We start from the raw sequence: 62,229 nt of genomic DNA, 5'->3' as shown, positions 1-62,229 counted from the left end.
TTTAAGGAAGTTACGCGGGGTTTCTTTGGTAGCGGTACCACTTTTGCTGTTTTCCAGGCAGTAGGAAAGCAGCCGTTAACTAGTGAATAATTAATTATTTTCGTTAGAGGTGATAGTATGAATGGCAACGCTAATTTGATCCTTTTAGTGCTTATTGCATCAAGGCCAGCTGAGTTAGATTTTATGCTGTGTACCGCCTTTCTCCCATCGGATTCGTTTACTGGGTTGAATAGAAATGTTGTCTGCAACTGTGGATGTTTTCTTAAATAGAAATTGCTTAGTTTGGTTGTCAACTCTCTCAGAATTAATAGGAGGCAAATCAAGAAGACTGACGAAATGATCATTAATAATATCTGGATCACTGATTTCACTGGAAAGTGCTACATCATTGTTCCTGTTACAAAGACCCAGCTCTTGTATTACTTTCCATTTGTCTTTAACTGCAGTGCAGTTTTTAATACGATAAGAGAAGTAAGCATTTTTTTCTTGTCGAACCACTGACGTAAAGTTCCTAAGTCTTTTAAACTCTTCCCAATCTTGTTGGGTTCTGGTACGCTTGAACTTGAGATGTGCTCGATCACGCATTTTCATTAATAGCTTGGTATTACTTGAGAGATATGGGAGTTTAGTTTTAGAAAGCTTGATCTTTTTAATAGAAGCATGCACATCGAATATATGTGTTAATGCGTCCTATACAAAGGAAACCTTGCCGTCTATTGTTTCAAATGGCCCAATGTTTTCCCAGTGTATGTACTGAGCATCACTAAAGAAAAGATTTTCATCAAAACTACCATAATCTCGACAGTTAAGAATTTCAGGTTTCGGGCTAGGTGGTTTATTAATATCGAGAACCATGTACATAACACAGTGATCAGCATTTCCAATAGGGAGACTAACACCATGCAACGCCAGTCCCTCTCTGTTATCAGTAACAATAACATCTAACAAAGATTCACTTGTTTCAGTTATCCTAGTTGGTTCATTAATTATTTGAATAAGATTTAATCTATTTAATATTGAGTTTAAATAAACCGTTTCAGATTTGTTTATGCAACTTTAGCCACAGAGATGAAACAAAAAGATGAAAAAGATTAAACAAAAAATGTAAAAGGAAAACGCCATAGGCAACTTGGAATGGTATTGTCACGGTGTCCCCAGGGCCCCCATCATGGGACCCCGGGACCAACTTGAAAATTTCAAATGGGAATATAGGTCGAGTGATACCTTGTTTGATAGATCGTGGAAAAGCAAATAGCTTAGTACAGAATTTGTTTTGATTTCGGGCAAGCCTGTTTCAAAATGGCCGCTGAAAATAGTTCTCCATTCAGATACAATCGCAGTGTTCAAACTGAGTGTTACAGACCAATATCCAGCGAACTATGCATCAAATAAGAAATATGTTAAGAGTCAATGAACAATACAGTCGGCCTAAAATATAGGTTAAACACGAGGTTCCCCCGCCCCCATTTTGGAGGGAGGGGTGTACGTGGAATTTTCAAATGGCAACATAGGGATACCTTCTTTGATATCTTCTTTGATACCTTCTTTGATAGATCGTGAAATACCAAACAGCTTAGTACAAAATTAGGACCTCGTGTTTGACCCATTTTTTAGGCCGACTGTATTGTTCATTGACTCAATACTTTTCTTATTTGATGCATAGTTCGCGGGATATTGGAGTGTAACACTCAATTTGAACACTGCGCTTTGTATCCGAATGTGGAACCATTTTCGGTGGCCATTTTGAAACAGACTTGACCGAAATCAAAACAAACTTTGTACTAAGCTGTTTGGCCTTCCACGATCTTTCAAACAAGGTATCACTCAAACTATATTCCCACTTGAAATTTTCAAGTTGGTCCCGGATCCCCATGATGGGGCCCTGGGGACACCGCGACAACACCATTCCACGTTGCCTATGGCGTTTTCCTTTTACATTTTTTGTTTCATCTTTTTCTACTCAGCCGTTTCTGATTTATAAGTTCTGGAAATTTTATCTGATACAGGACTATTTTGGGGAGCCATCTTGAAAACGGTGCCCCCTATCAAAAATTGTTTCCTATAAAAAATGTTCAATTTTCCAAGCTCTTTCGAAAGGGGTATCACTCGACCTATGTTCCAATTTGAAAATTTCACGTACACCCACATCCCCCCAAAATGGGGGGCGGGGGGAACCTCGTGTTTGACTCATTTTTAGGCCCCTCTGTATTGTACATTGACTCTTAATATTTTTCTTTGATGTATAGTTCGCGAGATATTGGCTTGAAACACTTATTTTGACTCACCCTATATATATTAGTGACAAATTAAAGTGATTCAACAGTTTTATTTTATTTAAAAATGATCAAATGTTTATTTCTTGACTCTCATTCTCCATAAGAGCTCCTGTTGCAGTAGCTCTCTCTCCTTTCTAGCTCCGAGCAAAATAGATCGATTCTCAGCTGCTCTTCTTGCCAAATAGGGTAGCACCTGCAATAGGCTGCCTACAGGCACAGATTTGTAGACTATATAACCTGCTCGAACTGAAAAGAAATAATAAACATATTTCAGTGTACACAATGCAAGTAACTTCTAAAATATCAGGTGACAAATATGAAAATGAAGTACTGCTGGAAAATGTATTTTTATCAACGACAAGTTTGAAAATTTTGTAATTACACGTTAGATGATATATATAAAAGGGGGGTGAGAGATATAAAAATAAATAAAACTCTCGAACACAGAGACCGATTTCAATCAAATTTTCAACATGGATGAGGTTCGAGCCTTGATGGTTTTTATCATCTCATGTTGACGGTACAACGTAGCGGAGGAGCAAGAGAGATTTAAAAGTGATCGGTATTAGTGTCGAATCCATATTCAGCCCCTCAACTTGGGGGAGGGAAGATATCTATATATATATGAAATTTATGACTGTTGTCAATTTGTATATATGTGGTTTTAGTAAATGTAAAACAAAATATGTCATATATATGCAGCGTAGACAAGATATTCACCTATATAATACGAGATCTGCTAAACAAGTTGATATATCGTATAGAGGACTATCAAAAATAAAAAATAGCTATACAATACAAGGTAGAAAATTCATGAACAGGTTACCAATACTCACGCAAAATTTACCTATTACTCAATTTAAAAACAAAGTATATGATTGGTTAGTTGCTGTACCCTATTATAATGTTAAGGAGTTTGAAGAAGATAAACGTATATTGGTATAAGTAAAAAAGGAATTTGCTTTTAGATTTTCATTTGACGTTGTCTATTGTCTGTATACAGACTTAATGATAATAAAAATATTCTATTCTATTCTATAAGAATGATCGAAAATGACCGATATTAATGCCGAATCCATAGTTTTTGGGGTCGCTGAGGCTAACAATGATACTTCCGATGCCGTTTATATCCAAATTCAGCTCTTTATGTCCAAAATGAAATGTATTCTCCTAGTGCGAATAATGGGTATTCTGCTAGTACAATACAATAGGCAATGTGCGGTTTCGTTAAAAAAAAATGTACACCCGCCTATCTTTTAAATGCTCTATTCTAAGAAAATTTGAATATTTTAGAAAAGAGACTTGAATTGGGCCAGACACGTAGCCAAGGGGGGGCGGGTCCGGAGGGTCCGGACCCCCTTTCCTCGAGACTAGAAATGAAAAAAAAAATAAGGAAGGATGAAACAAAATGAAATGAAAAAAAGAAGGATCAGTGTTAAAAATAAATTCTACAGCAAGCTTTTGGTTACTCTTTCTTTTGAGGAGATTTGTATTACTTGCAATACATGGTGACGAGGTGAGCGAGATAACCTGGCATCGCATCCTTGCAGTATCAAACATGTTATTTCAAAAAACAATTTTCTACTGCTCCTTTAACCTATCATTTGGAACAGACAGTAGTTGACGGAATAATACAAACAAAAGTTTATGTAGAAAAAAGTTGTTAACAGTTGATTCAACAGAGAAAGGAATGCAGATATTGTAAAATATTTTACAAGAAATTATTGAGTATGTACTTTTTATAATAGTTGAGGTCATAATGAAAGGAAAATTATTATATTTGAATAAAGAGAGGAAGGACGTAAATATTGTAAAATCTTTTTCAATACTTTTTTTATTATTTTACTCGAGATTTCTTCATAGTTTGTTATTAAAATATTTACCAACATATCCTCATTTTATTGTCCTAACTAACGAATATTTGTTAATAGTAAAGTAGTTTAGATTGATCGAGCTTTTGGGCCTTCAGGATTTTATGTCTCGCCCCCCCCCCCTCCCTCCTTCCCGTTACGAACTCCTGGCTAAACGAACCAATATATGTTACAGTAAAATAGTTTAGAGTGATCTAGCCCCTGGTATGATGACCACAGTATTTCATGTCACGGAACCACCACCCCCGTCACAAAATTCTGGCTACGTGCCTGATTGGCCCAAGGAAATTTATATTTATTTGATTTAATTCCAATTATGAAGAAGGATATAGGACTTTTCAAAGAGAGGTCCGTGGCCAAGAATTTAAAAAAAAAAAAAAACCGTACAAAACTGGGAGATTTTAGATGAGTTATGAACTTGAGATAGCATGGCGGTTAAAGCGAACATTGGAATTTGCAGACAGAAGGGATCCTTTACCCTTGTGATTAATATTACATGGAATTGCTCCTTTGTAACAGCTCACTAATCTGAACCTCATGCTATATTTTTTCAGTTCTACTTCATTACATATACATATACTAGCAAATGCCCGTTTTTCACCAATCAACTTAGAGACCCCAAAAACTATGAATTCGATACTAATATTGGTAATTTTCAATTATATTTACATGTCACCATCCCCCCTTAGGAATTTAGGATTTAGATTTCTGGGCTTTCGGCCATTTAGCCATTTAGCCTGTCACATATAAGGGATGATGTCCCTTGGTGAGCACACTATACGGGAAAGGAAAAGAAAAGAAAAGAAAAGAAAAGAAAAGAAAAGAAAATGAAAGGAAAGGAAAGGATAGGATAGGATAGGATAGGATAGGATAGGATAGGATAGGATAGGATAGGATAGGATAGGTTATGACTGAATTGGATTGGGGAAAGAAAAAAGCGGCCTGAACCTAGAAGTTAGGTACCAGCCCGGCATTTGCCTGGTGTGAATTAAGAAAACCTTATTCAGGATGGCTGGCCTGAAAAGCTTTTTACACTTTTTCGACCGAGTGCCTCTACCGGGAATCGAACCCGGGACCGTTGATCCCCCCTTCGTAGTATTAATGGGGACTGAATTTGGATTTGAATGGCATCGGAAGTATCACTGTTCATCTCAGCGACCCTGAAAACTATGGACACTAATATCGGACATTTTTGATCATTTTTATATATCTTTCCCCTCCCCTTTCCCTAAGTTGCACCGTCAAACAGATATGATAAAAACCATCCCAGGCCCGAGCCCCATCTATGTTGGAAATTTGATGGAGATCGGTCGGGTAGTTCAAGAGTTACTAAGTCACAAACATTCACTTTTATTTTTATATATTTAGATATATTGATTCAACGTTTCACCGCAGTACCGAGGTGGATCTACAGCATAGCGTGGGCTCCCAACAGGAATCGAATCCAGATTCGCCGAACCGAAAGCGTATATGCTAACCATTTACTCCCTAGGGAGCTCTTTAACACATAATTTAAGAATTCTTCATTACTTGATCACTTTGTAAAGTTTCTTTGTGTGTCATATTATTGTCTGTTCAAGATCTTTGTCTTTAAACCAAAATTTAGTTTATTTTTTCGAACTTGTGCGTAAAGAAACTAAAACCATGCAAATATGCGCTTATGCCAATGATATAGCCATAATAACATGCACAGAGAGAGACATGAGGAAAGCATACACACAGCTAGAGAAAGAGGCTAACAAAATGGAACTGCGAGCTGATACAAAGAAAACAAAGTACATGGTAATAACACCGTACACAACAGAAAGAAACTAAAAATCAATCATAATAGAAGGTAAAGAATTTGAAAACGTAGATAACTTTAAATATTTAGGCCTTACAACGCAATGAGAATTCCATAAAAGACACAGTTAAGGAAATAATTAAGGAAAGACACAGTTAAGGAAAGACACAGTTAAGACACAATTAGGCAACAAAGCATACCACGCAAACATAAAATTGCTAAAAAGTAAAAAACATAAGCAGAGGAAAAATGAGAATATACAAAACGTCAATAAGACCGGTAATAACATATGGTTCGGAAACATGACCACTGACAAAAGAAAATGAGAAAAATCTTAGAATTTTCGAAAGAAGAATAGTGGAAGAGACCAAAGTCCACCCAGGGCTGTAACACTAAGTGATAAGGTAAGACGTAAAGAAACTAAAGATAGCTTATTAATAGAAAAACATTAGACTCACCTAAAGGCATGGATATCTGCTCTCCCATTCCATATATTTGTGCAAAAGCAACGTTTCCAGCCTGAGGATCAATTTGTAACTCATGTATTTTCTGTATTGCATGTTTCACACCTCCTTCGTTATGAGTTGCTATTACCAAAAATGTCGGTTTGGAAGATCGACAAACATAATTGAGAGCGTAGTCCAAGACTCTGGAAACAAAACATTTAAACGATATTAGTTTTGCTTCGAGAAACAATTAAGTAGAAATAAATGACTTATATAAGCTAAGGGGGGCGCGGTGGCTCAGTGGTAGAGCGTTCACCCCCGGTGCTCGGGGTCCCTGGTTCGATCCCAGCTCGCGCCGTGTGGACTCTGTGGTGGACAAACACCGTGCTCGTGGGTTTTCTCGAGGTTCTCCCGTTTCCTCCCACTTTCTTCATTCCACCATCTCACTCATTTCTCATTATCACCGTCTCCTTTACCTAACCGGCATAACCGTGGGACGTAAAACTTAAATATTTCATTTCATTTTATATAAGCTAATGTCATGGTTAGTGCTTCAAATATGGTTAATATATTGTTTGATTAATTTCATTTATGCTTTCTATTGTGCTGTAAAGGTCAGGAACATGGACATTACCCAAAAATGATGACAAACTACAGGAAGCTTTTGAAATGTGGCTGTGGAGAAGAATGAAACGAATTAGCTGAGTCGAGCAGAAAACGAATGAGAAAATGTTAGAAATGATGGGGAAAAAGAACAATTTTAGATATTATTAAGAAGAGGAAGAGAAACTGGTTGGGTCATTGAATAAGAAGGAACTGTATCATGAGGGACGTTTTAGAGGGTATGGTGGCAGGAAAGAGAGGAAGGGGGCGAAGGAGACTATAATTAATGGACACCAAAACAAAGAAATCGTACGTTACGACGAAGAGGTTAGCGGAAGACCGTGGAGGATAGAACCTGCCCAGTTGTAGCAAGTGACCTGTTAATAATGGCAGAATACTTATGATGATGTTGATGATGATTTCTACATGATTTAACTGCATCAGTTGAATGTTTAGGTGACAAATTGATAGTTGAATCTATTAATATATTTGAATCATTGGTACGTCTTTTTTTGTTTTAAATGTTATGTGTGTGGACTTACGTATAGTCAGGACAAAACAACGCAACATAGAAAATTAGAACGACTGGTAAAAGTGGCACACGAACGGACGCTTTCTTTGTTTGTTGTCCTTTGGTCTCTTTCATTCTGTAAAAATCTTTTCCTCTTTCTATCCTTGTTGATGAGTAATCTCTTGTTCGAAAGTTGTGTTTCTGTTTAATGCTTTCAGTTTATTGTGTACTTTAAATACGCACGTAAGTCCATATTACTTTGTCTATTTCTTTCTTTATTATGTAGCTACCTTCGTATAAACTTCATTATATTCAACTCGTCTTCCATGCCCACTTACTTTGCTCTAATTACTGTATGTAGTTACAGGATGGATCGTTAACGTATGTTCAAACTTCAACCGACTGTTCCTCTTAGAACAGGAACAAAAAAGTGCATATGAACATACATGTGATACTGTACCATTCCAGAAATTTATATGGTATTCAAGAATATGGTCACTAGATATCAGGAAGCCCGTCGTGCAGGAAACATGATTATCATTGTTCAGATGATGGTCATTTTGAATATTTCTCTGATAACGTTTTGCCCAGTGTGGAAGTGTGCCTGCTCTTCCCGAGAGGTTGCTTCTAGTGGACCTTATCATCATTTACCTGCCCCCTTTAACAACTACGGTACGCTGATAATTATTTCCAGCATATCAATTTGTCTCTCAGACTCATCGATGATCTTGTACCGTTTGGTAAATATACAGGGTGAACCAGAAGACATATGCCGGTGAGTACGGAAGTAGTATATCCCAAGGGACAATAAAAAGAGTTATCAGAAAATAATGAAACATTATCATACGACACTAAAATCGTATACGATAGGTGTTTTCGCTAAGCTTCATCAGATGGGGAGGGAGAAAAGTAGGAAGTGAAGATCAAAGGAAAAGAACAGAAAAGTGTGGTGAAGAGTTCAGGTGAGCGACATATTGCCATAGTGTTGCTAGGCAGGGTGGGAAATCATAATAGTCGAAGCGGTCAGACAGGAGTGTAAAAATCTCTTCACATTGGAATATTTGCACATGGAAAGTTCACATTTCTTCAATATCCATAATTACGAAACTATATAAGGTTAAAAGTACTGATAACCATTAGTTCACCCATTAATTACATGTTAATTACATATGAATGACTCTAGTTAATTTGAAAATTTCTGGCAATAGTGTCACTTTATTCACCTTCCAGTAAGTTATTAGTGGGAGAATTTTCTTCCAAAAATATTAAATGGGAAGAATTTCCATGCAACCAGTTTCTCACCCTGTTGCCAAGTCGAAAGTAGAGAGAATTTAATGAAGAAGATAAATCTAATGGATCAAATCGACCAATAGGAATGCTTTAGAAAAAAGGAGTGGTAAATCAGGAGGAAAGTTGTTTATGTATGTCAATTATGTATGTCTTTCTTAAATCTTTTACACAATTATACATACACCGATCGATCATTGGATTATGACCACCTACCTAATAGTATGTATTTTCTCTTTTAGCACTGACTCGATGTGGTAGGGATATAATATGATGCCGGTAATTGTCCACTGGCATGGCTAACCGAGCTGCGTGTAATGCGATCTTGAATACCGAAAGGAGGAAGAAAGACTCGATTATCATTGCATGGTGTCTTACAAGTGCTCGGGGGGAAGTTTGAGGGTCATGGAAGATACTGGAATTCTGCACAGTGTTCCTCCAACTATTCGTGTGCAGGTGTTAGGTACGTTATCGGCTTGGAAGATACCACCGCCAACAGAGAAAAATGTGAAACAGGTGGGAAGTATACCCAGAGATAAGAGATCACAATACCAGACATAAGTCATGTGTTCAACTACAGCCACCAGGAAACGTAATTGTTGCCATGTAAACATACTTCACGCCTTACACTTGACGCTACCGGCCTCAACCTTTGACACATTCACAACAACTTCAGCGCTTCTTGGAGTTTCTACCAATCATCCTTATAATCATTCACGGAATGAAGTACAAATAAAATAGTATGAGTCGTCACACCTCAAATCTTCCAGCTTTCTAGCGTCCAAGTCGTATGTGCGTTGTCCAGTCAAGTTGTTGGTGTTGCTGAACGGCTGACAGCGGGAGAGTCTGCTGGAATGGTCTACACGTGCTATTGCATGGCACATGGTCACAGGAATGTTTTCTAGTTGACCACGGTTAATTTGATGGTCAAGTGCTCAAGTGTACTTATCAGTCCGTACCAGTCATTACATGCAGCTTTCACTCTAACAACCAGCCTTGCGTCGTCCTCTGTGGTTTTACCGACGGTTCATTACTTGGCCTTGTTGACCCTATTCCGATATGACACTTTCAGTACTCTTGGTGCCTAAACACACTAATAGTGCAACCGATTGTGAGATCGAGTAGAGACCCTCACGATCTGATAATTTTCACGTGGTGATAATTCTTGGAGTTTACCCATGACGCACAAAACCTCACTGCTGACTGACTATGTCTGTGGTTACGCACTACCGGGCTACGTGTTATGTCATCATGAACTAAGGTCGAATCCATTATTCGGAGGGGTGGTCGTAAATGAAGGTTCTATTGGTGTGTATGAATTTCAATCGTCATTTACTCATTTATTTTTCAGTTCTCTTACCATTCAACCTGTCAACTTTCAATCTGCAACACTTGTTACGTCACTGTATTCCAATATGGCACCTATCTGGACGCGTGATGTCTACTTTGTGTTTTTAGTTTCCTTTTCTTTTCGGGGGTCATGGTGGCTCAGTGGTAGAGCACTTACCTCTAGTACGTGGGGTCCCTGGTTGATTCCCAGAGAAGTAAGTTTACGGTGGGTAACATCATGTCTGTAGGTTGTCTTGGGGTACTCCCGTTTCCTCCCACATCCTTATTTCACCGATTCTTTCATCATTCACTTCCCTTAATTATCCGTTTCTCTTAGTCTAGAGGGCAAAATCGCAGTACGTTAAACTGACAAATTTCATTTTTTATTTTATTTTCTTTCCTTCTACTTCTTCTTATTCTTTTCTGATGAAGTATTTAGCGAAAGTTCTTATTTTTCATTTTTGTTTATTCTATTTTAATTTTTTGGTAGATTCAAATTTTAGTTTTCAACTTTAAAAAAAGGACAATGTTGATTTACATGGTACTGTTGCTTATTTATCGGAATTATCAACAAGTTATAGAAATAAGACATTCTAAAAATTTTCACAGTGATTTTCAACTTTATAGAACTCAGTATACAGAAATTTGAAGAGAGTTTCACTATTATCTGGTAAATAACTCACTATGTACAGGGTAATTCAAAAATTTCAAGGTACTATTTTCTCCGAAATGAATAAAGTTAAGTTAAATTCAACTTCACATGTGTAAATCGGGTTAAGGTCTATGTTTTAAGATACTTCCGGGTCATGCCACCTTATTGATCGATGTCATTTTATAGATGGCAAGGGAGATTATATGAAGTATCAGATAATATGAGAATTTTCCTGTAAATCCTCCTGTAAGTATTTTCTTTATTGCTGTATCGATCCAAACGTTACACACATAGGTTGACAGCTCATATTAAAGTATCTACAGGTAATGTTGCTCAATATGGCTCTCGTGTCTAATGCAGTTTTGAAGGCATAAGACCCACTCTGCAGAGTTAAGTTAGTGCACAGATTTTCTCAAGTAAACAAATATTTTTAAGTAGCCCATACAAAAAAGGCCAAACGAATGAGATTGGAAGTCGGGTGCTCATTCAACAAGATCACGTTGTCCAATGCTGTGATTGAGAAGTTGTACATCCAGATATTAATTGTTCATAGTATGCTGCTATCCCATCCTGTTGAAAATAACGAAGAAGGGTGCTGCATTCTGTGGAAAGGAACGGAAACATTTTACCTCGAAGAAGTTGGATGCAGCGCTGAAAACTGAAGCAGGGGCGGATACAGAAATTTCTAGAAGGGAGACGCAGTTCTGGAAATAGAGAGTTTACACACACACGTATATATATACTGTTTTGTTGTACTGTGATTTATTTATAGATATATAACACAGTTTTATTGATGGATTGTAATTTTCCATGTTCCAAAACTCAAGACAAGAATTTGAGTGAAAATAAATTGTATTTTTGTAAGATTTCAAAAGGAAGTATTTTCATTTCACACGGATCTTGTTTCTTGTTCTCTCATAACTATTGTTCTTAAATAAATAAATAAATAAATAAATAAATAAATAAAGAACTAGACAAGCATTAAATTGTTCAGCTGCAGTGTTTTTTCCAGGCACAGAACGTAAGGATTCCCCGGAGGTAACCAATTCTACCCCATCCTCCCCCCGCTGTCGCTGTCGTAAGCTAAGATAAGTCACTTGTGTCATTTAGCAACTAGTGCTCTACAGCAGTGCCCTCACACTTTGGGTTTTGCTCCTGGCCAAAATTTTCTGCAAGATTGCGTTCAGCTGCTTTCAGAGTGTTTCTGGCTACAAATTCCTACTAAAACAGGAGCGGCGCCAGAAATTTGGAAAGAGGTAACTGTTATTGAATGTTCTTTCACAATATACTGACTTATTACTTTCGTTCTACAGCTTATTACAAATCCTATGTACAATTCAATTAGAAGTTACTGGTCGTTATTTTTTAAATGTGTATCTCTAGCCATTTTAGTCTAGCCGGGAAAGGTTTATGTTCATTTTAGTCCCAGAGATGAAAGAACGTATCATCACAAAAACCATCTCGAATAATCTTATATATATCTATATATCTATATATATCTATATCTATATATATATTTATTTATTTATATATTTATTTATTTATATATTTTCAGTAAGTTAGATAATCGAGTTCAACTTAAAACTTGAATGATATGTTTTTACCTGTTATAATTGAGTCCAGTTTCTTTATGCGAGTCGCATGTGCAGCAGGAGACACCTTGTTGCTTTGCATATATTCGCTCTCTTTCAAGGTACGCTCCACGAACTAATTTGGCCCCGAAGCAAACCCCAAGTTTCTCCAAAATTTCAATTTCCCTGCTTATATTTTTCAGTGCGTCCTGGAAGAAAATTTGCGCTTTTTAATATCTCACAGTGTACACGATGATCGATTACTGGCAGAAATTAAATTACATAAATTTGACCTTTCGCAGTTATGTTTCACGCTTTCCTTATACGTTCAGATTTTTCTTTGATGTTACAATCATATGGGCGCATGAGAGGATGATTTAAATTAACAAAAAATTCGCCACTTACCAATGAATCCTCCTTGGAAAACCTAAATATTTTTCAAATGTTTCGGAACTCAAAGCTGATTCCGTTTTCAGTGACAAGGTGAAAAGGATTAAAACGGATAGGAGATAAAAGGTGTAAAACAAGGAATACATATCACTAAATAAATAAATTTCACGTAAAAAAGTAGATCCTAAGATGAACGAGCAGATAGAAGTGCAAACGAAGTGGACTGACTTAAAGAAAGTGCAGTGTCTATGTTACGTCACTTGCCAGATTCAAAGTAGGCATCAAAGGTAAGTACCCAAGTTCTATCAATGTTGCCAGTATCAAGATTCAATGCAGATTTGTATTTATGAAAAAAGAGTGATTCTTTAATCTTGTATTGTTTCTTTGTTTTTGCTGAACCTATTATCTTAACCTGTTTTATATTATGTGTATGTTGTTTTAAATGAAGCGCCAATCCCGACATGACCTCTTCTTGTGACTTTTTTCATTGTTTAATATGTTCTTTAATTCGAGTGTTAATATTGCATTTCGCTTGGCCTATATATGAAGAGTCACATTTGCATTGAACGCGGCAAATGCCTGACTTATTCAGTGGATCAACAAAATAACTTTTAAATCCAGTGAAATGTTTTTGTAGACGTTTTGGGGGATACTTGAAGATATGTTATGTTTGATTTTTTGTCGATAATTGTGGAAAATAAGGAATTCCTATCCAAGTTTTTGCTTCTTTGGAAATAACTGGTTTTGGGACTTGTGCTGATACGTGTTTGATTAAACCACTTTTGTAAAGTACACAACTTGTAACCTTTTTTTTTTTTTTTGGTCCTATTTTGTATAAAAACTGTATTTCGTCACTAAGATCATTGGGACGATCACAAATTAATAATACCCTGCGAAAGAAATTCTTCCAAATATAGGCCTTGTACAATGGCGGATGAGCTAACTATTGATTTATGTAAGTAGTATCTGCATTAGGTTTTCGATATACTTTTGGTATAAATTTGTTGTGTGATCAGGTAACCAGTAAGTCTAAAAATGGAAGACAGTTATCAGATCCACGTTCGAGGGTGAACTTCAGCCTAGGATGCTGATTTTTGAGTTGTTCAAATATTTGTACAAGTGTATTTTCGTCACGTACAAGTAGTAAAATGTCATCAGCATAACGGTAATATTTAATATACTTAAATGTATCCTGCTATAAAATAGAAGTTTGAATCTGATTTAAAACAATATTGGACAATATTGAGGAGGGCTAATGGGTAAGTAAACATTTTTTTTTACTTACAATTTTATTTGATGTATTATTTTTCCCAACTTAGGAAGTACGAGTTTATGGCTTTGTGAGAAGATACCAAATGCTTAAAGATATATTACAGATATAAAAACTCAAATCGTGGCACAACATAATAAAAATACTAAAACAGTAGATGCACATGTATTTTACATTGAATCATCTTTATAATATATTTGACTTCTAATATAATTTTTTTACACAACACATTAACTCCAATTGCGTTCTGCTCCCATTCCTGTAAGCATCCTTGATGCAATAATGAAGTGGGAACCAACAAGAGTATCCTGAGAAAATTATGTAAATGGTGTTCCTTTATTTTAAATATTTTTTATCAGAACGGTAAATTAAGCCATTCAACTTCCGTGAGTTTCATCGTGATAAAGTGAGTGTGAATTGGTTCCGCTGAAAGATACAAGGGAGGATCAGACTCTAGGGTTACAAAGCCAATATTTCTGAAGTTTCGTCTGTTATAAAGGAATCAAGAATGTGCGGTAATTTTAATACATGGAGTTGGCAACTATGCAAAGTTTCAGCCATCTGCCACCTATGGCGCTAGTCGTATGTAAACACAAATGGCGGCTCGTTTGGAAAACTGGTCTCATGAAGAAGTCTGCTCAGTTACTCGATTTCTGTGGGCGAAACATGTAAACGGGGCTGAAATTCACCGGCAGCTGGTAGAGGCTTATGGAGAGATTGTACTGTCTCGTGAGCATGTCGCAGAATGGTGTCGAAAGTTTGCGGCTGATAGACAAAACGTCACCGACGAGTGAGCAGTACGGCATCAACAGATTTTAACACAGCTGGGACATCATCGACGAGCCTCCATGTAGCCCGGACCTCGCTCCAAGCGACTTTCACCTGTTCCCGCACTTGAAGGATTACCACGGAGGCCGTCGCTTCGCTTCAGACGAGGAGGTGAAACACTTCGTGACAACGTTGACTGAACATGAAAGGGTAGATTTTTTTTTTTACCAAAAGGGAATCTTCAAACTCATCCTGCGATGCGACAAATGTCGCAACCGATATGGAAACTATGTCGAAAAATAACCTAATGTATATACTATCTGTTGCCTGTATTGATTGTATGAAATAATATATATACACGTTTCATTGCAGGCTGTCACCTTACTTTCTGATTACCCCTCGTAGATATATGAAAAAGTACTTGCCAGAAAATACCGAAAACGTAACACAGTGCTAAAGAAAGAAAAAAAAAGGTATACTTCTTTTGATAAATGCCTCCTCATCAGGTAAGAGGAAAGCGTAGGAAGAGAGAAAGAGAGAGAGAAGTAGCTGTGAAGCATCTTGGCACTAAGTCACGCGACAGTATTATCAATCTGAAAGTAAAGTGTATCTTTGTTGGAGGAAGATAGAACTAATGTAAAATTGATCGGTAAGAGTATTGGAATGAGGAAGACTGATGAATACGGAAAGAAATCTAAATAAATATAATTACCGTCTGTTCCTCTTTTCCTGGGTCGCCTTATATTAGAGACCTGCACGGGCCGAATGTTTCGGCCCGAGCCCAATCCAGCCCGAATTTACCTAGGCCCTGCCCGTGCCCGATAAATTTTAAAAGTTTTTTGCCCCACCCCAGCCCGATAATTTTTTTAAAAAAATTAGCTCGAGCCCCAATCTTTCTCAAAATTTAGTATTAAACTTGACCTAACCCTCAGAAACATTTTCTAAACTCTGGTTCACAACCTGACGCTTGCCTCCCGAATGGTTCCATTGCCTCCTAGAACTTTGCCTGTCATCGAGAGAACAAAAACCCAATTTCCAGTAACAAAAATCTAACTTAATTGATTTGTAGCATAAAGTGAAGATGGCAATATTGTTTAGCGACAGGCAAAACTTTCCCACCTGTTCTTGTCATATTTTGGGTTCATTGAAGGTCAAGGTCAGAGCTCAATTTACCGCGCAATGCCTGCAATCCCCTATAGTGAAAGTGATCCGCTAAGCAACACAAACTGTAAATAGCTATTGCATTCTTTCTAACATTTTTCACGGGCACACTTCTTCAACGTTTGGCTTTATTCCAATTATCGTTTAACGGAAGTCAATAATTATTAAAGAATTGCAATTAATCGGCCCCAGCCCGGCCCGACCTGAAGAGAAATCAGTGTCGGCCCGCCCAAAGAAATAACAGAGTCGGCCCGTGCAGGTCTCTAATATATATATATATATACTGTATAAGGCGACCCAGGAAAACAGGAAAATTTTAATTGACGTAAAATGCACTAATCAACACAAGAAAGAACACATTTAATGATTCAGATGCATGTAGAGAGTATGCCTTTAACAATGACGTTTAGCTATGGTACTTACATGCCACTTAATTTCTTGGAGATGACATCGGAAAGATGTGCCCCATCTCGGCATATACATTATGATACGAGTATGTTTTGGAAATTCACTAAAATGTTCAATTTATTACGTTTTGAAGAATGCCAGTGAGTCCTTCTTTAACCCTCAATTTTAGTTTAATGATGTTCGCAAGAGCGTGTTTACTATACACTTTGTTTTCGAAATGTTCTCATAGATTCGCCACAGAAAAATTACACACACTGATTTCAGGGGATCTCGAAGGCCATAGAATATCATCGTTCTTATCACATGCTTTCACAGCGAACATACGTTCCGCACAACTTCAATGCATCATTATTACTAAATGCTAAAGTATTCTTAATGTTGTCTTATCGGTTCCAAACAAATCCCGGCCGTACAGTATTGCTAATTCTAGATTCAAAATTTTCCGTAAATTAAAATGTGTTTCAATTGAGTGTGGCTCATTTTCCACAAAATTAAAAAGTTTGTTACTGAATTCTTTCTTTCTCTCTCTCTCTCTCTCTCTCTGTCGTGTGTGTGTGTGGGGGGGGGGGCGTGTGTGTTATTTGCGAATTTCTGAATTTTGAGCCCTCCATTCGATAGAGCACGAAATGGAATTTTCGCGTCACTCTTACCGTTCCCGAGATATTGGCCATAAAAAGTTCCGATTTCGGGAGATTTAAGGAGCCATATCTTGGGAACTGTAAGTCATAGAGAGATGATATTTTGTGAATTTTTCAATTTTGAGCATGTGTCTTCGAAAAACAACATATTGTAGAACGTTTTAACAGAACTCTCAAACAAAACATCTAGTAGTGGAAAAAATTTAGCACTCAAGGAGATTATAAATGGATAGAAATATTACAAGAATTGTTTAATGAGTATAATAATAAAGTACATAGAACAAAGCCTGTAGAAGTTAATAAGAAAAGTTAATTCTTTTTCAGATCGTTCTGGCAATGCTCTTAGAGTTAGTTTTTGAGATTTAACATGAACTCAATTCTATTTTTGAAATACAAATTTGAGTTGAGCTAAGCTTGTTTAAGAAGTTAGTTTACTTTTGAGGTTAGATTTTATAGTTGTAATATATTTATTTATCTAACAAATACAACGTGCTCTGACTATAACAAGAAAGATTATAACAAGAAGAAATTTAATACCTTAAGATAGCATTGGTAAGTGTAACATATAATAGGGTTCCTCTGATTGCAGGCTGTCATAAGACTTAAGGCAAATAAACTGCATCCAGGATTGACGTAGCTGTATTCTGCATCAATAAGCAGTCTTAATCCTTTCGAAGAGATATGGTCACCTGAAACAGAATATTTATTATTTAACTTTTATTTCGTGCTTAAATTTCATGTGTGGTATACTCACCTCTGGTGCACGGGTTCCTTGTTCGATCCGAGTTTCCGCCAAGTGGGCTTTGTGGTGGAAAAACTCCTATGCGTGAGTTTTCTAGGACTCTTAAGCTAACATTAAACAAACAAGATACCTAATCATTTAAACAAGAAAAAGATTGTTCTTCATTTTCAAGATCGGTGTAAGGCTCTGTTGTATAAAACCGGTTCCAGTTTTCAATGAAGTGTAATTATCTAATGTACCTGAATTTTTAATTATTGAATATACAAGGATTAATTATCTAGTATACAGGGATTAACTAGTAATATAACTATTAATATAAAAAGATTAATTATCTAATATACTGGGATTTATTATCTAATTTAAAGAATTAACTAGCTGAACCTGCGCTCTCTACAAGCGCATCATTTACATATGAACATGAATCTCCTTTTCATTCCTCAAAACATCTGTACATGCCCCTTTACAAGCACAAGTGAAAGACGTCTTCATAAAAGTCGGTGTCATAAAGAGAGTATTTTTTCGATTATTTTTTCAATATCTCGCACAGTTTGCAAGATTTGAACCTACTTTCGGTTGGAGTTTCTAATTCATGTATGGCTAATGTATTCTTATTTCTTGCATGCAGTATGTAATAAGTAAATACATTACGCACACAATTAATTATAATGTCAGTGGTATATGGTGTTCATTGGGTAAAACACTCCAAAAACTAAAGATTCATCTTAGACTGGAGAAATGGTTATAATTCATTTTTCATTATAATTTGGCCATGAAATAAAAAGCCTGGGAGCTATTCAACTATGTTCTGTTGAAATGCATAACTCGTAGGATACGATGCTTTTTTTTTATTATTAAAATTTCAACACATCCAGTGTATCTCTAAAAATGTAATAAAGAAATAACGGTCATGTTTCTTAAATATTCAATTAGAATTGGACAATCTACACAAATTTTGGAATCGACTAGTGAAGACAGCACGTTTCTAGCACTTGTAGTTTTCGAGATCTCATTGTCGAAAGGATTGGAGACAAACATATAAACTTTTCTTTGGAGACAAACATATAAACCTACTATTTTAATATATAGATTATCTAATATACATACAAAGGTTAACTAACTAATATACAAGGATTAATTATCTAATATACATGGATTAATTGTCTAACATGCAGCGATTCATCATCTAATATAAAGGATTAATTATCTAAATACATACAAGGATTAACTATCTAATTTACAATTACGTAATATACAAGGGTTAATTATCTAATATACAGGGATTAATTAGTTGATATACGAATATTAATTATCTAATATACAGGAATTTATTATCTAATTTAAAGGATTAATTATCTAATATACATACAGGAATTATCTAATACACGAGGATTAATTATCTAATATACAGGGATTAATTAGTTAATATACGAAAACTAATTATCTAATATACAGGGATTTATTATTTGATATAAAAGATTAATTATCTAAGTACATAGAAGGATTAGCTATCTAATTTACAATTATTTAATATGCAAGCGTTAATTATCTAATATACAGGGATTAATTAGTTAATATACAAAGATTAATTATCGAATATACAGGAATTTATTATCTAATATAAAGGATTAATTATCTAAGTATATACAAGAATTAACTATCTAATTTACAATTATTTAATATCCAAGGGTTATTTATCTAATATTCAGGGATTAGTTAGTTAATATACGAAGACTAATTATCTAATGTACTGGAATTTATTATTCAGTTTAAATGATTAACTATCTAATATACATACAAGGATTATCTCATATACAAAGATTAATTATCCAATATACAGGGATTACTTAGTTAATATATAAGGGTTAAGCATCTAATATAAAGAGATTAATTAGTTAATATACAGGAATTTATTATCTAATATAAAGGATTAATTATCTAAGTACATACAAGGATTAACTATCTAATTTACAATTATTTAATATATAATGGTTAATTATCTAATATTCAGGGATTAGTTAGTTAATATACGAAGACTAATTATCTAATGTACTGGAACTTATTATCTAGTTTAAATGATTAATTTTCTAATATACATACAAGGATTATGTAATATACAAGGATTAATTATCTAATATACAGGGTTTTATTATCTAATATAAAGGATTAATTATCTAATAAACATGGTTAATTAGTTAATATACGAAGATAAATTAGTTAATATACTGGAATTTATTATCTAATTTAAAGGATAATCTAATATACAAGGATTATCTAATATACAAGAATTTATTATCTAAGGTACTTATTATCTGATATAAAGGATTAATTATCTAAGTACATAGAAGGATTAACTATCTACTTCACAATTATGTAATATACAAGGGTTAATTATCATCTTATATACAGGTATTAATTAGTTAATATACGAAGATTAATTATCTAATATACTGGAATTTATTATTTAATTTAAAGGATTAATTATCTAATATACAGGAATTAACTATGTAATATACAGGGATTGGTTTTCAAAAGTTCAAGGAAAATTTGAGACGATTCTCACAATTTTTACAATAATGATATTTGGTGACAACTTAATCCATAGAATGTGCGCGGCGTGACATTACGATGGTAAGTCACACAGGCATTCGCACCTGAACGTGTTCTGACATTTTTACACAGGCGTTCGATTATCTTGCAAATCGTTGACTTAGTCTTCACAGAGTTGAAGAGGAAATAACATGTGTGTGCGTTACGCTCCTACTGCAAAATAAGTGACTGGAATCTGGAGCATCGTTAAGGGTTTCTTAGCCCAGAATGCCATTGACGTAAGACTATATGACTTTTGGCTATTTCCAAAACTAAAAGAATGCAGATTTGATGACATTTCGTACGTTAGCATGCAGCAATAAATATACTACACAACATTCCGCAAAGCAATTTTTAGGAATGTTTATGGTAGTAGCAGAGTCATTTAGTAAAGTACAACACATTATAAAGACACTTTGAAGATAACAACATTGCTATGATCGTAGTAACAGAATGATCACTGTTGTTAAGTGAAATCTTAAAATAATAATCAATAAATAAACAAATTAATAAAATGAGAATTTTAGGAATGATAAAAAAAAAATGAATCAAAAGATTGAGATCTTGTCCAATAATTAGTTTGTGGATAAGAGGTCACAAAATTTTTGAACGGTTTCAAAATTGAATTTTTTTTTTTTTTTTTTTTAAACGGAATAAGCACATCGTACTGAATTAAGTGATAGTTTGAGTTTGACTACACTTATTTAGTTCTCCAGATATAAGGCCTACAAGAATTTTTCCTGAAATATATTGGATCTTTTGATCCAATAATATCAAATTATGAAAATATAAACAAATATTCAATGAACCAGGATATTTGCTAACGAACGCTATAGAATACATATTCATAGATTAAAAATAACCACTGAACTTGTATTCAGAAAGATTATTTCTTGTTGTTATCTAACTGTTGTGCTATTTGCATCTGGCTTCAATTGTCCGTCCTGCTTGTCCAATATATACCTTGCCATATTCATAGTTATATCAGATTAAACCACGCTGACCGAGCACAGCATCAATCAGAAACATAAGATTTTATTCACACATACTAAAATAATAGCAAAATGCTCAAGAGTTTGGGATAGGAGGATAAAAGAAACTGTTGCAATCACGCAAGAGGAAACTAATCTTGACAGAGACACAGGATTTTAACTGAATCAAACATTGACACCAACCATATCCCGCCATTTCAAGCACCAATCAGAACCTACCATTTCAACTACCAATCAGAAGAGTCCAATTACACACATATGAAGTATATATATTCCACGCACTCTATTCGCTTGAAGATGAGAACAATGTTAGCTATCGAAACGTTGCAAGATACAATAGTATTTACCTGGCTGCTAACCTGAGAAGACGTGTTTGCGATGAATATTTTTTCTTATTCATATTCTTATTGTAATAATCCTAATTGAGATCTATTCATGCATACTAACTCTGTTTGATTGGTCCAGTTTATTAGTATTATCGTGTCATCTGTGTACAGAATGTAATGAGTAGAAATCGATTTGAATTTTTTTGAGAACACTTCTATAAATTAAAGTAGAATAGTTCCACGATGTTTAAAACGTAACATAGTTAAATTAGCGGTGACTTTCGCATCAAAGTTTTTCCGCGAATTTCAAGGCTTTTTACATCAAAGACGTGATTACCTTCTAACCAACTTACACTGTCTACATGAATAGAATAATTATTATTATTATTATTATTATTATTATTATTATTATTATTATTATTATTATTATTATTTTATCCTAGTTTATGATATATAGGCGTAGTTTTGAACTTACCAAGATATTTCAATCTTTGCACAGCACGTTCTAAAGCTATTGAATCCGATTTTGTAAGTCCTGGTATAGATGCAGATGAGCTTCTTATCATAGCTTCTGCCATATTTTCTACGAGTCTCACTTGCGAGTTGGAGCTTGAAAATATGTTTGCTACATTTTTCTGGGAAAACGAAAAACAAGAAAGAATGCTTAATAGATTGTTTTTTTTAATTAATAGACATCAGTTGATACTTTTCATGTTTATATGTTTTAAGCGAGTGTAACTATGAAATAAACTACCTGAACATGCGTTACATTAAGAAAAGAAGAAAGAGAGAAAAATACACTTTTCTACGCACTCTCCATTCTTCTGTTGTCATTTCTCAATAAATTCAAATTTTCTTGTCTGCACTAGAAACTATTCAACAAATACTATGACCTGTAGAATCGGGGACTAACAACTGGATCTTAATATATCAATAAACAATTCTCTAACAGCCTTTCATATAAGTGTTGTGGTTACTCTCAGTGTTGCTAATTCCTGTTATTAACAGACATCATGAAAATAACGAAAAGGGGCTGAAATATTAATTAAAAAGGAATGAATCAATTCATTTCGAATACGGGCGTCTCTGGAAAGATAACAAGTACGACATATCTCCTACCTTCTAAATTCCTTATGTCAAAGATGAAATACGTAGTAGATCAAGGCTAAAAATACATGAATAAGCAAATAAGCTGTCACGATTGTTGACGGACCACCAGATAAAGTACACTGTAAACCGCTATTTGTTAGGCATAACATAATACAGTAGTGAGTTTATATATTTATCAAAGTTCTAATTTACACCAAGCAAATCCTAGCAAATATGACGCTGGAAAGAGATTTGCATATAATACTAGATAGTGTACGAAAATGGAAGTATCCTTTACTATCTGAGATCAAAAATAGTTATTCAATTCTAGAACCAAAGTTGTTTAATAAGCTAGCAGCCTCCATTAAATGCTTATAAAAATAAACTGTATGACTGGTTAATAACACTTAAACGAAGTGTTAAAGTAAATGAAGTTAATGAAATCTAGTGAAGTTCGGGAATCAGGGATTCATTTTCTTCACAGAATTTACATAAGCAAATAAGGATAATATTTCAGAAGTGCCAGTTTGCGAAAAGTAAGAAATGGTATGGAGCATGACTCCAGCGCGAGTCCAAATATTATATAAATTAAAAGAAAAGGAACACGGGTGCAAAGGTAAACTTGTAATTTTATAATTGAGATGCACCCCATAGCGTTGAAGCATAATGAAAAAAAAAAAAAAAAAAAAAAAGTAATGAGAGATTGTGATTTCTATCAGAGATGGAAACATTGATGAACATTGCGGTTATAGTTATAGTGCTGCCACCTACGAAGTTTCGTTTGAGAAATTGACCTATCGAACCTTGTAGTAAGACAAGGTAATTTCCTTAGTTAACATGTAAAATTGTTTCGAAATTGTGTCGTGAAGATGAGAAGTTAAAAGAAGTGTATTAGTGGTTTGTATAAGGAACCGGGAGCATTGTGAGTGAGTGATTAATATTCACAAAGTCTAAATTTAAAACCTTTTTTTTTTTTTTTTTTTTTTATCTCTGGATAACATTAAGGTGAGTATTGGTCACCCACTTGGGTCACTCACTATCAGTATCAGTAAATATACTTAAAATACGGCTCATTCTTAGAATTAACAAGAATGCTTATATATTACAACTGTAATCTCATTTGGGAAAAACATTAAATAGTTTTGTTTCTAAATTAAGTTATCTCTACCATGCAGTAAGAACTAGTACAGAAAAAGAAAATCTAAGGTCCTATATTACGCAACGTGTCATGTATAGTATCATGTATGATATGATACTCGCATCGTATCAAAGTTTTGGGGTAATGGGAGAAATACTAACATTGTTTTTAATTTTTTTTTTTAAAAAAAAGTATTTTAAAACTTCTGCCGAATAAATAAAACAAGTTCCTGTAGATCTATTTAAAGACTTGCAAAGCTGTTTAAAGATCTTGGTAGTACTATTACTAAGTTTACATTTGTAGCATGTAATAACATACACAAAACTGAATAGTAAAGATTTCATATTAAATAAAGATACCATACTCATAATACACGTAGAAGAGATGAGTTTCACATTGATCAATATAGAAACAACATGCATCAGAAAGCTGTGTAACATACACGAGTTAGAAAAAAAAAAAGGAGAATCAGCATGTTATCCGCTCAATGAAGAAAGAGAAAAGTATTTTTAATTTCAAAAAAATATATATTGAAAAGACACCTTCTAAAGAACTGTTTTATACTCTTGATGAGTTTTGTAATTTTGACTCTAATAATATGTAGTTATTCTAAGAACTTGATAAATCCAACAACACGTAGATGATATAAGGATGCGATAAATTGAATTGAATTGTACTGCATCGGTTACAAATTTTCGAATACCTCGGATATGAGTAAGTATCTACTGTAAACCTATTATTTTGACACAAGAATTTTGCCTCCGTGTGTTACAAATACTTTTGTTGAAAAGCATAAAATACAGTACCACTGAAAAGTTTTCGAACACCCCCGATTTTTGTAAGCATCTATTGTAATCCTATTATTTTGGCACGAGAACTTTACCGCCCTGCAAGAGAGGTACTCCTGCCTATAGCATCAAGTTTGACGACAGTTGAATCGAGGTCTGAGAGATACTGCAGATGATATGCCAAATCGTAATTAATAAACTTGAAACCAAAAAAGACAATTTGATACAGATATTGCATAATATAAACAAAAGTGTGGAAGGTGAGGCAAAATATTAGTTTTGTTTGGAAAGTGTAGACATAGAGGGTCAATGCAGTGACAAAAATTTGAAAGAGAAAGTAGCTTTCCAAATTTTGCAGTTCTTTATAGCTTGTTGATATGTTGCGTTTAAAATATCAAACATACTATACTTTGAAAAAGTACTTACGATGGTTTCGTTTGCTCCAGTGGTGTTAGTTGAAATAGTAACAATGAGCATTACATATGCGCTTCCACTGAGCGACAGTTGAGCAGAGAAGGATGCATATTGACCGGTCGTCAACATTTTTCAAAGAATGGCGCTATTTGCTTTTTTAAAGTCAGCATATCTATAAGGTATAGATAACTGCAAAATTTGGTAAACTACTTTCTCTTTCAAATTTTTGTCACTAGATTGATCCTCTGTCTACACTTTCCAAACAAAACTAATATCTTGCCTCACCTTCCACATGTTTGTTCATACTATGCAATGTAGGTTTCAAATTCTTTTTTCGGTTTTAGTTTTAAGAATTATAAACTGACATATCACCTGCAGTACCTCTCAGACCTTAATTCAACTGTCGTCAAATTCTATGCTTTAGGCAGGAGTACATCTGATACAAGACCGTAAAGTTCTCGTGCCAAAATAATAGGATCACAGTAAATGCTTGCAAAAATCCGGGGGGTTCAAAAACTTTTGAGAGGTAGTGTATATATATATAAATATATACCACCTTAGAATACGTATTTCCTAAATTCCTTCCTTATCCCAAGTGTCTAAAAGTCTTGACCATATTCGTAGTCATTTGCGAATCAGAAATTCGAGAAATGAATGTAACTTACGAATATTTTAAAAGAAAATGATACAAAAAAATTTATGCACAAACATAACAGAATGAAGATGGAAAATATGTACAAGTGTTGAAATATAAAGCTTATTTAGAAAAGGAAGACATTGTTAGATTTATAAAAGCAGAAATACTAAAAGCATTAAGGACGGATTTAAAGAATGGATAACCAAAAAATTCCCAAGAAAAAATATTATGAAAAAAAAAAAAAAACCACAGACAGACGTGGTGAAAGGTTAAAGAATGATTAATTGATTGACTGTATATTTAATGGTGACGTCAACATTGAGGTTATTTGTTCCATTCATGAAATGACCAAGAATCGACACATACTCCTCATACAAAAACTCCCAACAAAGATTGATATAAAATAAGACTCCTAAAATAACATACATCTAACATAAGCTCGAAGTCATCATCATAGATATTCTGCCCTTATTGGCAGGTCACTTGCAGCAGCTGAGAAGCTTCCATACTCCACTGTCCTCCGCTAACCTCTTCGTCTTCGCGTATGATCTTTCTGTTTTTATATCGTTCATTAATTGTAGTCTCCTTCGCCCTCTGCCTCTCTTTCCCGCCACCATACCCTCTAGGACATCCTTCATGATACAATTTATTCTTAGGCAATGTCCCAACCAGTTTCTCTTCCTCTTCTTAATAATATCTAAAATTGTTCTTTTCTCCTCCACCATTTCTAATACTCTGTAGAAGTCCCTCATGATACAGTTCCTTCTTATCCAATGTCCCAACCAGTTTCTCTTCCTCTTCTTAATAATATCTAAAATTGTTCTTTTCTCCTCCACCATTTCTAATACTCTGTAGAAGTCCCTCATGATACAGTTCCTTCTTAGCCAATGTCTCAACCAGTTTCTCTTCCTCTTCTTAATAATATCTAAAATTGTTCTTTTCTCCTCCACCATTTCTAATACTCTGTAGAACGTCCCTCATGATACAGTTCCTTCTTATCCAATGTCTCAACCAATTTCTCTTTCTCTTCTTAATAATATCTAAAATTGTTCTTTTCTCCTCCACCATTTCTAATACTCTGTAGAAGTCCCTCATGATACAGTTCCTTCTTAGCCAATGTCCCAACCAGTTTCTCTTCCTCTTCTTAATAATATCTAAAATTGTTCTTTTCTCCTCCACCATTTCTAATACTCTGTAGAACGTCCCTCATGATACAGTTCCTTCTTAGCCAATGTCCCAACCAGTTTCTCTTCCTCTTCTTAATAATATCTAAAATTGTTCTTTTCTCCTTCACCATTTCTAATACTCTGTAGAACGTCCCTCATGATACAGTTCCTTCTTAGCCAATGTCCCAACCAGTTTCTCTTCCTCTTCTTAATAATATCTAAAATTGTTCTTTTCTCCTTCACCATTTCTAATACTCTGTAGAAGTCCCTCATGATACAGTTCCTTCTTAGCCAATGTCCCAACCAGTTTCTCTTCCTCTTCTTAATAATATCTAAAATTGTTCTTTTCTCCTCCACCATTTCTAATACTCTGTAGAACGTCCCTCATGATACAGTTCCTTCTTAGCCAATGTCCCAACCAGTTTCTCTTCCTCTTCTTAATAATATCTAAAATTGTTCTTTTCTCCTCCACCATTTCTAATACTCTGTAGAACGTCCCTCATGATACAGTTCCTTCTTAGCCAATGTCCCAACCAGTTTCTCTTCCTCTTCTTAATAATATCTAAAATTGTTCTTTTCTCCTTCACCATTTCTAATACTCTGTAGAAGTCCCTCATGATACAGTTCCTTCTTAGCCAATGTCCCAACCAGTTTCTCTTCCTCTTCTTAATAATATCTAAAATTGTTCTTTTCTCCTCCACCATTTCTAATACTCTCTCATTCGTTTTCCGCTCGACCCAACTAATTCTTTCCATTCTTCTCCACACCCACATTTCGAAGACTTGCAGTCGATTTAAGTCACCTTAACGTAATGTCCACGTTTCCGCCCCATACAGTACAACACTCCACACGAAGCATTTTATGAGTCTTTTTCTCAACTCTTTATTCAAGGTCCCACAAACAGACTTTTCTTCCTCCTAAAGGCTTCTTTCGCCATTCCTATCCTTGCTTTTATTTCACGTTCGCACTTCATGTTATTACTAAGAATACTACCCAGGTATCGAAAACTATTCACTTGTTCTATTTTCTCCTCTCCTACTTTTATATTTGACACAGACCTATTCGTTCCAATCACCATGGCTTTTGTCTTTCTAACATTTATTTTCATCCCATATTCTTCAAAGCCCTTTCTCATTTTTTCTAACATTTTATTGGATTTCTTTTCAGATTCTGCAAGAAGCGCCATATCGTCTGCAAATCTTATGCATCTAATCATTCTACCGAAATGCCATCATCATCATGTAGGCTCTTTTTCACTATTCTTCTAGATAGACATTAAATAGTGTTGGCGAGAGGCAGCATCCTTGTCAGACTCCCCTTCCAATTGCACTCTCTTCCGTCAGTTCTTCCCCTATCCTAACACTTACTTGTTGGTTTATGTATAAGTTTCTTATGAGTCTTCTATCTTTCCATTCCAACCCTATCTTAGTTAGAACTCCCAACAATAATTCCCAATTCACGCAGTCAAAAGCCTTTTCTAGATCAATAAATACAACATACACCTCTTTCCCTTTTTCTATAAATCTTTCACCGATCGCCCTTAATAATCCAATTGCATCTCTTGTGCCCTTGCCTCTTCTGAACCCGAACTGCTCCTCCTCAACATCTTTATTTGTTCTTTCATATAACCTTCTGTTCAGTATTCGGAGCAGAATTTTAGTTGCATGAGATATGAGACTAATAGTTCTATAATCCTCACATCTCTGGGTTCGATTTCTTAGCCATCGGTATCATGATCGTTTTCAGAAAGTCTTTTGGCCATTCTCCCGTTTCATATATTTCATTGCATAGTCGCAACGATTCTTTCTTTCCCTTGTCTCCTATATTTTTAATGAATTCGATTGATATGTTATCTATTCCGGTTGCCTTTCCATTCCTAATCTTGGATATAGCCTTTTCAAACTCATCCCGAAGAATACTAAATCCTTTATCATTATCGCCTACTTCATTTTCTACTTCAACATTTAGGCTACACGGTCTATCCCTACTCTCATATGTCTTCAACGTATTCTTTCCACCATCCTATGACCTCATTTCTCTCTCTGACTACCTTCCCATTCTTAATTTCTACTGCCATCATTATACCCCCTTGTTTCCTCCGAAATTCCATAGATTTCACCTCCTTGTACATTTCCTCATATTTTCCAACTCTTTCTAATTCTTCTATGTCCTCGCATTTTCTTTTGTAAAACTCTTCCCTCGCTCTGTCTGTTTCTCTTTGTAATTCATTATTTAACTTTCTGTACATCTAACTGCCCTCTTTTGTATCAAACTGTTTCCACATCTTCCTCTCCCTCATTTTTCTGCAACATCTGCTCTGCAACTTTTTTTTTTTTTTTTTTTTAAATAGCAGTTTTGTGTTTACGGTAACCTACTGCTTCTTCTGCAGCCTGCTGTAAGCAACGTTTAATATGTTCCCACCGTGCGTTACTACCTGCGCCTATCCTTTCCTCGTTTGAACATTTTTCTTCGAATTTTTCAACAAAAAGATTTCTTATTTCCTCGTTTTTCAACTTTTCAGTATTCAACACTTTGTTACCTACTTTTCTTCTGCCTACATTTTTCAGTTGAATATCTACTTCGGCCAGCACAAGATTATGATCAGAGAAAATATCAGCCCCGGGAAGGGTCTTCGCGTTCTTTAAGCTATTCCGATACCTGTCCTGAATCATAACATAGTCTATCTGATATCTTCCGCCGTCTATTGGTGATTTCCATGTATATCTTCTTCTCTTGTGCGGATTGAACCAAGTGTTCCCAATTACTAGTTAATTATGTCTACAGAAATTCACCAGTCCCTCTCCCCTTTCATTTCTTTCGCCTAAACCATATTTGCCTACTATACTACCTTCCTGTTTTTCTCCCACAACTGCATTGAAATCTCCCATTAGAATTACGCATGCACCCCTCTTCTCCCTATCTATAATTTCTTCTATTTTCTCATAATTTTCCTCTACTTCTTCATTTGCATGCGAAGTCGTCGGTGCATATGTCTGTATCACCACTAAATCCTTCGTTTTCTTTAAGTCTTAACATCATAACTCTATCATCAATAAATTCTACTTTCACTACCTTCTCCTTTAAGCACTTTCCAATAATTATTCCTACGCCATTATGACCGCCCTTTTCATTACCTGAGTAAAACATTCTATATCCTTCGCTGTTCAACACCCCATTACCTCCTTATCTAACTTCACAAACTCCTACCAAATCTAGATTATTTTGTTTCATTTCTTCTTAAAGATTTTCTAATTTTCCTCCCTGCAACATAGTACGTACGTTCCATGTCCCTATCCTAAACTTTTTGCTCTTCCCTGTCTCTCTTTCTCGGTCTGTCTTCCCCCATTATTACTTTCTCGTCCAGCTCGAAGAAGGATATATATATAAAATTGAAACAGAGGCCGTGATAAAGCTAAAATAATAAATAACAAGATTTAAAAAAAACTTATAACACGAAAAATAACTAAGATGTAGTAATAATAATAAAACAAATCAGATAAAACGTAAAAAGAAAAGGTCCATAGAACGTTAACATAAATAAATTAACTATGAATTTAGGAAAAACTAACATTGTCAAATTTCGATTCCCGGGCCAAAGAAATGAACCTGTACCAATAACTGTAGGCACTGTAGAATTATGTCAAACACCATCTATTAAATTTCTAGGAGTATATGTTAATGAAGATTTAACATGGAATACTCATGTTGAATACATTAATACTAAACTCAGTTCACTCTGCTTTGCATTCCGTAGGTTGCAAGGTAGTTTGTGCAAGGAAGCTGTCATGTCCTTATACTATAGCAAAGTTTTTTCAATAATAAACTATGGTGTTATATTTTGGGGGAATTCGAGAATAAGTGCTAGTACATTCCGAATACAGAAAAAAATTATTAGAATAATGTTAAGTATGCCTGAACGATCCTCATGTAAAAATATTTTTAAAAAGTATAAATTATTGACATTACCTAGTTTATATATATATCGCACAATTATGTATGTAATCGAGCACAAGGATTTATTTACTTTAGCTAATACGATTCACTCATACAATACTAGGCAAAATTGTAATATGTATACTATCCAACAGAATTATGCAAATTTTAGCAAAACTGTGTATATGAATTGTATAAAATTATATAACAAATTACCAGCAAAGTATAAGAACATTAACGAAAAACGGATATTCAGAAATACTCTGTTAGAATTATTGTTGGAAAAAAGCTATTACTCTGTGGAAACTTATCTTACTGATAATATATAGAGAATGTAAATCATATCTGACAACTGTAATGCTTAATTGAGGATTGTCCTCATTTGTAAGCTATAAACAGGCAAATAAATATGAATATGAATGAATATGAATATGTTACCTGTTGCAGTCTCTCAAATAAAAGTGAGAATACGATCATTAAGAACCTGCCTCACTAAAAATAATACAATATTTACCATTTTTCTTTTGTTTGTCTTTCTAAGTGAAAGGAAATAATGATATGCAGCTTACCACAATCAATAGATAATGTTATTCTACAACAGAAAACATGAACCTGAAGAATTTTCAGTGTTGCCATCCATAAAAATTAGCGTGTGCCAGAATAGCATTTCCCCCAAAATCTAAGTTAAGGCAGCGACTAGACGAACGAACTCAACTGCATTTGATTACGTACTATGTTAAGTTGAGTTGATTTTGAATTTAACGTCCCGTTCAGTAGAGAGGCTATATGAGACGTGGACCTACTGATTAACGTGGAATCCGAACCACATGAGCTCCCGCCGAGATTCGAACACAGGTCTCCCACGCTAAAGGCGCGTACGCTAACCGCGTAGCCACAAGGATGCTCTACGTATCATGTCGTTTTGGTATCCTGTTTTAAATAATAGTTGTATTTATTTGGTAATAAACAAAATAGTTTTAACATACAGTTATTAAAATTAAATAATACTGTAATACTGTGAAGTTTGGTAGTTCACAGGATACCAAAACAACATGATATGTAATCAATACAGTTGAATTCGTTCCTCTAGTCGCTGCCTTAACTTATATTTTGGGTAGAATTGTTATTCTAACAACACTGTAATTTCTATGGATGGCAACACTGAAAATTCTTCAGGTTCATATTTTCTGTTGTAGAATAACATTATTTATGATCGTGGTAAGTTGCATTCCATTATTTCCTTTCACTTATGAAAAACAAGTAAAAGAAAAATTGTAAATTTTATATTATATTTAGCATGGCAGGCTCAGTTATCCCACCAAAACCTGACTAATATTGTTAATCCATCCGAAACATTCTCTGAAATCTAAATCTCAAACATTCTACAAGAATGCAGCGAAAGTAAAGAATTAATGTATGTGTCGGAGGAAAAGGCAGGCAATGAATAGAAGAGGATGGGGGCGAATGGTGAAAAAAAAAAATCAAAGTTCACGGAAGGGTGTACAGTTTAATGATATGGTAAGGTAAGGTTTGGATAAAGATCTACTTTAATTTCTTACGGGACGGAATAAAGAGTGGGTATATGAAGTGGGTCTTATATTATTTTGTCTGCCCCGACCAGGCCAGTGTGAAAACTTTTTTCCTGACTGGATCATGCCCAAAATTCTTTCATAGTTATAAAAGTATCCGTATCACAATATGTGTAAGTACTTACCAAGGACTCCGCAGGCATTAAAGCAGTTATCTTCGTCTGAAGACAAGGCTCTGTCTGTCCACAACTGCTCGCCATATCAGCCAAACGTAGAAGCTCATCCAAGTTCTTATCATACTTTTCATGACTGTAATTTAAGTAAACATATAATACAAAACACTTCACTTACTAGGGATGATTTCATATCAGGACCAAGTACTTGGATAAAACCTATATATCGTCTGAAAGCTCTTGCCATGAGAAGTACGAAACCGTTTTCAAATCACGGGCAAACCCACAACCTTACCCTACAAGGGGCCAGTTTGTTGGTATTTGTGACCCTATGTATGACATATTCGACAGAAATAAAAACGAATGTTACGACCCATAACCCGTAAGCATCTGAGTCAATTATGTTCCTTTTTGTCTCGTTGCTAGAACGTTACTCGGGCAAGGGTTTGGTAATATCACTTTGCACCCAGACGTACCCATTTGGTCAGTGTTGCCAACGAATTGTAAATACTATGTGGCAAATGGTTTCTCATCCACTGAACGTATATCCATTTAACGTGGCATAAACATCATTCGTCACTAGAGAAAATATACTGTGGACGTATTCCTCTCTCAAGGACCCCAGTTTGTCAGTGTTGCCAACCAATTGTAAAAATGAGAAGGTGTACAACAAGTTTTGTACGATGAGAAGTTTATACACCAAGCTTGGCAGAAACATCACACGACACTATAGCAAGAAGACGTTGAGTGTGACCATTTCTCAACCATTCTAGGTTGTCAGTGTTGCCAACCTAATGTGAACATCACGATGTTGCAAGTGACATCCCTGCAATTGAACCAATATATAACAAATGTGACATAAGCAACGTCACGTAATTACGATACTTTTCCTCTTTCATTTGATTTTTCTTTACATCAATATCCCAAGGGCAGTTCTGAGGCACATACCTTTTATTAAGTTTTATTTCGCAATTTTTGCAGGCCATTTTCGGCTTTTTATTTTACCAATCATTTATTTATTTCGTCTTTTTAGTCATACATATTGCACGATTATGTGCGTATGAATAAGACTCATCAAAGGTACAAAGATATAAAATACGCAGTAATGACAAATACATACCGATAGAATTAAACAATTATGCTACATCTACGATATAAAATCAGTACAAAACAATATATATTTCCAAAACTATCAATAGACAAATTCATTTACATATCTAAAAATTCACTTACAGAATAAAAGCAATGCTGCAACAGATATGTTTTCATTAAACTCTTGATTTCTTTTTTGTTCTGTCCTTCGAATATACTGAGGAAGTTTATTGTACAATATGGTACCCATGTACACTCATGTCCAAAATTATTGTCGCATGTCTATAAATATGTTGTTGTAGGAATATAATTTGAAACGAATTCGCCCGGTATTTCTTATAATGTTAACATGTGTATAATCGGCAAAGACATGTATGTGGCATATATAATGTCAAAAGAGCAGTAAATAAGAACAATAAAACGAAAAACTTTCTTGTCCATTTTGCAACATTTTGTTTTAGTCATTATAATTTTCGTATTTATAATTTTTTTTCCTTTGAACTTTACCACAAATATACATATCCCTATTATACACATAGTATCAGTATTAAAAGTACCCTGCAAAATTATTATCAAATTATATTCTTACACGAAGACAGTTATAGATATGCGACAATCATTTTGGACATGAGTGTACATCGGATTCCTTTCATATAACTTTGTGCAGTGCTGTTTTCCGGGGATTTTATTCTTATACCTGGTATCATATTTATGTGTGATGGGTGTTAAATAAGTCAATGTTGTTTTTAACAAAGATCAGCGTTTGAAATGCGTAAAGTGATGATAAAGGCAAAATTTTAAATTCCTAAGGCGCAGGACCTGTAGGACTTGGTCGACTGAGTGTGAAAAAAATGAAAATGTGAACAATCAAAAGTGGTGTACATTTTCTCTTCTGTTTCAGCTTTCGCATGGTTTGATTGCTTCATCAAGTGAAGAACTGCGTAAAAACCTGTCAAAGTAACTGAATTAACTTCACGATTACGTCTGATTGTCTAAGTATTATTATAACTTTTTTTTGCGATCTGTTTTGTACTACATACCTAGGTGTGTATTCAATACAGAAAATAAGATTTTCTCACTTATGTTCTGCAACTGACGTGTTAAGTTTATATATACATACATACATACATCTCTCTCTCTCTCTCTCTCTCTCTCTATATATATATATATATATATATATATATATATATATACGACGTGGCCTTTAAGGACCAGCGCCAAGGGCCCTCAACTTGGCCAGTCCGACACTGCTGGCGGTGTTTCTGTCTCAATTAGCCTAATGCCTAGGCTTATAGCTGTACAGAGCTGTGTAAAAGTGAACATCGCAAATTTAATTGTGTTACTGTATTATCCATATGAACATGAGTAGGGGAGACCGGGGCACGTTTTCCAACTGGCTTTAGTTCTGAAAGGATCCGGTATATCGCTCATGCGGGTGGACTGGCTGAAGCAGCAATGCTTGGCACCCATCTACGCAAGTTTCGGTTGAGTAGCTGTGTTAACGTAAGCAGGAGATCTTTTGAAATCATTTTTTCGAAGGTTTGCATTAAAACTTAAAATAAATGTACTACCGTTAAAAATATACTAGCGTTAAACGTACTGCTTTGACATTGCATGTACTAAAGATGATATTTTTCCTTTAGGTAATGATGTATTTGTTTTGGAAATAATATACACCATTACTCATCAAGGTTATGTTGAAGTTCAAAAATGGCAATGGAGCAGGTTTACCAACAACATACGGGGCACGTATTCCAATATTTTTCCAGTCTCAGTCAGTTTCTCTAGTTGTAGTAGGACTATAACAAATGCATGTAGGGCCTACTGTGTAAAAAAAATCTCCGAAATAACAATATATGGTACAAAATACGTAGCCCTTGACCAGGCACGCAGACAAGGGGTGTAAAAAAGCTAATGTTATTCTATGATGACACTTCTTTTTCTATGATGAAATATCGAAGTGGCTGTGGCCCTATCCCTCTCCCCCCCTCCAAAAATACTGAATACGTGCTTGCCATTGACCATATAGTGTGTTGTGTAAGAACCTTTAATTCGAGTGATGAAGATGATGAAGATTGTTTATGCATTTATTGCTTTGAACCTTTCTCCAACTCTCAAGCAAAGGAAAAGTGGGTGAGGTGCACAAAATGCAACAAGTGGGCACACGAAAACTGTACGAAGGGGGTGTTGTATTTTTTGTTTGCGTTCATTGTGATTCAGACAATGATGACTTTTGTCAACTTGTTGATTAGACCTACCATAATCTCACTTCTGTATACTATTCAAGCAATAAACAAAAGGTACATTTTCAGTAAAAGCAACGATTTATTACCTGTGTTTTAGCATGTGAAGTAGTTGGAACACTTGCTCCTGTATAGTTTTAGTAGGTTGGCCAACTTTCCTCGCATACGGGGCACATTTTCCAACGTCACATGATCACACTTAACCATTGGTAGTGAAACTCAATATTCATTTTGTGGGAAAAAAATACCTGTTCCACTTCGTTCATAAAGGTATAAGGAAGAAAATGATATCCTGTTTACCTCTAAATAGGTTTCAAATAAAATACTGCACACGCAATTAAAAAAAAAAAAAAAAAAAGTTGGCAAATGTGGCCCGGTCTCCCCTAAATAGTGTTACAATAAAAACATTCAAAATTCATGGCTTCCAGATAAAGTGTATTTCAGACCCCTCAAAACTGACTGCTTGGAAATCGGAAAGGTTGCTCATTTTGTACTAACATCGTTTGCCCAGTTCATTGCAGATTGCAGTTCTACTACTTCTGACGTAGTATGGAGTTTCCCCTAACACACCACCACGGCCAACCTAGACATCTGACATATTTCAAACTCCATGCGTTTTCATTAAATCGGTAAGGATATATATGATTCGTGAAAGTGTATAGCTGCAAAATAATTTATTTTTACAGTTGGATTACAAATAGTTCAATTCTGCTACTTTTGGAGCACGACCTCGCTACTTTTTAATCTTCAGATCTGGCAACAATGTCGCTACCTCACATTTTAATTTTCTCTTCCTACACAACTCCAGTGAACACAACAAAATTTCTGGGGTACAAAATTCAGTTTTACTGCCTTACCTGTTTGTGCTTTCCCCGATGTCTTCCTCGACCGCTGGGGCCACCATGAGTCGAAGGCCTAGCCGATGTAGCTGATCCGCCGCTACCTGAAGTTCATTTTTCTCGTTTCCAGCCACAAACTGACGGTAGATGGTCGGACGTAGAAAGAAGCCAAGCAATTGACGTCCTAAGATTTTCTCTCCAAGCCTGAATAGCTATGAAAACAAATTAGCGAAATGAAATAGTACAACCTGCCACAAAAGTAGGAAAATTTTACAATCCTAAATCGTTGGAAGCAATTATGTTGTACCTTAAAAAAAAAAAAAAAAGGCGTGTTATTACCAACATGCCGTTTCATACATAAATTTCATCGTGATATGCTTATGTTTTGTTTCGTTGAACATTCACAACTCGGTGAGACAATTCCGTTAAGGGTATGGAGAAGGAAAGGGGGAGAAGAAATGTATAGATATCTCATTAATATTTTTGGTTTTATAGTAATGCTTGAAACTAAAACACATACAGCATGGTCAGTGACATATTTAAGGGGGCTTCTGGGCTTAAGTCCCCCGAAATTGTATTTGCTGTATTAAAGTAAATGAAATATCTTGCAGAATTTTCACATTTCCAGGAACATAGTTAGCCAAGCTAACCCCCCGAAACAAAATCGTAAATACGCCACTAAGCATGGTTATCCTTGCTTCGATATAAAATTTAGGTGACCACCAGTGGTGCTACTCAGCCAGTTCGCTAGAACCGATGTTAAAATATTTCAAATTCGCAGAACCGTTTATTATACCCAGACACAAAGACATCGCACACACGCATGACCTAGCCAAGAGTAAAAGAAAGAAGCCAAATTTGTGGAAACACCTTTGTACTTTTCCTGTTCGTTTGCATTGTTGTGTAAGCAAGCAACTTTGAATTGTTTCAATTCAATGGGCAGACGAAATTTGAATGTGAATTCCGGAATTTTGCCCGGAATACTGAGATCTGTACGTGTAATGAATGTGGTACGTATCTAATGCCAATTATGTATGCTACCTACCAAGGGCGCCCTCCAAAGCTCATGCGGGCCCCCCTGTATTTTGATGAATATGTATTTTATATGCATTTTTCTTGTTATATGTATTGTTATATGTGTTTTTTTTAATGAATGCCCCCCCCCCCCAAGTTACAGAGAAATCGGCGACCTTGCTACCTACCTGTTTTTCAATGATTACGATATCTTTATTAGTTCCGGAGATATGCTCCTTCGAAGCAATGTGTACTATAAAGTGGTCTTTTCATCGGTATCTCGAACGATTGCTGTCATGAATTCATACTATCATTATTAATCAAAATATGGCCCTTTCTTGCTGGGACACCCTTCCACAGAACCGGTTGTTTAAAAAAATAGAATTGCACCAGTGGTGACATAAGCGTAAATAGCATCCCCAAAATATATAGAAAGTATGGGGCGCATAATTAAGAGTTTGGGGGGGGGGTGCGCTGAAGCTTTAAGTTACGCCACTGGGTGACCATAAGTGCAGCACAAACTTAAGGTTTCTTGCCAAATGAAACTGATACAGGAAAAAATAATTAATATTTGTCAAACATAAACCACAAGTGACTTTTTTTTTTTTTTTTTTTTACATGTTTTGAACATATTTCAGTATCTTTCTCCGTGCGCACCATTAATTGATCGTCGAATGTCCAAACAAAAGTCCAATTTCATCCATATACGTACACTGCAGAATACCAGGTGTTAGACGATTGAAGATTGCATTAACACCAGTGGTGTATTTTGTGGGCTAGAGGTAGTAGCCCTGCAACATTATAAAAGACATTTTTAATATAATACGTATAAATAAATTTACATAAGTTAATAGCTGACTATGCTCTTTTAATGGTACAAGTTTCTCTGAACTATTCGCAAACGTCAATCTGTATTAAGATACAGCCGTTGTCACTTTTATACGGAGTCCATTTCGCTTTCTTAGGAGGTAAGTAATGTGGCAACACTTTAGAAACCACTAGCTACAGTCAGCAGCAATAATCGTATAACTTATGTATATTTAAGTTTGCTCCGTCGTGATTGTGTGCTAATTGGTTGGCAGGGTAGTTTAGTTGCCTCTGAGCTTATTGGTTTCCGTGAGTGGAGAGACAGAGTTAACGAAAGTTTGACAGTATTTAGAAATCGATTGAACAATGGGTTGTCATTACTCATTCGGCTTCCATTTACTTTGGTGAGTGATGTTCAGTGCCATCTAGCGAAAAAATAAAATATTAAGATGAAAAGAGTTAATTTTTATTTTGCGAGCATTTTTGTTAGAAAGTACAGTTACTATAGAAGGTTTGTTTCTAAGTCTAGAAAGCAGAACAATAATTATGTGAGATTTCGTGGCATAACAGAGAGCTTCATTCGGTATCATCCTTCCCAAAATTTGCGAACCGCAATTCAACGCAAAGAACTTTTTAAAGATTTATTGGTTGGTTGATTAGAGTTCAGTGTCCCTTTTCAGCAGAGAGGCTACACGAAACATAGGTCTACAACTTAACAAGGATCCGAATGGTATGAGCTCTTAGTGGTAATCGGATCCGGTCTCCCGCGTCAAAGACACATATGCTAACTATATAACCACAAAGGAACTCATTTTTAAAAAGTCACAAACTATATTTAAAGGCACCACCTGAACATTCACCTGGTGGAACTGGGGAAATTTTGGATAAGCCACAATCAGGATGATCGGTCAGAGGCTTTGAACCCGGGACCTACACTGAGAAAAATCTGTTATCCGGACAGCGGTATATGGTACAAAAAATATGTAATCCATATGTTTACTCCGGAAATCTGTACGGAGGATACATTATCCATATGCTACATATCTACTTCCCTTTTCCCGATTAAATGTTACATCATGACGATGCAGGATGTCTTACATCTAACAGTCTTCTGTATATTACATATGTACACGTATGTTATATACGCTCAGTATATGTTATATACGTTCATCTTTATGTTATGAGACCTTTACCGCCAATATACAGTCATACGGAAAGTATGTATAGATGGAATACTTATACGGACAGTCTTATAGAACATACGTTTTCAGTTATACCCCAAATAGCATTTTGGGTTGGCAAATGGTTGGGCCAACCGACCATAGTTTGTTGGCCAACGGTGATTTTGGCGGTACTGCAAATCGTTATGCCAACAATTATTTGCAACGTTGCGCCAACAGAAGATTGTGTACAGTTGGCCAACCAACCAATGGACGACAGTGTGCAACCGTGGAGGAGTTGGGCCAACGAAATTCCAACAAAATGCCAACAAGAAAATCACAGTTGGCCAACGATCGTTATCCTACAATCTGCCAACTATTGTGTGGTTGGACCAATGGAATGCCAACAAAACACCAACGTGAATAAAACAGTTGGCCAACGATCGTTATCCTACGGAACGCGAACATTGTGACAACAAAATAGAACATCGTCTTTCGATGCGTTGCCGAAACAACGATGCACCTACGTTGAACCACTGTTTTTGCGTTTTCTCATATTCGCAGTCGTTTCGCCGTTACACAGACTGGCAACGTACTTTATGGACACAAAATATGAACCCCAACTATTTTTGGCGGAGTCAACACAGCGACTTGAGAGTTTCGGCAAAACATTTCTCTTGTCAAGACCTTTCCAATGATATGTTACTCGACCCCTTTTGCCATCTGAAATTTTCAAGTTGACCCCACGTACTCCTATATGGAAGGGGTGTTTGGAATGAACATTTTATAGCTTAAAATTCCAAGCCCCGGACGGACGTGTTCTTGCGTCTTGTCATATTCGCAGTCGATTCGAAGATAGACAGGGTGGCAACGGACTTTATGGACACCCAGTATAATCGTACTTAAAGTCTAAAAACTACAGGATTTACGCATGTAACCTACCTTTTTACGTACGCCACAAACGTTTTTTCCTCAGTATATTGATTGCAAAGCAAGAACACTATAAATACTTTTTTTAAAAAAAATGTTTCCCTAACCGCGGCATTTGTTTCATTATTATTATTATTATTATTATTATTATTATTATTATTATTATTATTATTATTATTATTATTATTATTATTATTATTATTATTATTATATTCTACTTTGTAATTAATAGAAGTAGTGTGCCACACGAAACTAGATTTGGGGCAGTCTAGTCTGGAAAACATGTCATAAATGTGCTCTCTCGTCTCGAGAAGTAGTATATTTTTTTCTGGAAGACCTCTTTCTCCTCTCGATATCTGACGTCTCGTCTCGTCTCGTCTCGTCTCCTGAACAATACAAAGTATAAAGACACGAACACACAAAAATCAAGGACAATTAAAGCCCCCAGACTCGATTTATTGATTGATTGCTTTGGAGTTAAGCGTCCCGTTCAACATCTAGAAGCTAGAAGTTAAAGTGGGATTCGAACCACGTAAGCTCCCACCAAGAATCGAACCCGAGCCTCCCGCGCCAAAATCCCATACGCTAACCTGGTAGAGGAACTCGAATCCGAAATGGGTAACCACTAGCCTGTCCTTGTTCACTATTTACTAGAAAATTACTAGAGAAATGTTAGTACATACTGTTCTTTGATTTCTGTGATACTTTATATGAAAAAAGTAAGGACCAAGTAATGCGGCACTTTTAACTTAATTTCCTTGCCTTCGTTGTTTTCTCATTCAATGTCAGACGACGGGCAGAGATCCAAATGACAATGGAAAACAACAGAGAAACATCCTCAGATTTCTTCCCAATTTCATTTACTTGGGCGTCTTCCAAAGCCAATGAACAAGTCTTGTACTGACTACAATATGTACTAGCTAAATATTTACAATTAAACTTTTGCGTTGTCGAAACTAAATCAAGGATGATTTTACCAAAATTGTTCCACTGACAACTTCTTTGCATTAATAATAATAATAATAATAATAATAATAATAATAATAATAATAATAATAATAATAATAATAATAATAATAAGTAGAAAGCATGCTATAGCTACACTAATAGTTATATTGATAACAACGGAGGTTAGCAATCTTTTATGAGCATGGGCCAAAATGTTGTTAGACACTGCATTAGGGTCATCATAGTTGATTTCTTATTTGAATTGATTTAAGCGTTTCTTTCAACAGTGAGGTTATATGAAACCTGAACCTACAATTTAAACGTGGGATCCGAACCACATGAGCTTTCCACGGGAATCGAATCCCGGTTTTCCATGCCAAAGGCGCGTATGCTAACCGCTTAGCCACGAGTAAGATTTTAAGAAAACTGTCAGTGACTAGTATAATTTGCAAGGAATTAATGTTTCAAGAAGTCAGTATTTATTCTTATTACTAATAAGGGATGCTAGTTTAACATTGTATGCTGCAATTAAAAGAAACAAGCTAAGGACATTAGGAACAAAGAAGGGTAGGTCAAATGTCCTCCTACCTGCAAGCTATTATCCACAAAGTAATTGATCCCACAAGTTCTAAGCACAATCAGCCCTCGTAAAAGTTCCCACGTGGTTTTATGTCGAAACACAGTGGTATGGTCATCGAAATTGAGTTGTGGCGGAGCAGTGTGTTGTTTACGAGCCAACGATTGATACAATTTCCTCGCGAGGACCGTTCTTCCTGACATTTTCAACGTGAATTCGATTGTTTTTGCCAAACTCAAGAGCTAAATTCAGAAGCAATGTAGAGGACTTACTTAAACTAAATGAACAATAGAGGCGCCACTGGTCGAATTGTGCTCAGAACTCTTTTGCGCGCATTGCTTGATTAAAACAAGCAACGGTGTCACGTGAACAAGTGAAGGAGTTTGGTTTATATAGCTGTGAACGTGAAATAAAAGCAAGATTAGGAATAGCGAAAGAAGCCTTCACGAAGAAGAAAAGTGTATTTGTAGAACTGTTTCATTGTCTATTTGAATGGAGAGCTGAGAAAAAGACTGATAAAATGCTTCGTGTGGAGTATTGTACTGTATAGGGCAGAAATATGAGCGTTAGGTAAAAATGATTAAAACACGGCTGGAAGCTTTCGAAATGTGGGTTTGGAGAAGAAAATGAAATCTTTAGTTTTACGTCCCACGGTTATGCCGGTTAGGCTAAAGGAGACGGTGATTATGAGAAATGAATAAAATGGTGGAATGAAGAATGTGGGAGGAAACGGGAGAACCCCGAGAAAACCCACGCACACGGTGTTTGTTTACCACAAAAACACACGGCGCGAGCTGGGATCGAAGCAGGGACCCCAAGCACCGGAGGTGAACGCTCTACCACTGAGCCACTGCGAAGAATTAACTAGCAGCTTTCGAAATGTGGGTGTGGAGAAGAATGGAACGAATTAACTGGGTCGAGCAGAAAACAAATGAGAGGGTGTTAGAAATGGTGGGGGACAAAAGAACAATTTTACATATTATTAAGAAGAGGAAAAGAAACTGGTTGGGACATTGGCTAAGAAGGAACTGTATCATGAGGGACGTTCTACAGAGTATTAGAAATGGTGGAGGAGAAAAGAACAATTTTAGATATTATTAAGAAGAGGAAAAGAAACTGGTTGGGACATTGGCTAAGAAGGAACTGTATCATGAGGGACGTTCTACAGAGTATTAGAAATGGTGGGGGAGAAAAGAACAATTTTAGATATTATTAAGAAGAGGAAGAGAAACTGGTTGGGACATTGGCTAAGAAGGAACTGTATCATGAGGGACGTTCTACAGAGTATTAGAAATGGTGGAGGAGAAAAGAACAATTTTAGATATTATTAAGAAGAGGAAGAGAAACTGGTTGGGACATTGGCTAAGAAGGAACTGTATCATGAGGGACGTTCTACAGAGTATTAGAAATGGTGGGGGAGAAAAGAACAATTTTAGATATTATTAAGAAGAGGAAGAGAAACTGGTTGGGACATTGGCTAAGAAGGAACTGTATCATGAGGGACGTTCTACAGAGTATTAGAAATGGTGGAGGAGAAAAGAACAATTTTAGATATTATTAAGAAGAGGAAGAGAAACTGGTTGGGACATTGGCTAAGAAGGAACTGTATCATGAGGGACGTTCTACAGAGTATTAGAAATGGTGGAGGAGAAAAGAACAATTTTTGATATTATTAAGAAGAGGAAGAGAAACTGGTTGGAACATTGGCTAAGAAGGAACTGTATCATGAGGGACGTTCTACAGAGTATTAGAAATGGTGGAGGAGAAAAGAACAATTTTAGATATTATTAAGAAGAGGAAGAGAAACTGGTTGGGACATTGGCTAAGAAGGAACTGTATCATGAGGGACGTTCTACAGAGTATTAGAAATGGTGGGGGAGAAAAGAACAATTTTAGATATTATTAAGAAGAGGAAGAGAAACTGGTTGGGACATTGGCTAAGAAGGAACTGTATCATGAGGGACGTTCTACAGAGTATTAGAAATGGTGGGGGAGAAAAGAACAATTTTAGATATTATTAAGAAGAGGAAGAGAAACTGGTTGGGACATTGGCTAAGAAGGAACTGTATCATGAGGGACGTTCTACAGAGTATTAGAAATGGTGGAGGAGAAAAGAACAATTTTAGATATTATTAAGAAGAGGAAGAGAAAATGATTGGGACATTGGCTAAGAAGGAACTGTATCATGAGGGACTTCTACAGAGTATTAGAAATGGTGGGGGAGAAAAGAACAATTTTAGATATTATTAAGAAGAGGAAGAGAAACTGGTTGGGACATTGGCTAAGAAGGAACTGTATCATGAGGGACGTTCTACAGAGTATTAGAAATGGTGGGGGAGAAAAGAACAATTTTAGATATTATTAAGAAGAGGAAGAGAAAATGATTGGGACATTGGCTAAGAAGGAACTGTATCATGAGGGACTTCTACAGAGTATTAGAAATGGTGGGGGAGAAAAGAACAATTTTAGATATTATTAAGAAGAGGAAGAGAAAATGATTGGGACATTGGCTAAGAAGGAACTGTATCATGAGGGACGTTCTACAGAGTATTAGAAATGGTGGGGGAGAAAAGAACAATTTTAGATATTATTAAGAAGAGGAAGAGAAAATGATTGGGACATTGGCTAAGAAGGAACTGTATCATGAGGGACTTCTACAGAGTATTAGAAATGGTGGGGGAGAAAAGAACAATTTTAGATATTATTAAGAAGAGGAAGAGAAAATGATTGGGACATTGGCTAAGAAGGAACTGTATCATGAGGGACGTTCTACAGAGTATTAGAAATGGTGGGGGAGAAAAGAACAATTTTAGATATTATTAAGAAGAGGAAGAGAAAATGATTGGGACATTGGCTAAGAAGGAACTGTATCATGAGGGACTTCTACAGAGTATTAGAAATGGTGGGGGAGAAAAGAACAATTTTAGATATTATTAAGAAGAGGAAGAGAAACTGGTTGGGACATTGGCTAAGAAGGAACTGTATCATGAGGGACGTTCTACAGAGTATTAGAAATGGTGGGGGAGAAAAGAACAATTTTAGATATTATTAAGAAGAGGAAGAGAAACTGGTTGGGACATTGGCTAAGAAGGAACTGTATCATGAGGGACGTTCTACAGAGTATTAGAAATGGTGGGGGAGAAAAGAACAATTTTAGATATTATTAAGAAGAGGAAGAGAAAATGATTGGGACATTGGCTAAGAAGGAACTGTATCATGAGGGACTTCTACAGAGTATTAGAAATGGTGGGGGAGAAAAGAACAATTTTAGATATTATTAAGAAGAGGAAGAGAAACTGGTTGGGACATTGGCTAAGAAGGAACTGTATCATGAGGGACGTTCTACAGAGTATTAGAAATGGTGGGGGAGAAAAGAACAATTTTAGATATTATTAAGAAGAGGAAGAGAAACTGGTTGGGACATTGGCTAAGAAAGAACTGCATTATGAGGAACGTGCTAAAGCAGTGGTCGCCAAACTTATGGAGCTTCTGAGCTACAAACTGAAAGAACTATCAACTTTTTTTAAAAAAAAAATCTTACATTTGTTTGTTGCCTATAAGCTTACGGTTAAAAAATTACCAACCGGAGCGTTAACACGATCTACCGAAAATGTCCCCGCAAGCTACTAGTAGCTCGCAATCAACGGTTTGGCGACCACTGTTCTAGATGTTACGGTAGCAGGAAAGACAGGGAGGGGGCAAAGGAGACTACAATTAATGGACAATATCAAAACAGAAAATTCGTACATGAAGACGAAGAGGTTAGTGGAAAACAGAGCAGCACGGAAGTTTCTCAGTTGCGGCAAGTGATTTGTCAACAATACCTATGATGATAAAGTGTTCTACATTAATATTGAAACCGGAAACGGTAGAAATCTGCTACAACTTCCGGTTTTAGTAGAGAGATTAGAGTGGAGATATATAATATTCTTGGAACTTTTAATTGATTGATTGCAGAAAACAGTTTTCTCACTGCTTATCTGCTCACTGCTCACTGCCGTTTTTAATCTAAAGCTATCATCGTTAAAAACCGGAAGAGGCTGATTTAGAATTGAGTTTTAAGAGAGATGATACCAGATAGACCAATATTGAAATCGGAAATTGTAGTAGATTTATACTCCCCAAAACAAATTGCAACTTTTCAATTTTATTTTTTATTGTTATTTATTTATTTATTTATTTATTTATTTGCTCAGTGGTAGAGCATTTACCTCTGGTGTATGGGAACCCTGATTTGATTATCCCCAGCCAAGTGAGTTTGTAGTGGACATTGTATCCGTGAAGGGGTACTCCCGTTTCCTCCCTCATTCTCATTCTACCAACATTCACTTGCCTTAATCATCTGTCTCCGTTAGCCTAAAGGGCATGAGCGTAGTACGTTAAACTGAAAAATTTATTTATTTACTACTTGAATATACCCATGCTTCGCACGGGTGCTGCATTTGAAAGTCAACGCCTGTGGGAGTATCAACATTGATCTCAGCGACCGCGAAAACTATGGATTTGATACTAATATCGGTCATTTTGGATTACTTTTAGATGTCTCGCAGTAGCGTATTTACGATTTTGTTTCGGGGAGGGCTTTGCTAACTTTCGGGGAGGGGGGAGCTTTGCCTGAAAATGTGAAAATTCTGCAATATATTTCATATACTTTACTATAGTAAGTAAGATTTCGGGGGGCTTAAGCCCGGAAGCCCCCCTTAAATACGCCACTGTGTCTCGGTATCTCACCACCCCACCCCAGGTGACCCCCAGCCCGGAGCCGAATGGCGTGAATTTGGAAGTTAATGCGATCGGAGTTTTACCATTGATTTCAGCGACCGTGAAAACTATGAATTCGACAGTAATATAGGTCATTTTCTACTACTTTTACATGTCCCGGTAAACGTCCCCCTGAGACCCCCCTGGTTCGAATTTTGAGGAAAACGTTTAACTCTGGTCTGGAGCCTGGACCAAGGTATTCGTGACTAAAATTTGGTAACTCTCGGTCAATTTGTCTGGTTCCCAAGGCGGTTCCGGTAAACGCCCCCTTGAGACCCCCGGTTCGAAATAAAAAAAAGGGCTTCGTCTTGATCTGGAGCCTGGGCCAAGGTACCCCTGACCAAAATTTGGTAACTCTCGGTCCATTCGTCTGGTCCCCAAGCCGCACACAGACAGATAGATACACAAACACACAAACATTTATTTTATTTATATTAGATTACGGAATTGGAAACGAAGCAAAAAATTATAAAACATGCAAATGGAAGATTAGTATTTATGTAAAAGTTACGTGTAGGGAGTCAGATGAACCGACAAATCCCATCAGGGTCTAGAAAAGAAAAAAGTGTGTATAACGATCATTTTTATACAGTAGACCAGCTAAAATGCCAGATCTTCACACGGGGATAACAGAATTATGGAAAATACTTTAGCCTTCTCTCCTCCTTAGGACACGCATACCAATAATAATAATAATAATAATAATAATAATAATAATAATAATAATAATAATAATAATAATAATAATAATAATAAACTGTTTCCGTCGTCAACGACTCAATTTCTAGTAATGTGTATTGAAATGAAATGGAATCTTTAAGTTTTATGTCCCACGCTTATGCCGGTGAGGCTAAAGGAGAGGGTGATGATGAGTGAAATGAAGAAAGTGGAAGGAAACGGGAGAACCCCGAGAAAACCCACGAGTACGGTGTTTGTCCATCACAAAATCCACACGGCACGAGCTGGAATCGAACTAGGGACCCCAAGCACCGGAGGTGAACGCTTTACCACTGAGCCACCGCGAAATTTGTACTGAAGTCCATAGTAGATTGTATTCTTGAGAACATAACAGCCACTAAAGGAAATGTCGGGTTTCCTTCAGGGATGCATCACTGAGCTTTACTGTATGTAAGATCGAAAAGAAATCCGTTCTGTCATGAAAGAAAGACAATAAGAGATTGTTTTCTATTGCAAAAATAGTTTACTTATGTAACGAACTACGATTATAGATGCATCGCATTCTGCGATACAATTTCTCGTTTGCATCGGAGTTTGTCTGAAACTGCGGTGCGATACCGTTTAAATAAAAGGTGTATATATATACTGAGCCAATATTATTTTGTACAATGTTGTGTGAAATATTGAAGGGAAAATTCTTCTAGATACTTCGCAATACCACTAGATAAACAAGCAGTGTTGCCAACTCAACATAAAGTTATATTTTCCCAAATTGCACTACGTAAGATATTACCTTTTTTAAAATTTAGATATTAAATAAAGCCACAATACCACATACATTATTCAGTGTAACAAAGGACAATACAGTATCACTAACATCAACTCAAATGTCATGGACGGTGCAATGCGCATCAATTGTATATTAGCGTCAAATACTATGATCATGGTATAATATATTTCGAATGACTGAAGGAACAAAGTTACAGGAAATAGAAAATCTAAATTTTTCTAAAGACTTTACTTCGAAAACGTGCTGACATATCACGTCTCGTGTAGATGCTCCCAGAAGACTTAAATGATCGTAATGTCATTTACAGCAATTATTATTTTAAACCGGTTCAGAGATAACAAACACATGGGTAGTGATTGTTATACTGCTTAAAATAACGTATTTGTGTTAAATTTATATGATGATTGTTGCTTTCGTTTGCTTCTATAATATTACAACAATAGTTTTTGGTGGTTTTAATTACAAGTCGCAGTTCCATTATTTTAAGTAGTGTTGCCAACTTAATGAATTGCTAAATATGCTAAACATAGGACAAACAACGTAGTTAAACTGCAAAATATTGTAAAATTACTCGTAATTTGTTCTGTTTCAAATATGTTTTCAAAGCTGACATTTTTCATAGTCTTTATGCTACTTATAATGTTAATGTCAAAGCTTTTGTTCCAGCAATACATGTAAATGCAAGTTGTAACTGAAATTAAATGTAACTGATAAGTTTTCAGTAACGATAGTTGTTTCCCTAAGCCTTAGGCCTGGTGTACGCAAAGCCGTGCTTAATTAGAAGTTCTAATTACACCCTAATTACATTTCACTCGTTTTAGTTTGACCACCAACAACCTAAAACTCGATCTATACCATATAGTTATATGCAATTATTCAAGGACTTACAGTTAGTAATACACATAGCGTTGATTTTCGGTTTGGTTTATTTTAGTTTAACGCCCCACGATTATGCTAGGGCGGCTAAAGGAGACGTGGAGCTAGCTACTGATTATAGTGGAATCCTAACCACTTCGGTCGTTCAACTGTACCCCACCGGAAATCAAATTCGGGACCACGCGAACCGAAGTCAAGCGTGCTAGCCGCTAGACCAAATGGAGGCCCTCACATCGTGTTGATTTAAATCATTGAGTCAGTGTTGTCAGATTCGAAGATAAAAAACTAGCGTGTCTGTGCTCCAAAAGTAGCGGATTTGAACTATTTGTAGCCAAATTATATATAAATGAATTATTAGGCAACTAATGAGTGATACTAATGAAATAATTTTTAACATGGGCTGGAAAATGTGCTGGACATATTACAAGAAATTATGATCGACGGCTGAAAACAATTCTAAACTGGATACCACGAGATAAAAACAGCCTTAAAAACGTCCTTATACAAAAAGATGTGATAAAATCAAGAACAATTGGGGAGCAACCTGTAAAAGAATTACTCAAGATAGATAGTTGTTGATAAGATTTGGAAAAACCTTCATCCAGCAGTGGATTGATAATGGTTGATTATGATTTTATTATAGCTGGACCTCAGAGGTAAATTAAACCACGTTATAATTTGGTAATTTTACAGGAGAAGCGAAAAACCGGTTCCTTCAGTAAGACCTATAGTATCGTTTTTCAAACTATACTAAGTAGTTACAAATAGGATGCTTTTAGACTTACATTATTACACAACTAGAAAGAACATAGTCTATTAACAAAGTATTCTTAACTCAATTTCGAACAAAAAGTGACTTATCATAGTCTACCTCTAAAGTTCATATATGTGTATCCAAAATTTAATGGATACATATAAAGGGTAAAAAAATGGATCCAAAATTTAACGAAAGTCATACAGAGAAAAAATCTTTTTGATCCTTCATGTTGCAGCAAAACTAGGAAAAGTAATACAAAAGAAAACTAGAAAGTTAAGAATCACTTGTTTTGGCGAGAGAGAGAAAATAGATACAGATAGCTCGAATTACCTATAGACTTATAAAATATGTATGTCCATGTTTCGCAAATAATTTTCAATCAATATAAAATTTCAATGTAATTAACGCACGATTAGTTTTATCCCATAAAGATCTCATGCATCGCTGAGAGCTCATGAATAAGCTTTCATCTATGTTACGGCACTGTATATATGCTCATGTAATATATTACGACCTTATGAACTTGTATAAGAAACAGAATGCACTTAAATTGAGACGCGAACTATACGAAACATGGGACTTTGAATGTAACTTGTTTGATGATCCAACCCGAGATCACAGATAGCAAATATGAGTGCAGTAGCTTCCACCACAAGGTTCAGGAAGTTCCTGTTTTAAAGTGTCAATTAAACACTAAAATGTGAAACGCTAATAAAGCATTTGATCATTTGAAACAAAATATATTGTAGTAATAATTTGAAATGATTGTAATAATTGTTTTTAAAATGACTGAAAGTAGAATGTATTGGATAATAAATGAGAAATTGTAATATTTCAATTTCGGTACAATTAAATATATTCGTGCTGCTATGTGTTTTTTATCCTTTAGGAGGTATTGAACAATTCTGATTCAAAGGAAGGAAATAAACTACTGTATAGTACTGGAGTTAATTTAACAGAATTTAATTGCATAAACAGTACTGAGGCTTTATGAGACAAAGTCTATTGCTGAAAGTGAAATATTTGTTACTATTAGGGCTTTATCCCAGGTATGATATACCCACTGATGATTGAACCTGGAACACATGCATGAAAAGCATTAGAACTAGCCAATTAGCTATGAAGAGATACATTCATGTCCAAAATGATTGTCGCATATCTCCAACTGTCTTGTTGTAAGAATATAATTTGATAATGATTTTGCAGGACACTTTTTAATACTGATACAATGTGTATAATCGGGAAATGTATAGCTATTTGTGGTAAATTTCGTAGGAAAAGAATTATAAATACGAAAATTAGAATGACTAAAACAAAATTTTAAATAGACAAGAAAGTTTTATTTTCGTTTTATTGTTCTTATTTACTGCTCTTTTGACATGAAATTTTCCACATACGTGTCTTTGCTGATTACACACATACTAACATTATAAGAAATACCGGGCGAATTCGTTATCAAATTATATTCCTGCAACAACATATTTATAGAAATGCGACAATAACTTTTGACATGAGTGTACATTACATCATAATTCTAAGTCCAGAATGAAGGGGAAAATAAGAAGCAGAAAAGACAGACTGTACGATAATAATATTTTCACAATTTTAATTTCACACTATTTATTTCGAGACTTTCGAGACGAGACCGATATCGAGACAAGCATCTATTGCCCGAGACGAGATCGAGACCGCTACTTATCAATCGAGACAAGACCGAGGCTGTACAAAGTCTCGTCTCGTCTCGCCTCGATACCATCCCTACACATGAGCTCCCTCCGGGAATCGAAGTCAGATTTCCCACGCCAAAGGCACGTACACTAACCAGTTAGCCACGAATGATCTCGGACGTTTAATCAAATCCAAAATGCCGCTTTATCTTATCTCTTAATGTTTCCGTTTTGATACCTGTCGACAAACAGATGGACAGACGGACGTAGATCCTTATGCATAGCACAAGTTTGCAAGTCTCATAATTCTGAAATTATCGAGATACCAACGCATTCCAGCCCAATCCAAAGTATGTCGTGACATTGAACAGCTAAAAGTCATCTTTTGATATTGTCTGTTACAATTATTACGTTATCATGATTTTTTTTTTTAAAGAAAGAAATATATTTTTTCCTGTATCATTTCTTACTAACGAAGGCAAGTTATTGCTTTTAATATGATCACATAATTGTACAATGCAAATGGCACACACAACATATATCGACGTCAAATATTAACAATAATTCAGATCTGGCATAATATTTTTCGTGACATTTGCATATTGCGTGACACCCGTTGATGCACTGTTGACATCTGATTTTGTAAAAAGAAAAAAAGATGAATGGAACGTCAAAACGCAACTCATAATCTTTGACTTTAGCGTGTTTCTTTTGTTTTCTTTATCTAATTCTTCACAATCTCACAGATGTTGCTGTTCTTGCACAGTAATGCTCAACCAATATATAAACATCGGTAGTTTGTCGTTCTGTCATCCAGGTCCTCTGGAAACGTGGAGGGCTAAGGAAGCAGAGTCATGAAGGTTCCATTCAGAGGCCTGCGAGGCCTCCAACTGTTGTTAGCTTTCTGGTTGGTCCAAGTGATTTGTACTGAGGCTCTGTACAAGCGCAGAAGTGTAAGATATTTTTCAATTTCCTCTCTATTTTTCTTAACTAAGCAAGTTAAGCATATAAACTGATAAATAACGACAAAGTTAAAATAATCATTTACTAGCACTCATGTATGAATGTCGAAGGTAGGGTTAAAAGAACTAACTGAGTGGATTAGGGTAGGTATTAGTAGATGTCCTAAGTCCATTTCTCAGAATCGGATAATTTCCGTAATCACACTAATTAAATGTCACGATAATGTTTGTATATAACTGTGAAGATAAAGTTCTTCAATTTTCTCATTTTTATAAAGTTTCATAATATGCGAGAGATATACAGGCTATATAATCCAAGAGTATTGGAGTCGACATTATGGAATATATTCTTGTTTTAGTGCAACGTGTTAAGCGATAGTAATGCTTCGGAACGAAATACAGAAAAGAAAAGTTAAGCTTTAACATGAAGAGAAACCATTTTTATTGATAATAACAAGTGAGTATCGTTTCACATGGAAAATTTGGAAACTTTCAAAATATTAAATAATCTAACTATATTGTTTAATGATCTAGTAGGCATGGTAGGGATTACTTACCCGAACTGGAAGATATAGATTTATCAGTTCTGAATTTAATAGAAGAATAGGATGACGATTGAATGTATTCTTTAAACGATGAATCTACAGGGTGTTTCAAAACAACGCTGATAACGTTTGAGAGGTGATTTCTGACACCAAGAAGAGACAAAAAGTATAGATCAACCTGGGTGCACAAATACTTCCTTTGGGAGTTATAGGCTGCCAAAAACATAAAAATGAAAAACAACTTTAAAGGTCCATAGCTCCAAGACTATGGGACCTACCGTAGTCGGGTCAAGACTTAATTTAGGAACTAATATGCGCTAGCCAAAAATACATGTTTCAGAATCCTCGGATACTCACGCAACAATTTTTATAGAGGGAGTTTGGCTACGGGCATATAATTTGAAGTACTCAGCAATTACCTACATAACAATTGTTGCGGAAGTACCTTAGGATTCTGAAACTTGGATAGTTGGATAGGGGACATTCTAGTTCCTGAGTGAAGTCTTGACCCGACAACAGTAAATTCGATAGTTTTGGAGCTATGGTCCTTTAAAGTTCATTTTATTATGTTTTTAGCAGCCTGTAACTCTGAAAGGAAGCATTTGTGCACCCGCGTTGGTCTATATTTGTTTTCTTATCTTGGTGTCAAGAATCACCTCCCAAACGTTATCGGTTTTGTTTTGAAACATTCTATATATCCCTTTTCCTACTATTTTCACCAAATTCCATCATTAAATCGGAAAAGACATATTTTTTAAGAACTTCCGGTTTCAATGAGATTTTTAATCTATTCCTGAGAAATTAAATTCACATAAGAAAACATTTTCGGTGTCTATGACTGTTTTTTGCTCTTTGCGGTTCAATATTGCAACCGGTGTTGTAGTAAATCTTACTATTTCCGGTTTTAGTACAGAGAAGGAAGCTGGAAATGGCAACTGTTCCTGGAACGCTGAATCCACATAAAAATCTTCTCTCTCTTCCTGTTATCGTTCTTGATCTATGGCTATTAAAATTGAAGCAGGAAATGGTCGATATCTTCTACTTCCGGTTACAATATTAGAATTAGAGCCGACACTGATACTAAACTTGGGACACTAACTAAATACTGAAATCGGAAGTCACAGTGTATTTAACCCACTTCCGGAAGAATAAAAGTTTTCTTTATGACAACGAACTTTGATAGTGGATATGTTCGATGTCTACCACTTCCGATAAGGATGTGGTAGAAGATTTGAGGCACAATTCTGTCTTGTCTCGCTTCGAGTGCATCCCTGACTTCCGGTTGGGGTAGAGCCACAAGAATGGAGTCATAAGAAGCTGAAGCACATTAGAAATCATTTTCACTCTCTTACCGTTTTGGCTATAATACCTGTCGACCGACGTACATGGCCTTTCTATAAGAGTTCCATTGTTTATTAGAATGTTGTAATTTTAGTACGTCCGTCCGTTACTCCACGATAACTCTTGAACGAAAGCGAATTTTTTTAAATTCTATTTTTTTTAAATTAGCAGACCGATTATCTTGCCAGAGTTCGTTAAAGGAGTCTATTCGTAGATATCTTTACTGATAACAGTGACTTTTATGGTGACTATGCACCACTAGATGGCACCAGACATGCTCCAGCGGTTAACCCCTTATTTTCCTGTGTGCGTGCTGTAATACCGGTTTCACGTACTGTTAAAAGACTGTCTGGATCGTTGTATAGGGCATAGTTATTGTGTGCGCGTGAGAAGAGCATTCGCATTACTGATAAAAACAATTATTTACACTGTGAAACATTTGGACTGAAAAAGGGAAATTCTGATGTTCTGTAGAGATTTTATACTCCTTTAGGTTGGCAATACTGACTGGAGAATCAAAGACGAAGTTTTTTCTTTTCCAATCTCCAAATAGACCTCGAAGTTGCTAATTGTTTATTGTCAAAACAAACATATGTGTTGTAATTGAATGCTCCCTTAGGCCAACCATCTACTGAGACAAAACATTTTTTTTGCCTTTTCTGTCATTAAGGTGCTGCCACCTAAGGAGAAATAGTAGAACTAAGTCTTGCCTCGCATCCACTAACAAATTTCATCATCTCCAGGATGAATACGACCCTTAATAAAGGATACGTTTTCATTACATCCAGATGGATGTCACTGGTACTCAAAAGGTTAACATCTACTGAACGATATGGAAATTTCAAGGCGTGATCCTTTTTGTAGAGTATATTTATAGCGTAGTTTGGAAGATGAAAAATTTAAGCTTCATGTTAAAAATGAAATATCTTCTGATGTAATTTTCTCCGAAGTATTTCTTGTCTTTTAAGTGTCTTAGCATTAGTGGGTTTTGTTGGGGTATTACCGTTTCCTTGCATATTCTCATCCCATCATCATTCACTTGCCTTAATTATCCGTCTTCCTTAGCCTAAAGGACATAAACATTGGACGTTAAACCAGGGGCGGATCCAGGACCGACTTCTGGGGGCCGGGGGCGGTGGGTTGTCATAATGCTACTTTTAAGGGTTCCAAATTGTGGGATGGATTTTATTTATATATATAAAACAAGAAAGTTTCCTGTTCTGGGGAGAGGGCGATTGCCTATATCGCCCCACCCTGGATCCGCCCCTGCGTTAAACTGAAAGGTTTCATTTCATTTCAAGAGTTTTAGCATAAATAGATTGCAAAGATAGATTAGGTTAATTTAGAATCTTAGACTACATCACAGTGAGTATTAAGTTATTATCAAATTACAATATACAATGTATAAGCATATTATTAATTAGCAAGTATAAGTACATTTACTTAAGTATAAATTTTTATGGTTACTTATGTTATAATGTTAAGTGTACCTTACATTAATTACAAAAAAAAATATTTTAATGCAATGGAACATTATTATGACTTCCATATTTAATTATGTATTAATAAATCCCTCAGTTTAATATAAAAGTTTAATTTAATGGGTAAAATTGTATTTTTATTTTCCATAACTTGTTTAATTTTAAAACAGTTTTAAGAATTTTAAAAGTTGATAAAATTATACCATAGTGAAAAAAAAAAATGATGTATGTTATTGCAAAATCTATAATATCACCAGGGTAAACATTCTCCCAGAATAAACTTATTTGTTTTTTAAAAAATCAAATTCATACGAAAATTAATTTGAGAACTTATGTAAACTTAAAACGTAAAATGAATGATCTCAGTTTCCCAAAATGCATCACTTAGTGTGCAAATAAACAATATCAACAACCACCAATAGCCACATTATAAACAAACATCGTGTCCATGGGTTTCCGGGTGGTACTACCGTTTCCTTCCACATTAACATTCCCCCAAGTCTTCCATCATTTATTCAGTTACCTTAATAATTCGCCTCCCTTATCTTAAAGGGCATAAAACTAAGATTCCGTATTATCAACAGTTGCTCTTCAGTGCATGTAGTTCCTCGTTCAAAGTACGGCAAAAGAGCACAGAGTTGCTAGATTGACCTAGCTTCATACTGCAATTGGCCGGTACACGAACTCCATTCTTGAAAGTCACAACTCATGATGATTGTAGCCAGTGTTCTGACCACATATTGTCCAATTGAAAACTGCTTTGTCATCCACCTGCGTCGTGGGTTGTAAAGACACGAGGAATCATTGGCGGCTCTTGAAAGGAGTCACAATCAGTAAACATTGACATCTTATCGCTACAAGCTAGGACAAAACTTACTTAATACACTAACTTTTGAATGCATTAGGTAAGTGACTCCTTAGTTTGTTGTAGTGATAACATTTTATTTTTTGCTGACTGTGGGTTCCCTCAAGAGACCCCACTGACCCCACAAGATTAATTATATTGAACAGATAATCCTACGAGCTTTTCAAGGCAAGTGAACAGATCTTTTCTCTCATATGTAGCAAAATTTTCCGTTAAAATACATAACACTTAAATTTTATGAAAGTTTTTTTTTTTCTTTAAATAATACAAACTCAATTGAACATATCGCTGAGTTTCTCTGTTAGTCATTTTAAAAATACAATTCAACCTTTAAAGATGGAATGTTAATAGTTCAAATAATAATTATTATTCTCTATCATAGAGCTATCGATTCTATTCTGATAAAGGGCTTAGCCGGTTTGTCATCAGGACCAGATTGTTTCACATGATCAGGTCAAAAGTCACGTTGCATGTTAAATCAAGTCTGGAGATTCCAAATCCAGATGTGAGATATTTCAAGCACGTAACCTCCGCGTGGGGCGCCCTGGGTAATTCGCAGAAGATACATATACTTTATCCTTATTATTGATTTTACTCAAACAACTTGACTTTTGACAATGTTTTATCCATATTTACGTTACATGCTATCCATCGTTTCTAAGCTCTTCATTATGTCTTTGCAATAAGCTTTCAATTATCCATCTCCTTATTATAGTTTCTGACATATGTGGAAGACTTCAGTTTTCCATTCATTTTCAATTGACTTTAATGTTCATGTTTCGTGATTTTTTTTAACTATGTTTCATGCAGTTTAGGCCAACTTTCTTTTGGAATATAAAATCTACATAGTTTCTTCTATATTTGAGCAGAATTTCAGTTATCTCCCCTAAAGTTTCTTCACATCATTACAACCAGATAGCCCCTCTCTTTCCTTTCCTTTGGAATTTAACGTTGCTTCTGAGCATCTCGCTACATGATACAAAATAAACTTTAAAAAAAAAAAAAATCACAACTGCCTTGTAGCTATGCACCGAAAATCCAACTAGCCCTAGCCCTAACCATTTAGAACGCGGATTTATTTATTATCCGTTCAGGAACAGCCTCTTCTCACTTACAAAGAGACATTTTTGTGGCTAATGGTATAGGCTTTGTAGTGAGAGACCAAGCTTCAAACCCCATTGAAAATACAGTGAACCAAACCATGTGTTAAACTTGAGGTTCAGTTTTTTCAAGGGCTCAATGCTGACAAGGAACACTAAACTATAAACGAACAACTCAAATAAACCTTTAATACTAGAGTTTCCTTAGGTAATCGCAGGAACACTAAATGCCTAACACAACATCATAATTTCAAATAATTCGCCCACTGCTCCGTTCTTTCCCTTTCTTTCTTGGACACGATAACATACAATAAAACCTCTTTCACATCACCTAAATAGTAATGTGTCCATAAAAAGTCTGTAAAGAATATCACGAAAATATTTCACTATAGCTAACAAATAAATTCTTTATAAACACATTATTTTATATAGAACACAGTTCTTAACGACACGCCCCTGGCTTTCTATTTGCAGTCAAGAGAAAATGGAGCATACATCAGGTTCGAAAGAGGCGTTTACAAAATTTGCAAGGAAACGACGAAAGGGAATGAAAAAAGGGAAACATGTTCGGAATCGCTTCCTTTGATACGTAAAGATATCCAGCGTAGAGAGGTTTATCCAGGGGATGAAACTTGTCAAAATATTACTAATAATTGCCCACCTGAATGGGACGACCTCATCCCCATTTGTCGAGGAACTACAACAGCAGTTCCTACAACAATTCCATCAAGTGGCACGCCTTCCCCAACCACTTCTCAAACAAATGGCAGTGAGGGTACCACCACTTCAAGAACCACAGCAGTAACAGAAACTCCGTCTCCTTCGCAGGGACAGACAGGAAGCACAACAGCGACCGAAACTGGAAGCACAGCAAGCGACACATCACCACCAGGAGAAACAACTCCAAACCCTACTGATGGAACACAAAGCACGGGCCCCTCATCAGGAACTACAGAAACCACTCAAACTCCATCAATACCAACAGGAGGAACTGGCACTTCATCCCCTGGTTCCACTAATAGTCCTGAAATTCCTCCACCAACAACGCCAGGAGTTTCAGCAACAACAAACACAGGTGAAACAACAGGTCCAACCTCCGGTAATTCGCCAACTACAAAGACTACACCTTCTGGACCACCAACAGTTACCACTCCAAGTGAAGCAACTACTACACCATCATCAGAAACTCTACCTACAGACGGCGGTATTTCAAACTTGACTCAAACAACTCCACCTAGTACTGAACTAACTACAAGACCTACTAGTTCACAAGGAACAACTCCTGGTAGCACACCCACTGGCTCCAGTCCAGGAATTCCATCGATACCTCCACCTACTGGTGGAGTAACCACACCTCCTACGAGTTCTTCAACCGGAAGAGAAACACCACAATCTACTCCTTCGGAAGGAACTACATCTTCTGTACCGAACACCACACCAGGCCAAACTAATCCAACAACTCCAGGAACCAATCCAACATCTTCTGGTACTACAGTCAGTCCCGGAAATACTCCACCTACTACATCAGAGGGAACCACGTCTGGTAGCACAGAAACTGGAACCAGTACAGGAACTCCATCCGTACCTCCACCTACTGGTGGAGTAACCACACCTCCTACGAGTTCTTCAACCGGAAGAGAAACACCACAATCTACTCCTTCGGAAGGAACTACATCTTCTGTACCGAACACCACACCAGGCCAAACTAATCCAACAACTCCAGGAACCAATCCAACATCTTCTGGTACTACAGCCAGTCCCGGAAATACTCCACCTACTCCATCAGAGGGAACCACGTCTGGTAGCACAGAAACTGGAACCAGTGCAGGAACTCCATCCGTACCTCCACCTACTGGTGGAGTAACCACACCTCCTACGAGTTCTTCGACCGGAAGAGAAACACCACAATCTACTCCTTCGGAAGGAACTACATCTTCTGTACCGAACACCACACCAGGCCAAACTAATCCAACAACTCCAGGAACCAATCCAACATCTTCTGGTACTACAGTCAGTCCCGGAAATACTTCACCTACTACATCAGAGGGAACCACGTCTGGTAGCACAGAAACTGGAACCAGTGCAGGAACTCCATCCGTACCTCCACCTACTGGTGGAGTAACCACACCTCCTACGAGTTCTTCAACCGGAAGAGAAACACCACAATCTACTCCTTCGGAAGGAACTACATCTTCTGTACCGAACACCACACCAGGCCAAACTAATCCAACAACTCCAGGAACCAATCCAACATCTTCTGGTACTACAGTCAGTCCCGGAAATACTCCACCTACTACATCAGAGGGAACCACGTCTGGTAGCACAGAAACTGGAACCAGTGCAGGAACTCCATCCGTACCTCCACCTACTGGTGGAGTAACCACACCTCCTACGAGTTCTTCAACCGGAAGAGAAACACCACAATCTACTCCTTCGGAAGGAACTACATCTTCTGTACCGAACACCACACCAGGCCAAACTAATCCAACAACTCCAGGAACCAATCCAACATCTTCTGGTACTACAGTCAGTCCCGGAAATACTCCACCTACTCCATCAGAGGGAACCACGTCTGGTAGCACAGAAACTGGAACCAGTGCAGGAACTCCATCCGTACCTCCACCTACTGGTGGAGTAACCACACCTCCTACGAGTTCTTCAACCGGAAGAGAAACACCACAATCTACTCCTTCGGAAGGAACTACATCTTCTGTACCGAACACCACACCAGGCCAAACTAATCCAACAACTCCAGGAACCAATCCAACATCTTCTGGTACTACAGTCAGTCCCGGAAATACTCCACCTACTCCATCAGAGGGAACCACGTCTGGTAGCACAGAAACTGGAACCAGTGCAGGAACTCCATCCGTACCTCCACCTACTGGTGGAGTAACCACACCTCCTACGAGTTCTTCGACCGGAAGAGAAACACCACAATCTACTCCTTCGGAAGGAACCACATCTTCGGTACCAAACACTACACCAGGCCAAACTAATCCAACAACTCCAGGAACCAATCCAACATCTTCTGGTACTACAGTCAGTCCCGGAAATACTCCACCTACTCCATCAGAGGGAACCACGTCTGGTAGCACAGAAACTGGAACCAGTGTAGGAACTCCATCCGTACCTCCACCTACTGGTGGAGTAACCACACCTCCTACGAGTTCTTCGACCGGAAGAGAAACACCACAATCTACTCCTTCGGAAGGAACTACATCTTCTGTACCGAACACCACACCAGGCCAAACTAATCCAACAACTCCAGGAACCAATCCAACATCTTCTGGTACTACAGTCAGTCCCGGAAATACTCCACCTACTCCATCAGAGGGAACCACGTCTGGTAGCACAGAAACTGGAACCAGTGCAGGAACTCCATCCGTACCTCCACCTACTGGTGGAGTAACCACACCTCCTACGAGTTCTTCAACCGGAAGAGAAACACCACAATCTACTCCTTCGGAAGGAACCACATCTTCGGTACCAAACACTACACCAGGCCAAACTAATCCATCAACTCCAGGAACCAATCCAACATCTTCTGGTACTACAGTCAGTCCCGGAAATACTCCACCTACTCCATCAGAGGGAACCACGTCTGGTAGCACAGAAACTGGAACCAGTGCAGGAACTCCATCCGTACCTCCACCTACTGGTGGAGTAACCACACCTCCTACGAGTTCTTCAACCGGAAGAGAAACACCACAATCTACTCCTTCGGAAGGAACTACATCTTCTATACCGAACACCACACCAGGCCAAACTAATCCAACAACTCCAGGAACCAATCCAACATCTTCTGGTACTACAGTCAGTCCCGGAAATACTCCACCTACTCCATCAGAGGGAACCACGTCTGGTAGCACAGAAACTGGAACCAATGTAGGAACTCCATCCGTACCTCCACCTACTGGTGGAGTAACCACACCTCCTACGAGTTCTTCAACCGGAAGAGAAACACCACAATCTACTCCTTCGGAAGGAACTACATCTTCTGTACCGAACACCACACCAGGCCAAACTAATCCAACAACTCCAGGAACCAATCCAACATCTTCTGGTACTACAGTCAGTCCCGGAAATACTCCACCTACTCCATCAGAGGGAACCACGTCTGGTAGCACAGAAACTGGAACCAGTGCAGGAACTCCATCCGTACCTCCACCTACTGGTGGAGTAACCACACCTCCTACGAGTTCTTCAACCGGAAGAGAAACACCACAATCTACTCCTTCGGAAGGAACTACATCTTCTGTACCGAACACCACACCAGGCCAAACTAATCCAACAACTCCAGGAACCAATCCAACATC

At 36.4% G+C, this 62,229-nt stretch overlaps 1 protein-coding gene across 1 annotated transcript; it reads right to left on the bottom strand.

Moving 5' to 3' along the window:
* Positions 1-2,123: 2,123 nt before the first annotated feature.
* Positions 2,124-42,341, bottom strand: LOC145691534 (hydroxyproline dehydrogenase-like). Its single transcript, XM_081766944.1, has 8 exons — positions 42,099-42,341; positions 36,670-36,863; positions 32,490-32,613; positions 22,086-22,245; positions 17,502-17,653; positions 12,363-12,538; positions 6,389-6,579; positions 2,124-2,522 (listed from the first exon to the last, which is right to left on the bottom strand). The coding sequence occupies exons 1-8, from the start codon at positions 42,288-42,290 to the stop codon at positions 2,353-2,355; spliced, it is 1,359 nt and encodes a 452-aa protein (XP_081623070.1). The 5' UTR covers positions 42,291-42,341; the 3' UTR covers positions 2,124-2,352.
* Positions 42,342-62,229: the final 19,888 nt, after the last annotated feature.

This window comes from Thermobia domestica, chromosome 8, assembly GCF_964235325.1.
Source record: "Thermobia domestica chromosome 8, izTheDome1.hap1.1, whole genome shotgun sequence".
Classification (NCBI taxonomy): Eukaryota; Metazoa; Arthropoda; class Insecta; order Zygentoma; family Lepismatidae; genus Thermobia; species Thermobia domestica.
Note: the sequence above shows the minus strand (reverse complement) of the source record. Positions and strands in the feature narration are given on the sequence as shown.

Coding starts and splice junctions, on each gene's coding strand:
- LOC145691534 (XM_081766944.1), bottom strand. CDS start 42,290: ATGTCAGGAAGAACGGTCCTCGCGAGGAAATTGTATCAATCGTTGGCT. Junction 36,864..42,098: donor TTGTGGATAATAGCTTGCAG/GTAGGAGGACAT, acceptor TTGTTTTCATAG/CTATTCAGGCTTGGAGAGAA. Junction 22,246..32,489: donor TAATGCCTGCGGAGTCCTTG/GTAAGTACTTAC, acceptor TCGTTTTCCCAG/AAAAATGTAGCAAACATATT.